The sequence below is a fragment of the Nicotiana attenuata genome, chromosome 6, assembly GCF_001879085.1.
Source record: "Nicotiana attenuata strain UT chromosome 6, NIATTr2, whole genome shotgun sequence".
Taxonomy (NCBI): Eukaryota; Viridiplantae; Streptophyta; class Magnoliopsida; order Solanales; family Solanaceae; genus Nicotiana; species Nicotiana attenuata.
The window spans coordinates 88,874,075-88,944,537 of record NC_031994.1 but is presented as its reverse complement, the minus strand read 5'-3'; the positions used below and the strand labels follow the sequence as shown (position 1 = coordinate 88,944,537).

The 70,463-nt window shown below is 38.8% G+C and overlaps 6 protein-coding genes across 15 annotated transcripts; 2 read left to right on the top strand and 4 right to left on the bottom strand.

Moving 5' to 3' along the window:
- On the bottom strand, window positions 3,267–8,956 carry LOC109227406 (acyl-coenzyme A thioesterase 13-like). 5 transcript variants are annotated; one of them, XR_002068273.1, is made up of 5 exons: window positions 8,483–8,956; window positions 8,159–8,299; window positions 7,489–7,609; window positions 3,855–4,104; window positions 3,267–3,720 (listed from the first exon to the last, which is right to left on the bottom strand). XR_002068273.1 is itself a non-coding variant. In XM_019392555.1 (4 exons), the coding sequence occupies exons 1-4, from the start codon at window positions 8,672–8,674 to the stop codon at window positions 4,028–4,030; spliced, it is 531 nt and encodes a 176-aa protein (XP_019248100.1). In that variant the 5' UTR covers window positions 8,675–8,956; the 3' UTR covers window positions 3,684–4,027. The 5 variants fall into 5 exon arrangements, 3 of the variants coding, with proteins under 3 accessions (XP_019248100.1, XP_019248099.1, XP_019248101.1); XR_002068274.1 differs by having other exon boundaries at window positions 3,267–3,715; XM_019392555.1 differs by having other exon boundaries at window positions 3,684–4,104.
- On the top strand, window positions 3,598–6,948 carry LOC109227405 (serine/arginine-rich splicing factor SR45a-like). Its single transcript, XM_019392553.1, has 7 exons — window positions 3,598–3,677; window positions 4,727–4,749; window positions 4,826–4,903; window positions 4,984–5,095; window positions 5,277–5,426; window positions 5,823–5,886; window positions 5,967–6,948. Exons 2-7 carry the CDS (start codon window positions 4,727–4,729, stop codon window positions 6,722–6,724), a joined length of 1,185 nt encoding a protein of 394 aa, XP_019248098.1. The 5' UTR covers window positions 3,598–3,677; the 3' UTR covers window positions 6,725–6,948.
- Window positions 10,074–10,814, top strand: LOC109228083. Its single transcript, XM_019393264.1, has 2 exons — window positions 10,074–10,623; window positions 10,726–10,814. The coding sequence occupies exons 1-2, from the start codon at window positions 10,074–10,076 to the stop codon at window positions 10,812–10,814; spliced, it is 639 nt and encodes a 212-aa protein (XP_019248809.1).
- Window positions 19,644–37,102, bottom strand: LOC109227404 (acyl-coenzyme A thioesterase 13-like). 3 transcript variants are annotated; one of them, XM_019392549.1, is made up of 3 exons: window positions 36,598–37,100; window positions 35,904–36,044; window positions 19,644–19,968 (listed from the first exon to the last, which is right to left on the bottom strand). In XM_019392549.1, the coding sequence occupies exons 1-3, from the start codon at window positions 36,787–36,789 to the stop codon at window positions 19,825–19,827; spliced, it is 477 nt and encodes a 158-aa protein (XP_019248094.1). In that variant the 5' UTR covers window positions 36,790–37,100; the 3' UTR covers window positions 19,644–19,824. The 3 variants fall into 3 exon arrangements, with proteins under 3 accessions (XP_019248094.1, XP_019248097.1, XP_019248096.1); XM_019392552.1 differs by lacking the exon at window positions 19,644–19,968 and adding an exon at window positions 35,129–35,515; XM_019392551.1 differs by lacking the exon at window positions 19,644–19,968 and having other exon boundaries at window positions 35,589–36,044; window positions 36,598–36,904; window positions 36,992–37,102.
- LOC109227553 lies at window positions 30,168–32,274 on the bottom strand. The gene is made up of 4 exons (XM_019392756.1): window positions 31,963–32,274; window positions 30,679–31,284; window positions 30,397–30,588; window positions 30,168–30,327 (listed from the first exon to the last, which is right to left on the bottom strand). Exons 1-4 carry the CDS (start codon window positions 32,272–32,274, stop codon window positions 30,181–30,183), a joined length of 1,257 nt encoding a protein of 418 aa, XP_019248301.1. The 3' UTR covers window positions 30,168–30,180.
- Window positions 42,564–56,673, bottom strand: LOC109227402 (acyl-coenzyme A thioesterase 13-like). Of its 4 annotated transcripts, none has more exons than XM_019392546.1 (4): window positions 56,583–56,673; window positions 56,186–56,495; window positions 44,470–44,610; window positions 42,564–43,007 (listed from the first exon to the last, which is right to left on the bottom strand). In XM_019392546.1, exons 2-4 carry the CDS (start codon window positions 56,375–56,377, stop codon window positions 42,864–42,866), a joined length of 477 nt encoding a protein of 158 aa, XP_019248091.1. In that variant the 5' UTR covers window positions 56,378–56,495; window positions 56,583–56,673; the 3' UTR covers window positions 42,564–42,863. The 4 variants fall into 4 exon arrangements, with proteins under 4 accessions (XP_019248091.1, XP_019248092.1, XP_019248090.1 ...); XM_019392547.1 differs by lacking the exon at window positions 56,583–56,673 and adding an exon at window positions 54,638–55,300 and having other exon boundaries at window positions 56,186–56,273; XM_019392545.1 differs by having other exon boundaries at window positions 56,186–56,651.

Here is a 70,463-nt window from a genome sequence, read left to right as displayed (position 1 = left end):
AGTAGGGGTTCCTACGGGTGGGTCGGGCGGGGCATCAGTTGGGTTATTAGCAGGACTAGTAGGTGTATCATCTAAATTCGGTCGGGTTTCATCTACATCATCATTTTCCTCATCATTTTCAAAGATAGTTTCATTAGGATAAAGAGCATTCATAACTTCTTCATTTAATTGTTGACCTGGTGCAACATCATGAAAAAATTCACTCTCGGAAAATTGAAAACAAGGGTTATCACTATCAAGAATAATAGGTGGAGGAGGACGGGTAACAGGTCTGGGTCGGGGAGCCGGGGGAAGGGTAGTAGCTTGGCGACTAGATTCACCAATTTTAGATTTTCCCTTACCAAATATTTTTTTCAAAGAAAATGCCATATTAATTATAATTATACAAACTAAAACAAACAAAACTATATTCTTAAAACTTAAGAGTTGGAACGAGTTGGAACGAGTTTACCGAATTTACGAACAACTTCTTGAAAATTGAAAATCGTTGAAGACTTGAAGACTTGAATACTTCAATTCACCGACTTCACAATTTTTCACGAAATTGCAATAATAAAGTAAGCAATTATAGAAGAAAATTAGATATAGATTGAGAGAGATTGATGAATTTGTGAGTAAAAATGAAAGAATGAGGGGGTATTTATAGTTGAGAATTGGGAAAAAGTATAATTATATAAAGTTTGGAGGCCAAATGGCTATTTTTTAAACTCCCAAACGGTTAGAATTTGATGGCCAACGGCTAGATTTTAAAAATCTGACCGTTGGTCATTTTTAAAAAAAAATTAAATTTTTTTTTATAAAATAGCCGTTGAGGCCCGTTAGGCCTGGTTGAACCGGCCCAGGCCCGCCTGCCGGTCCCTGGCTTAGCGGTCCCGGGCTCGTGGGCTATTTGGGTAGGACCGGCCCACTACGGGCTTAATGCACCATTTGAGACCGGCCCACTGAAACCGGCCCGTTAGGCCCGTTTGATCCGCGGTCTCGGGCCGATTTCGGACTGGGCCCGGCCCACAGTACACTCTTACTTCCTGGGAAGAAGAAAACATGAGGAAGATAAAAGAAAGAAAAAGAAAAAATATTAAAACAAAAGAAAAACAAAAGAATATGAAAAATGAATATTTTTATTAAATGTACACGTGTCAGGCGCGTGTGTTTCACATGTCAACACATATGTGATTTTGGCTTATTAAAGGTATAATAATTCCATTTTGAAATCGTCCAGGAGCCCCACAAAAATAAAGAGTGCATCTGTAAAAGTGGTTCAACCACAGAAGTAATTATATATTATTCCCCGTTTAAACTATATGATCATCCAAGCTCACATCCATTTCTCTTAATTAAAACGTACTACGGGTGTTTGGAAGGTCTACACAAGGAGAATTACGTGACCTTTTGCCCAACTATCTATATTATATTGAAAGGAGAGTAGTGGAGCATGAGGTTAAGCCAAGTAGCATGTTGAGAAAATGTCGCTTGGCAATTTTATGGAATCTATTTGTTGGATTCTATTTGTATAACATTAAAAATAATTATTAATTGATATTCTTTTGGATCTAATTAATAATTGAAGAAAAAAATCTATTGGGAAAGAAAGATGAAATCAAGCTATTCGTGAATCGTGAACATATATTACCATATCTATATTATATTATATACTCCCTCCGGTCCAAAATAAGTGATTTTTTGATTGTTTTCACCCATATTAAGAAACTCACCTTTTAACATTAATTAGTAATGAAATTGACCATATTAACCTTTACTAGCTCTTCACATAAATACTCCTAAGTCCTAACACATACTTCAACATTATTTACTCCAAGGGCAATGTAGGGAAAAAATAATTAATTCAATCTGGAAATCTGGAAAAATTACTTATTTTGGACCACAAAAAAAAGAGCCAAAAAATCACTTATTATGGACCGGAGGGAGTATAAGTTCATGGTTTCCTTCAAAAAAATATTATTTGATTTTCTTTTGTATTTAATTAATAATTAATATTTTTTGGTGGGAATGAAGTATGAAATGGAGCTGTCCGTGAAACATATATAACCATATTTGAAATAATATTACATATGACAAATATTCTATTGAAATATGAAATTAATGCTTTGAGTTAATATGGGTAAGAGAAAAAGGTATGAAATATTCTGCTCACATAAAAATGGAAAGAAGAAGTTCTTTCCAAAAACGTGTTATGGACCAATTCCATAAATAAGTAAAAGAAAAAAGATCATTGTGACATGACAATATATGATTACTCACACTTGTCATACAAAATTACAACCTTATTTACGAACAATATACATTATTATAGGTATTTTTAATTAAATTTTGTCTATAGTTCAGTTATTGTAGGTATTCTTTTTTAAGAAAGAAATAATTAAATAAAAATTTTGTATCTTACATCTATATTATATTAAAGGAAATAGTATTGAAAAATAAACAAGAGGACAAAGGAAAAAGACAAGAAAAATTAAGGCTTGGTGGTTACCAAGCCTTATGAGCATCTCAAAAATCAACTTGAGGTTGATGAGAATGAACTATTCGGTAACTAATTTACCTTTCGCTATTTTTTGTTGAATGTTTTATCACCTTATTTATAACTTTTTATTTTAATGTGGCAGATGTCATAGGAGAAGTTATTGGTCATGGTAACGTAGAATCATACAATCAAGGTAGTAAAACAAGTACTTTTATGAACCTGGAGCTTGAGGATCATGAGTACGCTTGCAACCATGCATTGAATTAGTTATAGATTCAATTACTATTATTTTCTCATCATTAATTTGTGTATTTTACATATAGGTGGAATAATATTTCAATAACATTTGAGGAGAATTTGTGAGAAAAAGCTCAAAATCATACATTATCTTTGGCTTTAGGCCCAAAATCATACATATTCTTTCACGTAGAGCACTTATAGTCCATTTACTTTTACAAAATGGTAGACTTTTAAATCATTATCCTAAACACCGTTAGTTTTTTAACAGAGGCCTCCTCACGTTCCTATCACATAATTTTTGTTCTCTCCAAGCGAATCGCTACTATATCTTTTTGTCTTCAATTATTTTTGCAAAAAGAGTACACATCTATAAAGAAATAATTAGAACAATTCTGAAATTAAATGAATTGTAAGAGAACAATTTTGAAAATAAAGAAAGAAAGATAACAGGTGCAGTGCTCAATCTTTTACTGCAGAAACTATTGCAGACAATAAAATAAAATGTGAAGCTAAATGCTGATGCAAAGGGGAGAGATTGAACATCTTGTGAAAAAAGTTAAAAACCTCAATGCTTTTCTAACTAAGAGGATGCTGGAAAAACTCCAAGCAACATCAAGCACCGGAAAAAGCTTGTTCTTACTTACAAGTTACACCTCACACTAATTTACAAAAAAGAAAAAATGGAAATTGAAATACAAAGGAATAAAAAAAGAAGCAAAATGTCTCTTTATTCTTTTGCCCTTACTGGTTTGGCCAAGAGAAACTGACACCACAGAATGGGACGAATTAAATTCCAATTAAAAAAGATTTCGTGTCCGTTCCTCTAGAAACTTCTCCCACTCCACGTATATAAATATTCTCCCCACCTTCGCTGAGACTTCATTGATTTCGAGAGCCTTCGCGAAATAGAGAGAGAACAGAGAGACGAATTCCAATCCTACGCCATAATCTCTTCACGGTAAGTTTCCTTTCATCTGCCCTTTTCTTCTTCTCATTCTTCTCTTCTCCGACATGAATTAGCAAAAAACTGGATTAGATGATGAAATCGTGTGCCATTTACGTATGTGTGTTTTGTGCTTTTCATTAGTGCTTGATTTAAATTAAACCATTTGACGTCATTAGAATGTGAAATTACCGGGTTGGATGGGTTCTTTCCGTTGATTTTCCCAATAATTACCCTGCACAAGTCAAGAAAACAATCCGAACTATACAGATTGGTCTCTGTCGAAATTTGGTTTACTGCGCATTCGTCGTCTTTGAGCTATAATTGTGTGTGATGTTGTTGTTATAGGTCTTGATATATAGAAGTTAATGAGTTTCACCGTCTTCCTTTTGACATCTGTAACCGGTGGCGGCGGCAGTCCTTCGCGGGTTCATTTGAACCCCTGCAGAACATAAATATATATGTGAAAACCAATCAAAATTTCAACAAATGGTACCATAATTCATAATTTAAACTATAATTAGCTCAGTGATGTATTCCTTAAAGGTTGAACCCATCAAGTTTAAATGCTTGACCACATCTATCTTTAACTAATTGTTGTTCTCTACTTGATTTGACCGACTCTAACATTGCCATATAATCTGTTATGCCTTAATCTCTAAGGACTGTGCATTTTATACTTCTATAATATTTGGAATTATTGAGGTTAAATTGTTTTAACAGGGAAATATAATATGAGATTTAGGGATCCTCTAATTTGACTCAAAAGATAAATTAGTTACCAGTGTTGGGATGAAATAGGCCGAGTAGAGCAGAATGGATGTAGAGAATTTATATAGCCTGCACCAATTAGTTTGGGATTAATTGACAAACAAGTTAAAAAGCAGTGTTGGTAAGCTGGTGCAAAATATTTGAGGCGTTTATTGTATTAGGCTTATTTTTCATGGATCTTGATTTGATTCATTTACACATGTCTGCTGGGCTTGTGTTGATGTGCTGTGCTGCTCCTTCTCTCTTTTATATCATAGGCCTAATCCTAACACCTTCTTTAATCTTAACTGCAGATGTCGTATTCCAGGAGGTCAAGGTATTGTTGGGTCTTAATGTGGGTTTTATATGGTCATTATTCCTTTTCATATTCAAATATTGCATCTGTATTGCAGGTATTCTCGCTCACCTTCATACAATCGATATAGTAGATCTGTCTCAAGGTCCAAATATCTTTCAAGGAGCCGGTCAAGGTACATGTCTGCAGTTCACTTCTTCATTATATATGCTGATAACTAGAGTTTTATGCTATTTAACTGTATTAAAATGGCAGGAGCTGTGATTCAAGCGACGTTGAGAACCCAGGGAACAATTTGTATGTGACTGGTCTCTCAACCCGCGTTAAAGAGCGAGACGTCGAGAAGCATTTTTCTGCTGAGGGGAAGGTATATTTGTCGTTCCTGAAGGTTCCGTTCCCTTTTTCTCTGTAGTCAGTTAATGTAGGCCTTTTTGCCCTCTTCTCTATATAAAAGAAGACAACAGCGATCTCATGTAGAACCTGCTCCTATGTGTATGCATATTGTTGGGATACCAAAGTCATCAAAGGCTTTTTTCTTGTGCGGTTAGGTTGAAGATGTTCATCTTGTTGTTGACCCATGGACCCGGGAATCTCGTGGGTTTGGTTTCGTGACAATGTCCAGTGTTGAGGAGGCTGATCGCTGCATCAAGTATTTGAACCGCTCGGTACTTGAAGGCAGAGTGATAACTGTGGAGAAGGTAGAATTTACTGAATGCTTGCTCAGTTCGTTGAATCTTACGTTTACAATTTCCCTTTGCTGGTATTAGTTCTTAGTTGTATCAATATCATAGATTACTTCCAATCAGTAATTTGAGTTTGAAAGTTGTTTGCTTGTTTCGCCTGAGTTTCTTTGGCAGCAGGGAAGCTGTGTGTAGCAGCTCTTCACCAAAGTCCCAAATAACAAATTGAAACACATCAAGCAAACAGACCGTTAAACCAGAGGGTTGTATAGCCTTCATTTTTCTTTTATTCACTTGCACCCTCATTGCTTATTATTCATTTTTCTCATTGGAGACTTACATTGCGATATTGTATCCCCATCAAACCACCTAAGTCTAGATATGTCATCTAAAAATTGTCTCCTACATATGCAGGCTAGGAGGAGAAGAGGTAGAACACCTACTCCAGGAAAATATTTGGGTCTCAGAACAGTCAGTGGTATGATATCCTATCCTGAGCATTAATTCACTTGGTTTATCAGTCTGTGATGTCATCTAATTTCCACCTTGTGAATGTAGTTTGTCGCGAATCACGAAGTTATTCCCCTCGTTCAAGGAGTTGCTCTCCCCGTTACTCATCTGAGAGTTACAGGAGCAGGAGCAGATCTTACTCCCCATATTACAGACGAGAGCGTGGATACTACTCTCCCTGTTACAGAGGACGCCAGAGATCCCATTCTCCATATTACAGTCGCCGCCGCCGTCACTCATGCTCACCTTATTCTCCTTACTATAGTCATGGCAGATCTTATTCTCGATCTTCATCTCCATATAGCAGATCGCCCGTGAGTCGGCGTGATCGTTCCTGTTCTCCAGATGACCGTTATTATAGAAGAAGCCGCTCTCCTGTTAACAGGCGGCGTGATCGTTCCTACTCTCCAAATGACGGTTACTACAGAAGAAGTCGCTACCGCTACCGTGACTACTCTCCTGACAGCCGTGATCTTTCCTACTCCCGGGATGATCGTTATTACAGAGAGAGCCGCTATCGTGGCTACTCCCCTGGCGACAGGTACTACTATCGAAGGAGCCGATATCGTTCCATTTCTCGGAGCATTTCACCTCGTTATCGGAGGTCCAGGAGAAGCTACTCACGCAGTGTATCACCTAGGCGGTCAAAGAGGAGCTATTCGAGAAGTGTTTCCAGGAGTAGTCAGTCTTGTAGCAGTTATTCTCCTAGTCCAAAGAGAGTCTCTAAGAGGAGTCGCAGTGTTAGTGCATCTTCTAGATTTGTTTCAAGGTCTGTTACACCTAGGTCTTCGTCTCCTTCATCATGAAGGACTGCACTATTGGGGAGGGTTTAGTCTGTCACTCTGTTGTGAAGAGCTTAAAGTCTTTATAAGGTTGGTCTTATTCAAGATAAATCTGCTTTCTATCTTATATTCTGACTGGTAGAAATGGGGTTTAGTTGCACTGTCGTTTGTGTTTTACTATTGTACGTTTTCTGTGATCTCCTGAAGTATTATGGCAATTGATTGTGACTTTGAAAAAGCATGTGGCATATTGGCATCTGTACTAGCCTGCGCGTATATTTCTCTCACTTCGGTCGTTGCCTTTTGCTAGCTTTTTTCTGTTGGTTGTGTATAACATAGAATTTCAATATAGTCTGGAATTAGTAGTTATATATAGGTGTTATATAACTGTTGGCCATGATTATATGTATTTCATGTGAGCGTTCCTTTCTGGTAACGGATAGACTATGGAGAGTACGTTCTTGGAAGAATATACTAGGGTGATCTTATCCTTGACAAAACTCTTCTAGAACCCTAAAATTGGTGGTGTATATCTTTGGTTTTTTCCACATATTTTAAGGGGTATTTGATTTCCCCCCACCTTTGTTCGCTAAAAATGGAGGAAGCAACATTTGTTTTTATATGTACTGGGTAAACATGTTGTCGCAGCAACGGAAGAAAAATATCTGATAGAAGAAAAACAAAAAAAAAGATCAAAAGAAAAATATGAAGCAGCTAGTGGAAAGACCACATCTTCAAAGGGCATCTTGATGCAGATACCTCATATCACATTTTACTAGCATATTTACCAGATAATGAATGCCGCCCCTCAGCAATGAGCTCCCCAGTAGCTTTATTTTTCACAAGTACACTTGTCCCAGAATAACCTCCTTTCTGACCTAAGACTTGACCAATGATCTCCAGCTCATCCTGCAAATGTCGCAGCAAAGATGTAGTACGTAATATATAACAAAGCCCATAATCCATCAGTAAAAGGGGAATAAAATGAAGAAAGATAATAAGCACAAATAATTTTCCAAATGAAATATTGGAGTGAGCAAAGGAAGTTTTCAGTATAAACTACGTACATCGAGTTGGTTCAGACCCTAACTTACTGAACTGGTACGATGAAGAGAAAAGGTATAGTATAACATAAAATATGTTGAGTTGTCCTACATCAGTGAGATTTGAGATCTTTGGTCTCGTTATATGGTCTTGACCATCCTCATCTCATAAGCTAGTATGTTATGCTCAAGGTCCATTTATCATAATACGAGATATGAAGCAACATATAGGAAGTCTAGTAGCTAAATTCATGATATTGAAAAGATGCGAGAAAAACAACTTAGGTAATTGTGTGGATAAGCAGCAACAAGTGAAGCTCAGTATGATAAACATATCATTCTACGCCTTTCCACCAGATCCAAAAATAATTCGAACGAACTCATTGAGGAAATGGGAAGAATGAGTAAGGCTTACATGGATGTTGGCACTTGAAAGAAATGAAATAGACATGTCCACTGATACATTCATTGGGAGACCCTCCAAAAAGACTGCTGCAGCCCCAACATCGTCAACAAGACCGGCTATGGCGCCAGGTGCTAATTTCCCTTCTCTATCCTACAAATTTACACACAAATTAAAGAGACTTTAATTTCCAAGCGATAATCAAGTAACAAAATGGTCAATTTCAAACTAACTTTTCAACGATCACTTTATTACTCTTACTAATAACATATATATACAGCATTTTAAGCTTATACTGTAAATTGGATAAAGTAGAAGAAAGTGCAAATGTCATACAGCGAGGCGAGGAGGAACTTTGAAGGTGCAAAAGAGTAGACCGGGTTCAACGCGGTCAACTCGGATTCCTCTGACCGCATAACAGTTATAGAAGCTAAACTCGGTGCCTACTCGGTGAGGAGGAAAGGCAAGTGATGAAACCCGGTCTGTTTCTTCTTGGGTTAGTTCAAGATAAACTTTTGCTTTCTCCATTTGCTTCCTCGCTCTTACTTGCTCTATTATATTGTAGAATTTTTGTTTTCCCCTCAATTCTACAAGTGTGTATGTTCCAGCTGGTTCTTTATGCAATGAATTGATGATGAGAAAGGCTCTTTACGTAAAAACTGGAGAAGATGATGATGATATATATAAAATGTTGTAATTTCAAGAAGAGAAACCGATCTAGGTAAATGCAAAGCTGGATCTTAGGGCAAGTGGGTTTAACGTGAAGTAAACGGAATACAATTTTAGATGAGTTGACCCTTCGATCGGAACCCGCCATTCTTTATAGCTTGTGTATCTGATGAAAACTACACCATTTTCAATATATATATATATATATATATATATATATATATATATATATATATATATATATATATATATATATATATATAATATTATGGATGTTCATTTAGTACTTCGTTGTAAATAAGCTTCCTGAAGAAGCTTATCCATATGGGACTCCGCCGTAAATATGTTTATCTATTTAGTACTCTATTGGAAATAAGCCTCCTGAAGAAGCTTATCTCTTCGGTACTCCGTTATGGATAAACATTACTCCCGGTAGAAGATTATCCATACCGGGTACAATAAGCTTATCCTTTCGATACTCCGTTATGGATAAACATTACCCCTGGTAGAAGATTATCCATACCGGGTACAATAAGCTATCCTTTCGATACTCCGTTATGGATAAACATTACCCCCGGTAGAAGATTATCCATACCGGGTACAATAAGCTTATCCTTTCGATACTCTGTTATGGATAAATATTACCCCCGGTAGAAGATTTTCCATATCGGGTACAATAAGCTTATCCTTTCAATACTCCGTTATGGACAAACATTACCCCCAGTTGAAGATTATCTATATCTGGTACAGTAGCAGCTTACACAACAGCTTGCAGTAGCAGCTTACACTGCATCTTGCTTTCTTCTATAAATAGAGAAGATTTCAGTTTATTATGTACATCAGTTTGAATTCGAATAATATATCAGTTTCTCTCTATACTTGTCTTTACTTTATAGTCTTTATTTTATAACACGTTATCAGCACGAGACTCTGCCATCTCGAGCAAATACTTTGAAAGTATCAGAGGTACGAACTTTTTTTCTAAATAATGTCAAATCTCTCTAAACTTGAATTTGTAGCCCTGGATATATCGGGCAAAAACTACATGTCTTGGGTGCTTGATATTGAAATTCATCTTGATGCGATGGGTCTGGCAGACACCATCAAGGACAAAAATCAAGCATCAAACCAAGACCGTGCCAAAGCAATGATATTCCTACGTCATCACCTTGATGAGGGCCTGAAAATGGAATATCTTACTGTTAAAGATCCAGTCATACTGTGGAATAATTTGAAAGATAGATATGACCACCTGAAGATGGTCGTTCTTCCACAGGCACGTTATGGTTGGACTCATCTAAGGCTACAAGATTTTAAATCTATCAGTGAGTATAATTCTGTTATGCTCAAAATTATTTCTCAATTGAAATTATGTGGTGATAATATTACTGATCATGATATGTTGGAGAAAACTTTCACCACTTTTCATGCTTCGAATATGCTCCTGCAGCAGCAATATCGAGAGATGGGATTCAAAAAGTATTCTAAACTTATCTCACATCTTCTTGTAGCCGAACAACATAATGAGCTATTAATGAAAAACTATGAAAGTCGACCTACTGGTTCTTATCCATTCCCTGAAGTGAATGAGATGAACTTCCACCAAGCTAAGCGCGGAAGAGGTCGTGGCCCCAGTCGTGGTCATGACCGTGGTCGGGGAAGAAACTTTAATCATGGTAATAATAATGCACCAAAGAACCCTCCTCACCACCAGCAGTGGAAAAGGAAGGAACAAAAGCATGAAGCGGTGCGAGCTCCAAATGTAGAAAATGCATGCTATAGATGTGGAGGAAAAGGGCACTGGTCACGTACTTGTCGTACGCCAAAGCACCTGGTTGAGCTTTATCAAGCCTCCTTAAAGAAGACAAAGAAAAATGCTGAAGTAAATTTTATTTCTGAAGATAATTTAGACTTCATGCATTTGGATGTAGCTGATTACTTTGCACTCCCAGAAGGAGAAACAAGTCATGTGATCGGTGGTGAATCTGTAGAAACATAAATATTTTAATATTTATTTGTAATAGATAGTATGGTTATGTAATTGTACATAAATAAAAGTTATGCTTTGATAATGATGTTTACTATATATATTTTATTTATGTCATTTTAAAAAATATGGATAACATTAGTAGATCAACTTAAACTCTAGCAGAGTTTGCAAGAAATATACAACCACCAGAAGTGGTTATATTTCGTATATCTCATTGTAACTAAATTTTGTTAACCACCAGAAGTGGTATATGACTATGATCACTAGAAGTGATAATTTAGGCTTTCTATGGTTACAATTGAAGATAAGCTACATAAATATTCTCTATATTAAATGCACGCCTCGATTTGATCCTGAAGTAGTAAATATTTTAAAAGAGGTTGAAGCATCACAATTTGATGTGATTAATGCGCGTTTAGATAATTATGTTCGATTTCCTGAAGGATGAGAACTTTTGATAATATTAATCCATTCCCTGAAGTGAATGTGACAATATTAATAAATCTCGTAAATATGAACGCGCTCTTGATGTAAATATATTACAATTCACCTCCAGAAGAGGTAGTATAATTGAGAGAATATATACTCAATATTTCGTATTTTAAAGTTGCTCCTGAAGAAGTAACACAATTGAAATTGCCTCCTGAAGTAGGAAAATATTATGAAGAGGAGTTTTCTTGTGCTTAAATAATTATTTTATATTATTTATTTGATTGTGATTTTCTCTTATGATACTAGAAGTGTCTGAGCAATATTTGATAGTACAAAATGTATCAACAACTCCTGAAGAGCTAACTGTTTGCCTAGAAGACACATGACACCAGTAGTGTCCGATAAATATTAGATTCTGGATAATAAATGAAGGCTCTCGAAGACCTTATATACAAATATGTCATTCATATTATATGATTATGGTCAAAACATATGTTGTAGTAAACCTGAAGTTTACTACAATAAATGACTATCATATTGAGACTATAAATGATTGGAAGATCGAAAATCTTCATTTTCCACAATCATAGGGGGTAAAATAATATGTATATGAGAAGTTACCCGCCTTATTCTTCGATTTGTACTACATCATGTATCACAGTAAACCAGAAGTTTAATAATACAAAAGTAGCCACAGTAAATCAGAAGTTTACTAATGCAAAAGTTTATGTCATAGTAAACCAGAAGTTTACTAAGAGATAGCACATGCCATGATAAACTTGAAGTTTTCATTTGCCATTTTTAAATGAGCTATTTAAGAATTCAAATAAACATATACTGAAGAACTAGAAGATTCTTCAAGAATTCTCCTGTGTTGCTTGTTCTCATAATAAATTGATTATACCAGCTAAAGTTGGGACTAAGACCCCTGATTCTGAAATATATAAAAGGTGAATATGGGCACATTCACCTATCATGTGAACCACTTATAGATGCATATATAAGATGGTTACATGTATGTTTATTGTCAACCTGCAGTTTGGCATTTGAAATTGCTTTTCTCACTTAAAAGCATAATTTTCAGATTATGAAATCAAGACAGTTCATCTTGATAATGCTGGTTTATATACAAGCTAGTTTAGCAGTGAATATCTCCTATTAATGGCTAAACTATTGTTTATGAGAATAAAGCTTCATGTGTTGGTCTAAGATTTTCTAAATTGCATATAGCAGCACTTGTATGCATCAGACCAACAATATATGATAAGTCCTCCCCTCACAATTGGTTTAGGATCAGAAACCAAATATTTTACTATCTTTTGATGTGTGGTATATGATTAATTTCTCTACCACAATGCACAAAGATATGTTTCCCAAAGAAGATTGGGGATATATGTTAGTTTTTCTAACATTTGGGGGATGGAATAAACAACTGAAAAATATCCTATATGAATCGAATTATCATTAATATGATCCTCACTTAGAAGATAATTCAAGTCAAATGCCAGAAGGATTTACTGATCCAAAATCAAATATCATATTTCAGCTGCAAATGCTCCTATTAAAAGTTAAAGTCCATGAAGGATAGAGTTTACTGTACACATGAAGCGTGGTAGACCAATCGGTTCCAAAGGTAACAATCCTTGAAAAATGATAAGGAGCTAATGATCAAAATGATCATAATGAGGAGGAAATGAGCTCTAGAAGAGCCCACGACATAACATTTCATGAAACTCCAGAAGAAGTTGAGGTACCTGAAAATAAAGAAAGTGATGAGATCTCAACAAGTTATGTCGCTTAGGAACCGATACAAAATAATCGTCGCCGATATATTTGTTACAATATAGTGCACAATACTGTGAAATATTGTGAGGATCGGACCAGTAGTCCAGACACCTGAAGATGTCATGCCATTTAAATGCGAGTCATAACCTATATGACTCATTTGATTAAATCTCTATAAAGATCCCTGAAAGATTCAAAATGCTTGAAGCATATAGTTCAAAGTCTCGAGAAATGTACTCGATCAGATTATAAAGATCTATGTACGATTTAAATCAATCTGGGCGCATGTGATATAATCGCCTCAGTGAATATTTGCTGAAAGAAAGTTACATAAATGATGTTATTTGTCCATTTATTTTTATAAAGAAAATGTCATCAGAATTTGTTACACTTGCTGTTTACGTTGATGACATAAATCTTGTTGGAACTCCAGAAGAGCTCCAAAAGCAATTGAATATCTTAAGAAAGAATTTGAGATGAAAGATCTTGGAAACATAAAAATTTATCTTAGTCTGCAAATTGAATATTTAGCAGACGAGATCTTTATTCATCAATTTGCCTATACAGAAAGGGTCTTTAAACGCTTTTACATGGACAAAGCGCACCCATTAAGTACACCAATGGCGTTCGATCACTTGAAATGAATAAGGATCCGTTCCGACCTCCAGAAGAGGATGAGGAACTCTTTGGTCCTGAAATACTCTATCTCAGTGCAATTGCTATGCACTTATATATCTTGCTAATGCTAACAAAGGTGGTGCATATCGTATTGGTTATGCAGATACAAGATTATAATGCAGAGACTCAAATATTTGAAACAAGGTTTTCATCAGGGAGTAAAATACGCGATGCACTCTTTTTTCCTTAATAAGGTTTTTTCCTATAGGGTTTTCCTTATAAGGTTTTTAATGAGGCACCTAGCAATGCGTATTACTAAATATGTGTACTCTTTTTCCTTCACTAGAATTTTTTCCTACGAGGTTTTTCCTAGTAAGGTTTTAATGAGGCACATTATCTTTTAATGAACATCCAAGGGAGAGTGTTATAAATATATTGTATTATGGATGTTCATTTAGTACTTCGTTGTAAATAAGCTTCCTGAAGAAGCTTATCCATATTGGACTCCGCCGTAAATATGTTTATCTATTTAGTACTGTATTGGAAATAAGCCTCCTGAAGAAGCGTATCTCTTCGGTACTCGGTTATGGATAAACATTACTCCCGATAGAAGATTATCCATACCGGGTACAATAAGCTTATCCTTTCGATACTCCGTTATGGATAAACATTACGCCGGTAGAAGATTATCCATACCGGATACAATAAGCTATCCTTTCGATACTCCGTTATGGATAAACATTACCCCCGGTAGAAGATTATCCATACCGGGTACAATGAGCTTATCCTTTCGATACTCTGTTATGGATAAACATTACCCCCGGTAGAAGATTATCCATATCGGGCACAATAAGCTTATCCTTTCAATACTCCGTTATGGATAAACATTACCCCCAGTTGAAGATTATCTATATCTGGTACAGTAGCAGCTTACACAGCAGCTTGCGTAGCAGCTTACACAGCATCTTGCTTTCTTCTATAAATAGAGAAGATTTCAGCTTATTATGTACATCAGTTTGAATTCGAATAATATATCAGTTTCTCTCTATACTTGTCTTTACTTTATAGTCTTTATTTTATAACAATATAACAATTATTAAGAGTGACAATTTAAGCCCAACCCATCCAACCCGCCCAATCTGCCCCGAGATTAATGAGTTGAGCTAAAAACATTTTAGCTCATGGGTCAATTTGGGCTGAGCCCAAGTTAACCCATTATTTTTTATAACGCATTCTGACCCATTAACCAGCCCAAATACAACCCATGAAACTCACCCAAAACAAAGGGATCTCAACCCAACTTACTAGAAATTTACTTAGTTGCCTTGATTTTACTTTTTTTTTTTTTTGTATTTTCAATTTTCGGTTTATTTTGTTTTTCTGCACCATCCACCTACTCTACCCCATACCCGCTCCCCACAAAACCCCTAAAAAGTTTTTTTTTTACCTTTTTTAATATTTTCAATTTTCGATTTTTTTATTTTTCTGCAGCACCCTCCCTACCCCCTACCCCCCCTCCCCCCCACCACCACCACGCGCAAACCCCCTCAATTTTTTTTTGTATTTTCAATTTTTTTTATTTTTCTGCACCACCCACCCCCTACACCCCACCCCTCCCCTACCCCCCTCGGCCCGCGCGCAAATCCCCTAAAAAAACTTTTTTTACACTTTTTTTTTTATTTCAATTTTCTGTTTTTTGTTTTTTCGTTTTTCTGCCCCACTCACCCCCACCCCCACCCGCAAAATATTTTTTAACTTACACATTTTAAGGTAAAAGGTTTTTTAATGCAAGATGAGCATGATTCTAAAACATGGGTCAAGTTGGGCGGGTTGGGTTATGACCCATTGTTTAGCACATCTTGACCAAACCCATCTTAGCCCAAGTACACTTTGGGCTGGGTTGGACAATGACCCATTTATTGACCTAACCCATCTTGACCCGTCTAAATTCAGCCAAACCCGCCCATTTGCCACTCCTAACTATTATCTGCTATCCAACTTGCATGACTCGCAACAGTAGGTAAGGGATCTATGTGTATTATAAATGGTTTCTAGTATTTTGTAATGTTTCTGCGTATCTGCAGAATAATATGGCATATTGATCCTGGTAGTCTGGTATGACTAGAACCAATACAAATATTTCTCCCAATTTATCCAATGCGTTTACTGGCTTTTATCTGCTGGTGGTACGGTAGTAATACATTTCATCGGGTTGTCACATATTAAAATATTTGTGTTATCTGTTTGCATCAAAGCCACTGAACCTACCGTTTAAGTTAAAGTTACTTAGTTCGAAATTTAATATTTATACATATCTGATAGATTTTTTAATACATATAGAGAGTCAAAACATAGCTATTGGTTTGGCTGGACTATTGTTCTAATCGAACCGGAAAACCTCCGAAAAGTTAAACCAAACCGATTAAAAAATCCGAACCAAACCAATATATAAATATATAGTTCTTTCATATACTTATAAGATTTTATATAGAATTTTCTTTAAAAAACATCGACAAATATTTGAGATCTACTCATGGGATGTAATATTTAATGAAACTATGAAGTGCATTCATTTTTATTTACTTTAATAACAGGTTGTATCACTTTCTTATCAAGTGTTATTGAAATGCGTCAATCATCTCTTTGTTCCTCCATATTCATATGTCAAGATTTCTAATATCTTTTTCGAATTTGAAATGGTATTTCGATAACTTAAAATTAAATAGAACATACCACTATTTAGGTATCATATTGATTTTTATGTTTAATTATTAAATTCTGTAAACTTTTAAAGCATACATCAATAAGTCGGAGGAATGGATTTTTTAATTTCGCCTGCTCTTGAAACAACATTCATAAATAAGTCGGAAATCAATTTTGTAATCTTGTAATCATCAATTATTTACATGGCACTTGTTCTTCAGGCATGATGCTGCTCCATACATTCATGGCAATAAAAAAGTATGCCCCATTTATTGATTTAAAACAAGAAAACATACATACGGACAAGGTAGTGGAAACTGAACTACATATATATTCAAGGAGGCATCTTTTTCCATAGAAATACTTCTATCATATTTTACTGGCATGTTTACCAAATAATGAATGCCGCCCCTCAGCAATGAGCTCCCCAGTAGTTTTATTTTTCAAAAGTAGACTTGTCCCAGAATAACCTCCTTTCTGACCCAAGACTCGGCCAATGATCTCCAGCTCATCCTGTAAATATCCCACGCAAAGGCGTCTGTAATCCATTAGTAGAGGTTGAATGCACATTAAGAAAGACGATAAGCAGAATTAATATTCCAAATGAAAGATGGGAGTGATCAAAGGCAGGATAGACCACATTGAGTTGGTTCAATCCCTAACTTACTTAACTTCTCTGATGAAGAGATAAGGATAAAATACGGGACATGAAGCAAAATAGTGCAAGTCTGGCAGCAGCTAGTAGTATTAGTTAGCAGAAAGAAAGAAAGAAAGATGTGAGAAAAATTGGATAAGCACCAATAAGTGAAGTGCCATCAGTAGCTACTATCTGATTGGAAACTTGTCTGTGTCTTTTAAATATAAATTCTACTACCCAAAGTTGAGTGCACTATTCTCCTACGCAAGAAAACAGTCTTGGAAATAAAACTGGGAGGTAGAGGGGGCTTGCTATATGGTGCTCTACTGCAATCAACAACAAATATGGACTTGTTTTCAGGCTTGAAATACGTACAAAAAGGTAATGTCATGGGTATAAATTTATAGCTTTTGTGTAGTCGCACGACTTGTGCATGATGAATATGGAACTAATCTATCTTCCTCTTTAGGCGTTCAAGTCTTTCTGCAGCAATTTCCTCTAATTATTCTTTCTTTCCATGTTAACTCTGAAATACAACATGATCATACTAAAAGGTGCAGAATCTGATATGAATATTTTCACAAAAATTCATGAACCAACAATGAATAGTAGAAAGAATGTGGAGGGCTTACATCTGCCTTGGCACTTGAAAGAAATGAAATCGACATATCCACTGATACATTCATAGGGAGACCCTCAACATAGATTACTGCACCCCCGACTTCGTCAACTAGATTGGGCTAGTTTTCCTTCTCTATCCTATAAATTTACATCAAAGAAACTTCAATTTCCAAGTAAGAATGCATTAAAAAAGAAAGAACAAAATGGTCAATTTAATTTCAAAACCCTTTATCTGCATAGAATTGTAAAAGGCAAAATATCTGCGTACATCACAAACAGATAATAAAATACTTAATCATCCCTAGTATGATACTCTTTCTAACAAGAGTAGTGTTCGGGCAAGCTTGCACTCAATTTATATGATACTCTTACCATTTTTTAACATACTTAGAGCCCGTTTGGACATAAGAAATTTTTCCTTTTTTTTCAAAAAATTTTCACTTTTTTCGAAATCAGGGTTTGTTCATAAATATTTTAATTTTCACTTAAAGATGCATTTTGAAAATTTTCGAAAATTTGAAAAACTCCAAAAAGCTGTTTATCAAAATTTTCACTCAAATCACTCACAAAACTTCAAAAATAACCCAAAACTATATTCATGTCCAATCACAACTCTAAATTTCAAATACCATTTTCGCTTGAAAATTCTTTTCCCCCTATTTTGGAATTTACAATTCTTATGTCCAAACATCCACTTAGATGTTTGACACCTTTATACATGTGTAACAATTATCACAAAATTCAAGAATTCAAATTCATTAAAATATTCAAATTTTAAATTGTGATAAAATGCTTCTTTATGAAGCTAAAGTTTCCATATTTGAGTACTGCTTTACTGCTCTCTTCGAACATTACTTGTGATGAGTAACATATATTCCTATAAAATTATCATAGCATTCAAGAATTATGATTTGTTAAACTATACAAACTTTAAACTTTGATATAAAGGTTTATCAAACTAACTTTTCAACCATCACTTGAGTATTTTCTTAAAATATAACTTAAATAATACATCCATTAATCATCTTTAACAGTTGAAAAAAGTGAAGCACACAACACATGGTGGGGAAGAAAGGGTAAATTGGGAATTGTTATACAGTGAGGCGAGGAGGAACTTTGAAAGAGCAAAAGACTTTGACCCGGTTCAACTCGGTCTACTCGAATGCCTCTGAGCGCATAATACTGATAGAAGCTAAACTCGGTGCCGATTCGGTGAGGAGGAAATGCAAGTGATGAAACCCGGTCCGATTCTACTTGGGTTCCGATTCTACTTGGGTTGGTTCAAGAAAAGCTTTCGCTTTATCCATTTGCTTCTCTCTTCTTGGCGTTATGAAATGTTGATGAAGAAGAGAAATATATGCAAACACAGATCTTGGTCAACGGTCACCTTTTCTTTCTTTACATTTTATTTAAAACAAATATTAGATGAGTTGACCCTTCCAACAACATCATGAATGTCGCTTGTTCATAACAAAACATGAATGTCAAATACGAATGTTTATACAAACACATTTACCACTTAATAAGGATAAGGAATGTCTTTTTCATTTCAAGGTTAGAAATACTCCGATTTGTTGGGTGCAAAGACCGAGTGATTGTAACTCAGTAAGCATTTCTCGGACTTACTCTTTCAGCTTGCATAACTGGTAGAGTGACTATATGGTTTGTAGTATATATTATGTTATCTGTAATCTGCTGAAGTAAGTATAAGATTGGCTTCATCTGATAACATATGGCGAATTGACCTTGATTCTATGGTATGCCGAGAACCAATAAATTTTTCTCGAGTCATCCATTTCAATTAACTGATTTTTACCTGCTGGTGGTAGTAAACATTCATCAGTTTTGTGACAGGTTAAAAGATAATGGTTTTCCTGTCACTTGTATCTGTTGTGTAGGTTTTGCATATAGCTATGAACAAGTTGTTGTATTATGCCTCAATCACAAACTTTTTGTCTTTGAATGCACCCATAATCAACGTAGTTATAGCAAATCGATGGCTACTCGGGCACCAAATGAAATTCTTGTAACCATCTCCACTAACAAGCAAATATTTACATCGCACTTGTTCCTCGCAGGCATAATGCTGCTCAATACATGTTAACGCAGCAGCAAAAATACTATGTACTACAATTTACTGATCTAAGAAGAAAACATATGGACCTGGTAGTAGAAACTGAACCGCCCCTTCAAAGAGGCATCTTGGTCAAGAAAAATACTTCATCACATTTTACTAGCATGTTTACCAAATAGTGAATGCCGCCCCTCAACAATGAGCTCCCCAGTAGCTTTGTTTTTCACAAGTACAGTTGTTCCAGAATAACCTCCTTTCTGACCTAAGACTCGACCAATGATCTCCAATTCATCCTGCAAATATCCCATCCCAAAGAAACACATAACAAAGTCCGAAATCCATTAGTAGAGGTTGAATGCACATTAAGACAAAAGGCATATGAATTCCAAATGAAAGATGGTAGTGATTGTCACACCTCCTTTTTTACACACCTACTCCGAAGGATAATGTATAAGGGGAGTTTTTCCATTTAAAGTGACATTATTCGAAATGGGATTATTTATTGATTTTTAGAGTCGCCACTTGGGATAGGTTTGGCTTTTGGTGTCCCAAGTCACCGGTTTATCTTGAATCCCAAATCGAGGAAAATTTCGACTTCCCAATTGGAGTCTGCGAACCAGAAATTCTGAATAAGGAATTCTGTTGACCCGAGGGAAGGTGTTAGGCACCCCCGGATCCCATGGTTCTAGCACGGTCACTTAAATTATTATAAATGGTTAAAATCCAATTTTTGTATATGCTCCAACCTATAGTGCAATTTTAAGATTATTTACCGCTTTTAGTTAAATTTTTATGAAAGTGAACGTGTTTAAGAGCGTGTTTTTGGATCACGTCACATGAAATGCACCCGGATCCTTGACACCTCTTATTCAACGTTTTGGGATTTGGATTTGGGTCGCATGAAATGCACACCCGTAGTTAAGAAAGTAAAATTATCAAAAAGCGCGCCTAAAGTGGCTAGCGTCTTGTTAACTTTGCGGGAAGCCATGAAAATTCGCTAAATGACATGTCCCGAATTTCTAAAATATTTTAATAAAGTATTTAATGAGGGCCCCGCAATTTATATGTTTTGTGCAGCGAGGCTCGTCTCATTTTATTTAAAGGCCATCCTAAAGAAACTATGATTTTTCTACTTCTTTTGTCTCTAAAAGGGCCTAATTAATTTGATATTATAAATTCGGGCCTCAAGTTCAAGTCCGAATTCAAACAAAAGGGAAGACCCTCTTAGTTTGAACTCGCTACCTAACTCGAAAACCTAAATTTATACTTGCAAATCAATTCCCACATATTCCTAATGTAATTTTAAAGGCTTTGACCTATAACAAGTTTTTGGGCCTTCAAACTTGGATTTTTGGACTTGGCCCAACAAATAAAGATGGCGTCAGTTTGTTTTGCGGACTGATACTAGCCCTGGTTTCAATGCAAGCCCAAATGGGAAATTATCATCCATATTAGGGTCCAAAATGGCTTGGGCTGTACGCCCTGGGCCTATCAACGAAACCAAACAAACTACTACACGATTCCAAGCCATTCAATTCAGGGATCAACTAACAGAGAGAGGGGAACCCAAATTCAATATCATTGCTAATTAATTCTAAACTTGACACATAATCTGAACATGATACAAACATTTAGAGATTTTGATAGCTGGTTAATGTAATTACACTTGGAACTTATTTGATATGCTGGAACACTGAGTACTTGATCTCAAAAGCCGATTATAATTGTTTGCCCTAATTACAATACTACGTCTACTATCATTTAATCACAGAGCTGCATTCAACTGCTTATTAACACATGAAACATTCCTGAAGTGATGAAGCAGTCCCTATAACACATGAGACACTGTTTATTAACGCTTATATGATTAATCCTAATGCACTATAATGACTTATGAAATTAAAGTCAGCAACAAACAAACTATAAATTATGATATCAAGGCATAGCTAACATGGCTCTTACTACCTCAAATCAAAAGTCTGTATAGTCCAGTTCAATTACAACATTTAGCTACTAAAATTGAAATTAAACTAAGCTAACATAAACACCAAGCCAAGAGTAATGAGATTTCCATTTCGCTTCTTAAATCAAATATACATCACCATGGTTTAGAGCTTGTACCTGGATAATGAAACAAAGAAGAGAAGAGGAGATCAGCAATGACAGACAGCAGCAGTCAGCAGCTCATATCAACAGCAAATAGAGCCAATTTTTAAGATCCAAAATAACACCACAACACCCAGGACTGAACGACGGAAGATTAGCACCCACAAAATAACCAGGTAGGCTCAAATAGACTTGCAATTAAACTTAGGCTATGTCCAAAGCTTCAGCAGTCAAAAACACCCAGGATTCACCAACCAATATGCTAGGAACTTGAATTAAGAGCTAAAACTTCGAAATTGATCTAGGAAGTTTCAACAGAGCAATATTTTGGACTCTTCTGTTGTTTTTTGTTTGTTAGGTCGGGCTTTTGATTTGATTTTTAAATTCTAGGTTCTGAATTTACTAAAAATTGCTTTGAGAGGGAAATTTGAGGCTGAACCCTTTTAGAATTTTTCAGAGAGGCAAACTTGCAGAGAATTTTTGGGGAATTTTTCAGATCCAAAAAAAAACTTGTTAAAGAAGGCAATGAGTGTGCCTTTTATAGGCAAAGCCTAGGGCTACCTTCAGATTTTTAGTTTTCTTTTTAGTCCTTACCCATTTTCAGCTTTTAGTCCCTTATTTTTTAACTTGTTACCCAAGTTACTATCCTAAACTTACTGAAATCTAACTTGAGCCCTATTCTAGAAGCTTCTAGGTAATTCTTTTTAGTTACTACAAGATTCCTTCTCTTTGAAATGCCTAACTTACCCTTGAATCAGTTCTGAAATTACTAGCCTATGTCAAACTAACCCCCAACCTCTTCTAAACTTAGTCAAAAATTAACCATGGTTAAACAAACAAACGCTGGAGTATTCAACTATACCCAAACAATTCCAATAATAAAAAAAACCTAAAATTGAACTAATCCATCTAACTAATCAACACTGGAAATTAATTCTAATTAAACACTGTTACTACTATGAACTAGACAAAATTAAGAACCAAAATTGATAAAAATTCCAAATCAAGCTACAGAAACTTATGAATCAAACACAAACAAATTAAAAGAACAGGTTCGTGCTATCAATTATCAGAAAATTAGAACTCAACCAAAATGAAAACGAACACATATGAACAGAGAAAACAAAATCAACTACTGACCCTAAACGGATTGGTAAGCAAAAATAACAATCAAAACCTAAATCGATTAATCATGAAAAGGAATCAATCATAGAGAGGAAACTAATTCAAATAACAAAACAAGAGAAAAATTCAGAAACTCACTGATTTTGGGCTTTAACTTGATTGATTTCGAATCTGGTCTTAAAATATTGTTATGTGTTTGTTCTTGTCAAGAACAAACGCATAGCATAATTTTAAAACCCTTTCGCACACCGGCTAACCCTGGAAACTCGAAAAGTCTTGAGCGAAAACCCTAGATCTAAAATTCGAAGGGTTCGACTTGGGTTTGAATGGTTTTGGTTTAGGATTTAGGAAGAAGGAGGTGAGGAGACCCTAGGGTATAATTTTGGGGCAGTTTGGAGGTGGCGCCGCCGTGTACGGCGGAGGCGGCAACCACCATTTTGGCTATTCGAGGGTTCGGAGGGGATTTGAGGAAAGGTAAGGCTAGATTTGTAAAGGGGAGGTGAAGGGGAGGCAGTGTTGAAAACTTGGGAGCATTTGGACAATCGCCGCCGGCGGAGGCGATTTCCGGCCGGCGGCGGACGGCGGAGGACGGCGGCATCAGGGTTCAGGTGAGAGGTCGGAGAGATGGTGAGGGTAGGGGGGTTCTGGGGGGGGGTAACGTTTGGACATTTAAATACTCTCACACCCCAGCTTCTCAGCCGTTCGATCAAGTAAACCTCGACGGCTGAGATTTGCTGCGAGCAAAACGGCATCGTTTAGGTTATGGGGGTGTTGGACCGGGTGCAAGGGTAATTTGGGCTAGTTTTTGGACGGGTTTTTGGGTCTTTGATTTGGGCCGGTAACCTAAACCAGAAATTGGCCCAAAATTTGGGTCTTTTTAAAAATAAGAGACTCAAATTTCTTTTGATTTTCTTTTCTCTTTTTTTTTTTCAAATTAAAATTTAAAAGTCTAAATTAATTCTAAAAACTAAATTAACCTACCCAATCTATTTAATAATTGATACAATTAATTAAATACCAAATTTAAAGGAAATCTAACCAAAATCAAAGCTAAAAGTTAAACAAAGCAAAAATAACTCATTTTTTTGTGATTTTTATATTTTTTGTGAACTCCTAATTACTAATTAATCTAAAATATATAAGATTAAATCCTAAATGCAAATGCGAATTTTGTATTTTTATGAATTATGTTAAATAAAAATGCACACAGTAAAAATGCAAATAAACACGAAAATTATGCAATTAATTCCTACAAATTAAACAATTAAAAGAAAAAATCCTAAATCTAAGAAATCTGTAGGAGTAATTCGTGCGAGGCAAAAATCACATGCTCACAGCGATCAAAGGCAGGATAAACCACATTGAGTTGGTTCAAACCATAACTTACTAGGCTGCTCTGACAAAAAGATAAACAACATATCTGAAGTCTAGTAGCTTAATTCATGGTGTTAGCTTATCACAAAGAAAGATTGAAAAAAATCAACTCAAATTGGGTGGATAAGCAGCAATAAGTGAAGTGCCTCACTACCTACTAAACTGATTAGACTCGTACTGGAGAGGCAAGTAACTAAGTATGATTTAAAATTACCCTGTTTCTTTTAAATATAAACTTCACTCCCCAAAGTTGAGTGCAGTATTTACTAACACAGCAAACAATTTAGAAAGAAAAGGGGAGGTGGAGGGGGCTTGCTGCATTGTGCTCTTTGCAATCCAACAACAAAAATGGACCTGTTTTGATGCTTGAAATATGTATACAGTCAAAATCGAGGGAGCATGATTTCGAAATCTTAAATCGGGCTATGGGTCCGAGTCCGGGAGACTCGAAGTGGAGACCAGATCCGACTAAGGAACACCTGCCTCGAGGAAGCTGATCGAGGGCCTGGCACGACTTGCATCGAGCGCGTCGCAATCTCGAAGTCAATCAAGAAAGAGCGAGAATTTCTCAAGGACACGTGAACCTGGGCATTAATTATAGGATAAGGGTTGTACAAAATGGTACAGGTGCGTACTAGACCGCTATCCACCTGTACCAATAGAATTCTTTACTTTTATAAGGAATGTACTATATTGGGGATTTCTCCTCCTATAAAAAGGGGCCCAAATCATTTTGTAAAGAGAGATCGGATTATTCACTGCAATAGAACATTCTTATTCTTCTCTTGTTTAACGTGCTCAGCAATTATTCTTCAGCTTTATTGCCTTTACTTTATTGGTCTTAGCTGACCTCGAGGTCCCTGGATAGTCGAGCTCAAGGCCCCCCTACAGTTCTAACAACATCAATTTGGTTCATTGTTTCTTCTTACTTAAGCTCAATATTACTGGTATAATCACTAGTATTAAAATATATCACGTATCTTTAAAACCACAAAATATCTTTAATTGTTAAACTCATTTTTCGAGGTAAACAGTTTGGCGCCCACCGTGGGGCTAAAGATAATAGTGATTATTTTAGTGCTAGTTTTCTGATAACACACGTTATTCTTCACACTTTTCTTGTCAAAGATTCTTTGATTTCAGGCTTAATCATGTCTAGCACACAAAACGCACCCGCTCACGATAGTGAAAGACTTGGAGAAAACAGCGGCATAGGGCTCGGTGTACCACCCGCAAACCCTGAAGGAGTGCCAAATGTGGAGCCAGTTGATATCAGGTCCCACAACGCTCTAAACACGGACACAGGCACAGACCCCGTAAGAAATGCACACAGGGAAGCCCAGGCCGGAGGCCAGAAAACACGAGGACTGGAAGGAGGAGGATCAGCCTCCAAGTAATTTTCGAGATGTTGCAAGCTCAGCAAGTCGCCATCGCTCAACTCCAAAGTCAGAACAGAACTCCTAACACCGCCGAACCAGTAAACACACGGCATGAACCAGTGTTAGAAAGACCCGATGAAAGCTTGCTCAGGGACTGACCCCACAATCATGAAAATGCTCGAGGAACTGACTAAAAGGATCGAGTCAGGAGAAAAGAAGATAGAAGACAACGATAAAAAGGTGGAAACTTACAACTCCCGGGTAGACCAGATACCGGGAGCAACTCCAATTTTGAAGGGCCTAGATGCCAAAAAATTCATACCTTTCCCCTCGAGTGCGGCTCCGATGCCCATTCCCAAGAAGTTCCTCATGCCCGATATACCGAAGTACAATGGAACAACTGACCCTAATGAACACATTACTTCTTACACTTGTGGAATTAAAGGAAATGACTTGAATGATGATGAAATCGAGTCAGTATTGTTAAAAAAGTTTGGAGAAACACTATCAAAGGGAGCTATGATCTGGTATCATAACTTAGCTCCTAACTCTATTGATTCATTTGCTATGTTGGCGGATGCCTTCGTAAAGGCACACGCCGAGGCCATAAAGGTGGCCACAAGAAAATCAGACGTATTCAAGATAAAACAAAGGGACAACGAAATGCTAAGGGAGTTCGTGTCCCGGTTTCAGATGGAAAGGATGGAACTACCCCCGGTCTCCGATGACTGGGCAGTTCAGGCCTTTATGCAAGGTCTGAATGAAAGAAGCTCGATAGCATCTCGACAGCTAAAGCAGAATTTGATCGAGTATCCAGCTGTGACATGGTCGGATGTGCACAATCGGTATCAGTCAAAAATTAGGGTCGAGGACGACCAGTTAGGAGCCCCCTTGGGCTCAGTTCACCCGAATAGATTCGCAGTCAAACCCCCGAGGGAAACAGATCGGGGATCAAGATTCAACAAGGAAATATATCAACCGTACATTGAAGACAGAAGGAACATTTCAAGGCGTAATGCACCTCGGAATAATCGAAGAATAGATCGAGGCCAAAGTTCCCGGGGATTCGTGGGCAAAATCGGGTCCGACAGGCGCTCGGGACGAGTGGAGGGTCCCAAGTTATCCGAATACAACTTCAATGTCGACGCCTCAAATATCGTCTCAGCCATTGGCAAAATTAAAGATACTAGATGGCCCAAGCCCATACAAACAGATCCTTCTCAGAGAAACCCCGACTTAATGTGTAAGTACCATGGTACTCACGGGCATAAGACCGAGGATTGCAGACAACTTAGAGAGGAGGTAGCTCGACTATTCAACGAAGGACACCTTCGTGAACTTCTCAGTGACCGGGCAAAAAACCATTTCCGAGAAAAAGATGCAAATAGGAAGAATGAACCTGAAAACCCCCAACATGTCATTCACATGATCATCGGAGGAGCCGACGTCCCGCAAGGACCTACATTCAAACGGACTAAAGTATCCATCACAAAGGAAAAACGGACTCAGAGCTATGTGCCCGAGGACGCTCTATCATTCTGCGACAAGGAAGCAGAAGACATATCCCAGCCTCACAACGACGCCCCCGTAATCTCTATCCTTTCGAATAAAATTCAGGTTAAGCGTGTTTTAGTGGATCCAGGTAGCTCGGCGAACATAATCAGATCGAGGGTCGTGAAACAACTCGGCCTGCAAGATCAGATTGTACCTGCATCCCGGGTGCTGAATGGCTTCAATATGGCAAGTGAAACGAGGGGAGAAATTATCTTGCCTATAAACGTAGCCGGGACCATCCAAGGCACCAGGTTCCATGTCATCGAAGGTGACATGAGGTACAACGCACTCCTCGGGAGGCCGTGGATACACAATATGGCAGTGCCTTCAACTCTCCATTAGATGATAAAGTTCCCAACAGAGGAAGGAGTGAAAACAGTCCACGGAGAACAGCATGCTGCAAAAGAGATGTTCGCAATCGAGGAAGTGGTGCCGATACCGGAACCCTTGACCTCGGAAACATCGACCTCCAAAGGCAAGCAGGTGGCTAAGTAGTAGTAACAGCTCCGAGCATCAACGGAAGCGGAATAACAGGTAACCGAATGCGAAGAAAGGAATTCCCCAGATCCTCAAACCCTCGTTGTTCCCGGGAAGCCCGATGCTACCAAGCCAACCGCTGAAAAGAAAGGTACACCTGAGAACGGGATTAGTCCCCGCTCTCAGGAGAAAACTCATTTAGTTTCTTGTCAATGATATAGATTGCATTGCTTCGATATGACAGGGATTCCGCTCGAGGGATGAACAGGTAAAATAATTAAAACTTATATTGATGATATGACTGGTTAAGTCCCTGTGCGCAGAGGACCACTTTAATTTATTTGCAAGAACTAATCAACATTTCGGGGCAATACGACACAAAGCTCATTCCAGAAAAGCGTTCCCTCGGAGTTGGGGCGACTGAGTTTCTCGGCCTTCGCGACGTCAAATCAGGGCACCGAAATCATCCCCGACCAGGTCAAGGCCCTCGGAGATATCATGGTCACGGACAGCAAGACCTCGGAGTTGTTGGTAAAGGAGCTTACATGCTCGGCACAATGGAAGCTCTCAAAGGCTCGTGCTCTCGAGAACCTCCCTTCCTACACAAAGGCCGTAGATTATAAAGCATACGTTGCGCTCTTTTTCCCTTAGCTCGGATTTTGTCCCAAATAGGTTTTACCCGCAAGGTTTTTAACGAGGCAACACCTATATGCTACCCAAGGAACGGCCAACAAGTATTCAAGGCTTCTTTTCAATCAACCTCGAATACTGGGGGGCATCACCCTCGGAGGTTACATTTTTGAGAAAAATATTTCACGCCTAAATGGGCCTCGATAGGAAAACTTTGTAATGGGCCAAACGGTCAAACGAGCCGTGTCCATATAGAAGCAAAACAGGTAAACATGTATCGACTATTTGAAGAAACATTCAGGATATATCAAAAATACTTTGTGTCTCATACAAGCTCTACACTTACAATTCTACGGGAAACGGCTTAAAAGCCAAGACATAGAAGCATCCCGAACACTCGGGGACTACCATCAAAATTCGAATTAATAAAGACCTCAAAGAGGCACCCCTTCGAAACAAAGGCCAAGGCCAATATTCTCGGGGTTTAACTTCTCGAACAAGTTCGGAAAGTGATGGGGTAACAAGTCCAAGTGACATACCCAAAGACTGCGGCCAAATAGAAGACTGCGGTCATATAAAGGCTACGGCCAAATAAAAGACTACGGTCATATAAAGGCCACCGCCAAATAATGCGGCTCAGACACGTCCGACCTCCGCTATAAATTAAAAGGCCTTCAAACACTTCGTAAAACCCGGTTAAATCAGGCTATCCTCGGCAAAAGCTAAATTCAAAGTGCTTCGATAAATTCAGCCATCGAAAATTCCAAGGGCTTCGATAACATTGACCCGTGGAAACACCTCAAGAGGTAATCGATTATGTTTACACAAACAAATCACTAATAAGGTTCTGATACGTTAGACCTTCGAAAAACCTACGGGTACAAAAACCACATGCTAATGCATAATTAAATTTTCACTAAGTCTTTTAAGCCGAAATGAGGGAAAAATTATATAGCCATACTAAGAGGCTGAATCGACCCAACTTAAAGAGCCTAAGGGCCAACTTAAAGAGCCTAATGGCTAATCCTAAAAGAGCCTAAGGGCCGATATATAGGAGCCCAAGAGCCAACTTCGAAAAGCTCGAGAGCCAAAAACTTATAGCTCGAGACTCCGCTCCCGCTCCGATCCGAACTCAAGGATTCACAATATCCCGAGCTTACCTCGGATCGATTTAAAACTCAGCTCGAAGATTATTATATCTATCGACAAAGATCCAAGGGTTTATGACATCCCGAGCCCTAAAAAACCAGTCCTCGGATTGGTCATTCAAACGAAGTCTTCCATAAATAAAGACAATGTTAAATCCAGCCCAAACCAAAGACAAGACAAAAGTTCCCCTTGTATTTCCAAAAAGATGATTATAGGGAATATTTACACAAGGGAGGTCTACAAGAAAGCAAAATAGAATAACCTAAAACTACTTCCGTGTCACATCCTTAGCAGCCGCATCCTCAGGAGTCGCTTCTCGGGGAGTCTCATCCTCGGCGCTTCATCCCCATCTCCTTTACCCTCGGAGGCACTAGCTGAATCATCCTCCTCGGAAATTAGAGCGGCCGCCTCTTCTTCTAAAACCTTCTCCGCTTCAATATCGGCTGAAAGATCGAAGCCGCGAGCATGTATCTCCTCGAGAGTCATCCTCCGGGATTGTCGCTTAGCATGGTCCAGGGTACTTGTTAACTTAGCCTCCGCCGTAGAAGAAATCTCCCTTGCCCGGGCATTAGCAGCTTCTACATCAGCTTGATACGAGGCCATAATGGCTGCAGCATCAGATTTGGCCTTGGCCAGCTCAGCAGCAGATCTGGTTTTAAGCTCCTCGATTTCAAGGCCCCGAGCTAGGCTCTCCTCCTTCGCGCCTCGAAGCTAGCGTTCGAGCAAAGCTAACTGCTCTTTTAGAGCTTCCTTCTCAGAAGCGAGATCATCCATACCTCGCCCCAATCCCAGGGCCTCGGCTTCTTTTACCATAAGCTCCTCCCGAAGTTGCGTCTCCACATCGGCTTTCTGATTGAACTGCGAAATTAACAAAGTTAGCCACCAAAACAAAACAAGTGCGTAACAAACTCTCGGGGACTATCTAACCTTCTCGACATACTCGGCTCGATCTTGGCACACCTGCGTCAACTCAGCTTGTAGATTATGAATCTTCGACGCTTTCTTAGCATATAAGGCTTTTACGGCGTCTCTCTCCTCTAAAGTTTTCTTGATCTCGGCCTCGCACCGGGCAAGATCGTCTCGGGACTTGGAAAATGTCCTTTTATGGAGCACCATAGCCTACATGGAAAAGAAAGAAAGTTAGATTCGGAACAGCTAAAACAAAGGCGCAAGAAACAGAAAACTCGTTTGTTTGAAGAGTCTACATACCTCATTAAAAATGAAAGAAGCATCGGGGTCGGGGCCGTCATCAAGCCCTTCGAGACATTCTCGAAAGATGTCGTGCCCTTCATGGTTTACTCCCACTCCAAAAGATCTCATGTTGTTCATAGCCTCCCGGATTTGCCCATCAGAGAACTCGGGGCCAAGGGGAGAATCATCCACGTTGATCACCCCGAGAGACCCGCTCGGGACATTCTCTTGTATTTGAAAAGGCTTGGGGTCAGGACGTTCGCCTTCTCCCTCATAATGATCTCCTAAGCGAGGCACCTTCTTTCTGGATGATGGTTCGGGGACTTTGTTTGAACTCCCTTCAGAAATCTCTTCAGCTCGGGAGTGGGCCTCATCAGCCGTTGCTTGTTCGACGGGCTTCGGAGCATCAGCATTCTTTCTTTTACGATTGACCAACAGGCAATCATCTTCTTCCTCTTCCTCCTGTTCCCGAAGGCGTTGAGCCGTTTCCGGAGATAGAGCCGCCGTATCGACCTTAGGCCTTCGGGCCGCGCTCTTCTTTGGCTTCGGGGGATTTTCAGATGTCTCCTTTCTTCTTTTCCTTTCTTTGGTAGGTTTCGGAGCCTCCACTTCACCAGCTGGGGCCTACCTCAATTCAATGGCGTCCCCAAGACCTGCGTAAAATCAAGGTCAGTGTCCCGTAACAGAAACGCTGAAAAACGAACGAAAGAACTCACCATGGCTTTTTGCCACCCATCGACCCTTGGCTAAATCTCGCCAACAATGCTCCGAGTAAGGGGAGGCGGAGGCCAGCTTTCGGATCCAGCCCTCGAGGTTCGGGACCCCACCAGGAAACCAAGCAGCGGCTACACCATCGTAAAGAGTTTAGGTCAAAGGAAAATATAAAGTCGGGAAAAGAGAAGGAAGCAGGGTATACTCACGCTTCATGTTCCACTCCTCGGGGAACGGCATCCAATCAGCAAGAATGAGATCGGAGGTCTTGACTCGGACAAACCGGCTCATCCACCCACGTTTTTTGTCCTCATCGATACTAACAAACAGAGATTTTAAGGATCGGCGTTGCAACTTTATCAAGCCTCCCCGATAAAGTCGGGGACTGTACAATCTGATCAAATGATCGAGGGTGAAAGACATCCCCTATATTTGGCTCGAAAAGAATCTGATTAAGTAAACAATTCACCAGAAGGAGGGGTAGATCTGGCCGAGCGTCACTCGGTACCGTTGACAAAAGTCGAGGATAACAGGATCTATAGGACCCTAGGTCGGAATTGCAGGGCCCAGTGTAAACGGGTAAGTATATACACTCAAGTACCCCGCTTTGTATGTGGTGATATCTTCTTCGGAGGAAGGAATCACTACTTCCTTATTGTCCCATTCACAATCCTCTTTTACTTGATCAAGCTCGGCCTTGGTCACCAAACAAATATATCGAGACATAGGCTCGCATCGGCCTGGCGTGGAAACAGGTTTTTCGACTTTGAAATCGGATGTTATCTCACACGGTGGGGGGATGCATTCCTCGATACGAGGTGGCACTACCGGTTTACTCTTGGTCGATCGAGAAGATGAAGGAGCTTTTTCCTTTAGGGGAACAGATTTGGAAGTTTTAGCCATCACTATGCGGTAGATCCAAGAAGATAAAAAATGTTGTTAATAAAGAGAAGGGAGAGTTCAAGGAAATTGAAAAAGGCTAAATGAGACTTTGGAAGCACTAGGGGAATAAAGTTTGTAAGGTTATGGGATTTGTTTATTTATAAAGATCGTTTAAACGTGTTGAGGAAGCCAAAAGGCCGATCTTCAGCCGCCTACAATTAATGATTTTGGGAATCGTACAAAAAGCAACCCTTCAGTCACTTCAACCGCTTGTGTCATGATGTTGACATCATAACCTAGACATCGGGGATTAGTTTGTCAGAAATCATTAAGGACAATCTACAAGTCGAGTTCGAGTGGACGCTCACTCGACTATTAAGCCCAAGGGCTACCCGAGTTCGAGCAAATTCTCATTCGGGGACTACCTATAAAGCCTAAGGGCTATCTTTATTTCGAGTTTGAGCAAATACTCACTCGACTACTAAGCCCAAGGGCTACCCGAGTTCGAGCAAATTCTCATTCGGGGACTATCTATAAAGCCTAAGTGCTATCTTTATTTCGAGTTCGAGCAAATACTCACTCGACTATCTAGCCCAAGGGCTACCTGAGTTCGAGAAATTCTCATTCGAGAACTATCTATAAAGCCTAACGGCTATCTCTCTTTCGAGTTCGAGCAAACACTCACTCGACTACTAAGCCCAAGGGCTACCCGGGTCCGAGAAAATTCCCACTCGGGGACTATCTATGAAGCCTAAAAGAGTTAACTTTATTTTAAATTCGAGACCTTGATGTCACTCAACTCAGACTCAGGAGTCCCGGTGTCCCGAGCTCGCATTAAATCAATCTAAACCTAGCTCGAGGATTAACAAAGACCTAAGGGTTTATATCAGTCGGTTAAAAACCTAAGGGTTTATTATGTTCCGGGCCCAGTATTCGGACTAATCGTTAGAGTTATACGCTATGGTTTTCCACAAACGAAGGCATAATGGAATTCAATACGAATCGAAGATAAAATAGAGAAATTCTTTTGTTAACAAAAGATGTTTACAAAGCCCACGATGGGTCCTTACACAGAAACAAATGAGCCAAAACTAAAGCCAAGAACCTAATCTACTTTTGGGGGCATATCCTCGAAAGCGACATCTTCGAGAACCTCCTCCTCGGGGACTCCATCTCGATCTTTAGGGAAAATTGTGGCCTGGTGTAAAACTTGGCGAGTACAGGTCTTGTCAGCACAACTATTGTGAAGCCACTTCTTGAGACATTGTAACGGTGTGGGATGCAAAAGTTAGTAGATGATAGTGCCACCTCATTCCACGGAAAGCAAAAGGAATGAAGCGTCACACCAGGTTGAAGTTAAGAGAGATGAGCAGCTGTGTAATGTTCACATATCTTCCGATACGGGAAGAATTAGGTGCCTTCTCTCGTTGTTTCGAGCCAACAATGCCAACAACAACAACAACAACCCAGTATAATCCCACCCAGTGGGATAAAGCTTTAAAAAGAGAAGGAGCCTTGGCATAGCTGGTAAGGTTGTTGCCATGTGACCTTGATGTCACAGATTTGAACCATAAAAGTGGGTGATTAGAAGAAGAGATAGAGAAAGGAAAGGGCCGAAAGTTGATGAAGAGGGAATGTGAATAGTTTTTCAGCCAAATAGCCCCCTATTTATAGAAAGTCGGTGACGGTTCGGCGGCACAAGTGGCCGACCGATGCTGACATGCATTCAATGCTTTTTGGGGAAATGGACTGGCGGCACATTTAATGCTTTTGGTGAAATGACCGGCGGGACGTTCAATGTTTTTGGGAGATGAACCGATGGGACGCGTCGATCACTTCAAGTGCTTACGTCACGAGCATGACATCATCGCGAGGGTCCCGGGAAAATCGAGGTTCAAATCGTTTCTTATCATCTTACTCTAAGAAACGTGGGGACTATCTGTATACGGTCAAAATCGAGGGAGCATGATTTCGAAGTCTTAAATCGGGCTATGGGTGAGTCCGGGAGACTCGAAGTGGAGATCAGATCCGGCTAAGGAACACCCGCCTCGAGGAAGCTGATCGAGGGCCTGGCACGACTTGCATCGAGGGTGTCGCAATCTCGAAGTCAATCAAGAAAGAGCGGGAATTTCTCAAGGACACGTGGACCTGGGCATTAATTATAGGATAAGGGTTGTAAAAAATGGTACAGGTCCGTACTAGACCGTTATACACCTGTACCAATAGAATTCTTTACTTTTATAAGGAATGTACTATATTGGGGATTTCTCCTCCTATAAAAAGGGGACCCCAATCATTTTGTAAAGAGAGAACAGATCATTCACTGCAATAGAACATTATTATTCTTCTCTTGTTTAACGTGCTCAGCAATTATTCTTCAGCTTTATTGTCTTTACTTTATTGTTCATACTTTATTGGTCTTAGCTGACCTCGAGGTCCCTGGATAGTCGAGCTCGAGGCCCCCTACAGTTCCAACAACATCAATTTGGTTCATTGTTTCTTCTTACTTAAGCTCAATATTACTGGTATAATCACTAGTATTAGAATATATCACGTATCTTTAAAACCACAAAATATCTTTAATTGTTAAACTCATTTTTCGAGGTAAACAAAATACAAAACATAAAGTTAATATAGAAAGGATATTCCTACTCTTTCCCATATGCAGCAAAACTAGGCATATAAGCAAATAGAATCCATATACGGGCAATGCTGAAAAGCATTAGCTAGGGAAGGGTCACATAGAATTGATCTATTACTCGATTCAGGCATTATTTAGAAGCAACAACTTGAATAACTTGGAGCCTACGTCATGAGCCATTGCCAATCAGTTAAGTCTAAGTGTAGTGGAAAAGGGGTGGTTCCATTCCCTATATTCCCTTGCAGAAACTGTCCTTGTACCACCACGCACCTCACACCTATTCTTTCATATGCCTATAGTGCAGTCAAATTCTTACCATCACTTCTACTAACTTAGCTATTCCAAATAACCAACCAAACAATGCCTCCATTCCCTCGATTTATCCAAATTCAGACTTGTTCTTACTTAACTGCCCAAACAAAGCTTAAAGTGTCTAAGTTTTATGGCACCAACTTAGGATACAGATTAAAAGATGTGACAGTTCCCTTGGAATCTATACCTGTACCTGATTGCTAAAAAGTTGATTGTGTTGTGAAATGGATCAGATTCTTCCCATCCTTAATTAGAGCTCTCAAGTTTAAATGTTGAGAATGTGGAACTCCAGGTATGAAGTGTTTTTTCCTTTAGAGAACATTAAACATGTCAAATCACTTTAGGGTTTGAATACCGAATACAAAAAAAAAAAAAAAAAAAAAAAAAAACAGCTCAAGAACTATTAGATGAATTGTGAACGTTCAAAGAGTCGTTGGTTGTTTAAATGAAGTATTATTATCTATATTTGCGCTAGTTCCTGAAGTTGAAAGAGAGGACTCTGATCAACTAGTTTAGTAGCAACCATAATAAGCATATAGCTTATGGAATTTTGTTATTCGGCACTGTATTCGCATGACTTGCGCATGATGAATGCACACCAGTCTGTCTTCCTCTTTGGCATTTCATTTCTTTCTTGACAAAATTCATGAACCAATAACGAAATCCTTGAAGGATAGGAAGAATAAGGAGGGCTTACATCGGCCTTCGCACTTGAAAGAAATGAAATTGACATGTCTACAGATACATTCCTTGGGAGACCCTCCACCAAGACTACAGCACCCCCAACTTCGTCAACTAGATTCGCGATGGCGCCTGATGCTAGTTTCCCTTCTCTATCCTACAAATTTACATTTACACAAAAATGAAACTTCAATTTCCAAGCAACAATGCAGTTAAAAGAAGGAAAAAGTCAATTTAATTTCAAAACCCTTCATCTGCATACAGTTGCATCACAAACAGATAATGAAACACGTACTCAGTCACAATTTATATGATGCTTTTTCTTCTTCTTCGGGATAAGGATGGTGAACCAGCTTGCGCTAATCTATATGATACTCTTAGCATTTTTGTATGTGCAAAAATGTTTGTCACCATTATATTTCTAAACAATTATCACAAAAGTCAAGAAGTCGAATTCCTTAAACTATTCAAATTCTGAACTTTTATGTAGTGCTTCCTTATGAACTAACTTTAAATAATTTCTTTAATCTTCAAACCAACTATAACTTGAATACTTTCTTCAACCATTTCTTACCATAATATACATTTCTATAAAATTATCACAACATTCAAGAACTCTGATTTACTATACTAATTAAAATTTAAACTCTGAAAATGAGAAGCACATAACACAGACAGAGGAAAAAAGGGTAAATTGGGGAATGTCATACAGTGAGGCGAGAAGGAACTTTGAAGGTGCAAAAAACTTGACCCGGCTCAACTCGGTCAACTCGGATGCCTCTGAGCGCATAATACTCATAGAAGCTATAGTCTGTGCCGTCCCGGTGAGGATGAAATGCAAGGGACGAAACCCGGTCCGATTCTCCCTGGATTGGTTCTAGATACGCTTTTGCTTTATCCATTTGCTTCGTCTTCTCGGTCTGGTTGTAGAATTGGCGTTTCCCTCAATTTATAAGCCTGATTGTTCTTGAGTTTTTGGTTAATTATGTCTGCAACGAATTGATAACGGGTATCTTCCTATAAAAATGCAGAAATGAATGTGAAATGCTGATTAAGAAGAGAAATTTGGGTAAAGAGAGATGACTATAGGGATTGGACGAAAACCTTGTCTCTCTTGGACTAGCGGGTTTCACGTGAAGTAAACTGGACGAACAAGTAAATATATACTCCATTATTTTGGCGAACCTGTTTTTCTTTGATACTACGATTGATAAGCATAACCATGAATATGCAGATTTATCAAAATATCCGCACAATAATCCCTGTCATCCTCTTGTATGCATTTTTTATTAATATTTTTAGTTAATTTTTTATCTAGTATTTTACCTTTAATAAATAATGATATGGAACTACTTATACGTTGTTTCCAATATCATATATTTAATATTTCTTTATTATTAATATTATCTACATAATTATATTTGTTTTTATTCAACATCTATTAAGATTTTAGTTAAATGATCTTATCCGTAAAGCATGTTTTGCTGAATCATAATTCAAAGACTTTCTCATAACAAACTCAATTATTGATATCATATATATGTTAGGTGTTTGCCATAATTTTCTTACCATATTTGGTTTTCCTATCTCTTGAAGGAAAAGGGCAATATAATTACCTTAACTGGTTTTCCTTTTTGTAAAAGGAAATTATAAATCTCCAATATTTGGCTAGTCCTTTTTCTTGTAAGAAAATGTTTGGACTTCTATAAATTGAGGATTCTTCCTTCTCATTCAGTAGCATCCACAATGTAGCCATAGGGGGCTTGGGAGTCTTGTTTAGGGGGAGAACTTTACGGGACAAGTATTAGTTTGTCACTTGTGTTTGCCTCTTCGTGAGATTGTTCTCTCGATATTTTGTACTCTCTTTTTATTATAGTGGATTGCTCATCTCCGTTGTGGACGTAGGTCAGTTGACCGAACCACGTTAAATGTTTATGTCTCTTTTGGTAGATTTCTATTTGTTGTATGATTTATCGTCGTTCAAGGTTTGCTTTGCTAGCTTCCGCATGACACCTGCTTTTTCGGTCCTAACAAGTGTAAGTGGTGTCAGAGCCTTGGTTAATTATCCGGGTTGTTACGGAATGGAGGCGAATATGAACAAGTGATATCAGAGTGAGGTTCAAGACAGGTTCATCTTGGCGGGTTCAGTTCTAGCCGCAACATATTTGACGATAATCGTGATTTTTGTCTGAGAAATTTGACCGGTGTGCGACGCACGTTGAGACAAACTTCTTGGCGGAGATTTGGAGATGCGACCTGTTAAAGGCTATGTGAAGAAGGTGGATCAAGTTTATTTTGTCAGAAAACTCAGGCCAAAGGGGAGAATTGTTAGGTGTTTGCCATAATTTTCTTACCATATTTGGTTTTTCTATCTCTTGAAGGAAAAGGGCAATATAATTACCTTAACTGGTTTTCCTTTTTGTAAAAGGAAATTATAAATCTCCAATACTTGGCTAGTCCTTTTTCTTGTAGGAAAATATTTGGACTTCTATAAATTGAGGATTCTTCCTTCTCATTCAGTAGCATCCACCATGTAGCCATAGGGGGCTTGGGAGTCTTGTTTAGGAGGAGAACTTTACGGGACAAGTATTAGTTTGTCACTTGTGTTTGCCTCTTCGTGAGGTTGTTCTCTCGATATTTTGTACTCTCTTTTTATTATAGTGGATTGCTCATCTCCGTTGTGGACGTAGTCAGTTGACCGAACCACGTTAAATGTTTGTGTCTCTTTTGGTAGATTTCTATTTGTTGTATGATTTATCGTCGTTCAAGGTTTGCTTTGCTAAACAATATATGCACATTTGCAGCTTTGCTTGTTTTACTCCAGAAAGCAAACTTTTCTGGAGCAAACTTGTCTACATATAAGGTGTAGGGATATCTTAATGGTGTGAGGCCTTTTGGGAAAAACCGTGCGGGTTTGGCCCAAAGCGGACAATATCACACCATGTTAAGAGTGTCATTGGGCCGTTTTAGCCCAACAACTGGTAACAGAGCCTAGGTTCAGCGGAACGAGTATGGAGATGGCGGAGTGATGGTGCAGGTCGGTGCACACACAAGAAGAAGCTAGTTGCGGGCTTCGGTTGCCATAATATTCTAACAATGTGGATGGCACACAATGAATCTCGAAAATTGACCCGTGGGTCGTGGTAGTGGGTCACGTGGAACTTAGTTCGAGGGGGAGATTGTTGGGTGTGCGAACAAAGTCCCACATTGGTAGCTGAAAAGATTGGGAGTCTACATATAAGGTGTAGGGATATCTTAATGGTGTGAGGCCTTTTGGGAAAAATCGTGCGGGCTTGGCCCAAAGCGGACAATATCACACCATGTTAAGAGTGTCATTGGGCCGTTTTAGCCCAATAATATATATATATATATATATATATATATATATGATTTTTTTATTGGAAAATTACCAGCTATGTCCATTTATAAGTAGCTCATTACAAAAATTGGCCAATTGATAAAATATTACAAATATTAGCCAAATTAGCCAATTAGCTATTTGTAGCAAAAAAATATCAATTTTTTGCTTTGTTTTGAGTGGGTGTTATTATAATAGATTGGGCACAACTTAAGGAGGTTGAATCTCAGTTTTGGGATGATTTGGCGAAATTTTGAGGTGGTTTGAATTGAAAATTCGAAGTAAATGCTTAACATGAAAAAATGATATGTGTTTCACACTGTGTATCATTTGTGTATCACATATGTATCATATTTGTATCAATTGTGTATCACATGTATATCCATGTATGCCTGTGTGTGAGATACATGTGTGATACATGTGTCGCAGAAGACTGTTTTGAACTCGATTTAATTACGAATTTTGATACAAAACCAGTCAAAATCACCTCCAATCCTTCCTACTAATTTTGTATATTGACTTTATCTATATTATTTTCAATGTAATTTCAACATTACTCATCCATTGGAAAAAATTTTCTTTTTTTGTTTAGATTTTTGGAAAATTAATTTTTATAGATTTTGTAATTCATCACCATATTTGCTACCCCGTCCATGAAATTTCCTTTCCGTCTTGTATCTAATGTTGCTAATCACGCTTAAAAATATGGAAAGTGATTTTTGCATGTGATTCTTTGAGAGAAAGAATCCTATTATTTGGTTTTTCAATTTTTGTTGGCTAGTTTTGATAAGTCTATGACTAATGGCTAGAGCTGGTAAGTTTAGATATATTTGGGACATTTGTGTAAGTTTTCCTTTTTTATTCGTATACCTTTTTTTGTTTGTTCCATATTCTTTGTGTTTGCTTAGTACCTTATTATACGATTATTTATTAGATTTTCACTTATGTCCTTGCATATCATTCTTCTTTTAATATTATATAAATAAATATTTTATACTCCTTAAATTAAAATTATTTTAATACTTTTATTTTATTACTTAAAATTGCTTTAATTCAAATTTATAAAATAAACATTATTTCAACCGCTATAAATAATATAAATCAATCTAAACTTGAGATAGACCTAAGAATATTGGTGGCATCTCAACGTAATAATTTAACATTCGTTTAGCAGGACTGTAATTGATTGCTTGAACTTTTATAATTTATAAAAAAAAGATTTGATTTACTATTATTATATGAATTATATCGATATTGTATAATATATATTAAAATCATATGCAACATGAAAATAAAGTTTTCCTTCTAACTTCCCAATAAATAAACTTGAGATGGCTTATGATCTTACAAAATAGCTGGTATCTTATATAAATTATATCGATATTGTAAAATATTATACCAAAATCATATGCAACATGAAAATAAAGTTTTTCTTCTAACTTCCCAATAATAAACTTGAGATGGCTTATGATTTTACTTGGGTTAGTTCAAGAAAAGCTTTCGCTTTATCCACTTGCTTCTCTCTTTTTGGCGTTTCCCCTTATACTCTAAAAGTGTAATAGATTTTGTGCAATCAATTGATGATGAGAAAGGAACTTTACGTAGAAATGATACTATGAAATGTTGATGAAGAAGAGAAATCTATGCAAACACAGATCTTGGTCAACGGTCACATTTTCTTTCTTTACATTTTAAAACAAATATTAGATGAGTAATGAGTTGACCCTTCCAACAACATCATGAATGTCGCTTGTTCATAACAAAACATGAATGTCAAATACGAATGTTTATACAAACATATTTACCACTTAATAAGGACAAGGAATGTCTTTCTCATTTTAATTTGTAACTTTTAAGGTTAGAAAAAAAATAGAAAGAATTACAAGAAAATACACATGACTCTACACCATAACAAAAAATGGCCCATGTTTTTAAGTTTTACCTGACCTAACCCATATTGTATATATTTTGAAAGCACTAGCAAATTCAAAAATGTTCTTACAACCATTGTTTCTAAAAGTTATGGAGTTAAATATGCGTTCTCACAACCATTGCTTTCACTCTCTCTTCTTCTCACATCTTCTACATATGCTTCAAGGGGCCGTGTATTTTCTACTTCTCCCCCTGTTTGCAATGTACGAAAATTGAAGAGTAGAAGTCTACCATTGAAGGCCATTCAAAGCTTTGCTTTCGAAAATAGGATTTTTGGGTTTGTTAGTTGTTTGGATTGGGTGTTGTTCTAATTGATTGAAAACGTCAAAAAGAGTTCAAAATTTAAATTCGAAGTGATTTGAGTTAAATTTCAGAAAAGACGCAAGGAAGAAGACGAAGTCAGTTTTTTGTATAATTATGTATAATAGTGTATATGAGTGTAAAACACATCTTATACACTTTTATACATCTTTATACAAGCGTCTGTAGACGAACTTCTTTCACGATTTTCAGTTACAATTCTTGTTCAAAACAGTCCAAATCTCCATTAAATGACTTCAAATTTTATAATACAACCTCCTTATACTCTTTCAAACAAGTCTAAATAACACCCACTCCAAAATTCTCACAAAATCAAATTCGGAATTTAAACCCACATATTAAGCTTGTTAAAAATCTAATTTTCACCACCCAAATGGATTTGGTTTGTTGAACTAATATTTGAGTTACAGTTACTGATTCGAAAATTAACTTAAAAGCTTGAGCAATCTTTTTTTAAAAACTAAATAGTAATTTCGAGAACCTATTGGAGTTGAATGTTGAGTAATAGCTTATTATTTTTGGGTTAGTTGGTTGTAAAGTGAAATATGGCTATAAAATTGAAAAGTAGAGAACCCGGTTGTTCTTATGTGAAAATTTCCCAAAAACATACTATTTGATGGGTGCAAAGACCGAGTCATCTCAGTAAGCATTTCTCGTTCAGTTTGCATAACTGGTAGAATAACTATATGGTTTGTATTTATTATGTTATCAGTACTCTGCTGAAGTAAGTACATAAGATTGGCTTCATCTGATATGATAACATATGGCGAATTGACCTTCATTCTATGGTATGCCATATTTTTCTCGAGTCATCCATTTCAATTAACTGAAATTTATCTGCTGGTGGTAGTAAACATTCATCAGTTTTGTGACAGGTTAAAGGATAATGGTTTTCCTGTTACTTGTATCTGTTGGGTAGGTTTTGCATATAGCTATGAACAAGTTGTCGTATAAGAACCTGGACCAATTTGGCCAAGGTAAAGCTAAAAACATGCAAACCAAGCAGCAATGGTGTATCTCATGGCAGCGGATGCCAGTGCACCAACAATTTACCAACTCTGTGTATTATGCCTCAATCACAAACTTTTTCTCTTTTAATGCACCAACAATTTAGGAACTCTGTGCGAGTACAAATTCAATGGCTACTCGGCACCAAATGAAAATCTTGTATCCATCTCCACTAACAAGCAAATATTTACATCGCACTTATTCCTCACAGGCATAATGCTGCTCAATACATGTTATCGCAGCAACAAAAAAAACTATGTACTACCACTTACTTATCTAAGAAGAAAACATATGGACCAGATAGTAGAAACTGAACCGCATCTTCAAAGAGGCATCTTGGTCAAGAAAAATACTTCATCACATTTTACTAGCATGTTTACCAAATAGTGAATGCCGCCCCTCAGCAATGAGCTCCCCAGTAGCTTTATTTTTCACAAGTACATTTGTTCCAGAATAACCTCCTTTCTGACCTAAGACTCGACCAACGATCTCCAATTCATCCTGCATAAATCCCACCCCAAAGAAACACATAACAAAGTCTGAAATCCATTAGTAGAGGTTCAATGCACATTAAGAAAGACGAAAAGCAGAAATGAATTTCCAAATGAAAGATGGTAGTGATCAAAGGCAGGATAAACAACATATCGGAAGTCTAGTAGCTTAATTCATGGTGTTAGCTTATCACAAAGGACTGACAAAAATCAAATCAAATTGGGTGGATAAGCAGCAATAAGTGAAGTGCCTCACTACCTACCAAACTGATTGGAGACTCATACTGGAGAGGCAAGTAACTAAGTATGATTTAAGATTACCCTGTTTCTTTAAATATAAACTCCACTCCCCAAAGTTGAGTGCAGTATTTACTAATACAGGAAAACAGTTTTAAAAAGAAAAAGGGGAGGTGGAGGGGGCTTGCTGCACTGTGCTCTTCTGCAATCCAACAGTAAAAATGAACCTGTTTTGATGCTTGAAATACAAAACATAAAGTTAATATAGAGAGAATATTCCTACTCTTTCCCATATGCAGCAAAACTAGGCATATAAGCAAATAAAATCCATATACGGGCAATGCCGAAAAGCATTAGTTACGGAAGGGTCACATAAAAATGATCTATTACTCCATTCAGGCATTATCTAGAAGCAACAACTTGAATAACTTAGAGCCTACGTCATGAGCCGTTGCCAATTGCTTAAACCTAAGTGTAGTGGAAAGGGGGTGGTTCTATCCCCTATATTCCCTTGCAGAAACCATCCCAGAACATTCCTCATACCAATATACCGATACCACCACGCATCTCACATCCACTCTTTCATGTGCTTATAGTGCAGTCAAATTGTTACCATCACTTCTACTAACTCACAATGCCTCCATTCCCTCTATTTATCCAAATTCATACTTGTTCTTACTTAACTACCCAAACAAAGCTTAACGTATCTAAGTTTTATAGCACCAAATTAGGATGCGGATTAGAAGATGTGACCGTTCCCTTGGAATCTATACCGTACCTGATTGCTAAATAGTTGATTGTGTGATGGATCAGATTCTTCCCATCCTTAATTAAAGCGCTCAAGTTTAAATGTTGAGAATGAGAAACTCCAGGTATGAAGTGTTTTTTCCTTTAGAGAACATTAAACATGTCAAAGCACTTTAGGTTTTGAATACCGAATACAAATAAAACAAGCAAAAAGACCCAACTCAAGAACTATTAGTAGTTTCAACCTTCAGGAATGAAGGTTAGGGAATGAATTGTGAACGTTCGAAGAGTCGTAGGTTGTTTAAATGAAGTATTATTATCTTATATTTGCGCTAGTTTCCTGAAGTTGAAAGAGAGGACCCTAATCAGCTAGTTTATTAGCAACCATAATAAGTATATAGCTGACGGATTTTTGTTATTCAGCACTGTATTCGCATGACTTGCGCATGATGAATCCTTGAACGATAGGAAGAATGAGGGGGGCTTACATCGGCCTTCGCACTTGAAAGAAATGAAATTGACATGTCCACAGATACATTCATTGGGAGACCCTCCACAAAGACTACAGCACCCCCGACTTCGTCAACTAGATTCGCGATGGCGCCTGATGCTAGTTTCCCTTCTCTATCCTACAAATTTACATTAAAAAAAAATTTCAATTTCCAAGCAACAATGCAGTTAAAAAAGAAGGAAAAAGTCAATTTACTTTCAAAACCCTTCATCTGCATACATACAGTTGCATCACAAACAGATAATGAAACGCGTACTCCGTCACAATTTATATGATACGTGTCTGAATCAGCTTGTGCTCAATCTATATGATACTCTTACCATTTTCGTATGTGCTACAATGTTTGTCACCATTATATCTAAACAATTATCACAAAGTCAAGAAGTCGAATTCCTTAAACTATTCAAATTCTAAACTTTTATGTAGTGCTTCCCTATCAACTAACTTTTCAAGAATTCCTTCAATCTTCAAACCAACTATAGCTTGAATACTTTCTTCAACCATTTCTTTCCATAATATACATTTCTATATAATTAGCACCGTTTAACCAAAAATTCTGTAATTCGGTCAAAGCTTATTTTAAGAAGTACTCGGGCTTCTGATAACGAAGAAATTCTAAATTTACTTAATGATAAGAAAGGAAATTAAAATATGTGGTACCAAAAATAGCCAATAGTAAGTAAAAGAAAGTAATTCTATTCTAATAGTAATCAGAACGGATATCTCTTTCCCTTTTATAGGAGTCTATAAGTACAACGTCTTTTCCCTTTTATGACCGAATCATTATGAGCATTAATGATATTAATGAGACGTTATAATTGGTAACCGTAACTGTTTATGAAGATTCTGTAACGTTCGAGATCATTCATGCTCATTAACTGATGATTCATGAATCTTTCCTTTTTAATGTCTTGATTCATTCCGGCGGTACCTCTTCATGTAATCATTTAAACTTGAGTGACCTTATCTTCTCCTCTCGTGGTTGATTTGCTCGTATCTATTACGACTCGTGCCTCTTTTAATGCATCTTTCCAGTTGTCGCTTTCTTACTGATCCACGTGTCTTGTCATATCAACCACTCATATAAATCCACGTGTAATATTTATTTTTACCATTACAGATAGTCCCCCCACTTGCCGAATATTCTGCAACTGAATAATTGGGAAGTGGTATGTATTTATGTCGCGAATTTTTGCCGCTGTTTCCCATGTACCATTACGTCTTCTCCAGAACCAACGCGCCGTATGTCACTTTCATTTAATGCATGTGCCACGTGGCCTTCATTAATTGGGTCTGCGATTCTTCAGCGATTTCTAGGGCTTTTTTGCGGCTGCATCAGTCATGAAGTGACTGTTTCATCATGACTTTTCCTTCATGACCCCCTTTACATGACGGTTGCTTCTCCATATAAATACCTCCTTTGCCTTTGCTTTTACGAAAAACTTTCTATTGTGTTCTTTGTTCTTTCTTGTTCTTCATCACGTTTTACTTGCTCATACAACTATGTCTTCTTCAAATCCTGATCCCCGTAAAGTTGTTACAGTGGATGAACTTCCCCCTTCGTCTGCTCCTACTAGAAGTAGAAGAGGTGGCAGGTTACGTAGTTTAGGATCTGTTTCTATCCGTGATTCTTCTTCTCAACCCAGTACCACTACCCCGTCGTCTTCTAGAACTAGGGCTTCTTCTTCACATAGATCTGCTGTTAGAAGTAGGGATTCTAGTGAACCATTTCGTGAACCCACCCACTGTTGATGAGATTATTCCCGCTGAACTTTCCTTCTTTACTGATAGAGAATCGATTAGAAAACAAGTCACTTCCATGACTTCTCGTGATCGTGCTGATGTTTACCCTTCCCAGATTACTGAGGGTTTGATTTCCCTTGTGCCCAGAGATTGTCACTGGAAACATGATTTCCCAATTTTAGTTCCTAATGCAAATCAAAGGATCACTTCGTTCAAAGCTGGTTATTCTTTTGTGTATACATATCCCTGTACGTTGGGTTTCAGACCACCTATTGACCAGCCATCATAGAGTTTTGTCGTTTCTTCAACGTTTGTTTAGGACAGATTGGTCCTATTGTGTGGAGGGCCATGGCATGCCTTAGATACTTGTCAAACTTGGCTCCTTTACCCTTCAACTTTTATCATCTGATTCATCTTTACTCCCCCAAGTTATTTCGTTCTGGGGTGTTTACTCTCGTGGCCAGGAGTAAAAAGGTTTTAGTGAGCCCTGAAGATGACAAGGATCGTGGTTGGTATGCTCGATTCATTGCTGCTCCCACAAGTGGGTTAGTGGGAGAAGAGAACATGCCTTTCCAGAAAAGTGGAACTTTGCACGTAAGTTTCTTTTCATATTTTCCATTCCTCTTCTTTTTTTGTGAAGAACCTTCAATCTCATAGCTGTTTTATTCTTTTAGTTGGATAGAAAAATTGTTGACAGTTGCTCCTATGGAAGAAACGTCCTGGAAATACCTTTCTAACAGGTTTGGAGGGAAAGTGAAGACTCATGGAATCCTTCTCTTCCACTTTCTTCCTTGCTTTTATACTTACTTTGGCACTTATTAACCTTTTTTTTACTAGGGTTTCCCATTCAGGGTGTGAGTGCTGCATCGATTACTGCTTCGAGACTTTCTCTATTCGATGGCTCAAGAGATAATCTTGAGTTCTTCATTAAAAAGAAAAGCTGATAGAGCACACAGTTCCGAGAGTGAAGAGGATCGGGAGGAGAGCTCGTTGGTTCGTAAGTCTCGAGCTAGGAGGCGTATCATTTTAGATGATGAAGCTACTCCTCCTCCTAGTTCTGCTCCCATGCACGAGCCCGAAGGTGCTACCTTAGTAAGTTCTGATGATGAGATGCCTGCTGCACCACGTGGCTCTACTGAATAGCTCTTTTCTCGTGGGTTTGGTGAAGACTTCGGCTTTGTTTCTGAGAAAACGCCTCTTGCTTCTTTTCCCGCGTCTGTTTCAGCTGACCCTCAGTTCCCCGCACCTGCTGCTACTGCTACTGCTCCGCCCGTGGCTATTTTGACTCCCTCGACTGTCCCTACTATTACAACTTCTAATGCTGAAGTTCGTTCCTCTAGTAGGGTAATAAAAAAAGTTACCATCGAGGTTCCTGAGGATGGCAATCTTCTGAAGATATCCGGCCAAGCTGATGTATGGCTGAAACCATTGATTGGCCCAGTTGAGAAGTCAAAATTGGAGAGCCACAATTCTTTAACGTGGATGAATGATATCATACATTCATCTTTAAAGGTATAAGCCTTAGCTTTTTATTCGCACGTGATTTCCTTTTCATTGATATCACATTTTCTTTTTCATTGTGTAGATCAACTTCATTGGCACGGAGATGATGAAGAGGATCGTCCACACAGAGCAGCTAATGAACAATTATCACATTGAGGCAGACAATTGGAAAGAGCAGTTCACTAGTCTTCAACTTGAGAAAGAAGTCTTCGAGGAAGAAAAGTGTACCTTGGAGCAACAGGTGAAAGTAATGGCAGCTGAGTTGGCAGTTGAGAAAGCCTCATCTAATCAGGGGGGCAAAGATAAGAACCTTCTTGAGTCTTCATTTGCTGAGCAACTTTCTAAAGCCACTGAAGAAATTAGGAGTCTGAAGGAACTACTGAACCAGAAAGAAGTTTATGCCGGGGAGCTTGTTTAAACGCTCACCCAAGCTCAAGAAGATCTCCAGTTTCTGCTAACATAGTTCAATTTTTAGAGAGTTCACTTGCCCCCTTACAGGCTTCTTACGATGCTGCCTTGAATGAGAAGGAAGAGCTAAAAGGTGAGATTCAGCAGTGGGAAAGAGATTATGAAGCCCTTAAAGATAAGGCTGCTACTGAAGTTAATTGGGCTTTCTTGAACAAACACCTCGACACTTTAATGGAGGCAAGCCGGGAAGGCTTTGACTTAGCTGCTGAGATTGCAAAGATTAAAGAGACTATTGTGAAAACTCAACAGAGTCGGAGCTTTTCTTCACCTGCGGTTGACATTCCCGAAGGTGATGAAGTTACTCCTAGTGAAGCTGCTGTTCAATCTCCTTCCGCTCAAGTTGTTCCTCCTGCTATTGATGATGCCATTCTTCATCCTTCTAGTTCAGATTCTGCCCCACAATAAAAGTTTGAAAAGTTTGAAGTGTTGTTTCGTTTTTTTTTATCTGTGGAATGTTTGGAAGTTTACCCCTGGTCCTATTTGGGGGTTTAGTAAGGTTTGAAAAGTTTTACCCCTAATACGTTTTTTGGGGTTTTAGTATCAAGTAATTAGGTTAGAACTAAGTTTTATACTTAGTTTTAACCAAGTTTATAATATTACTGAGTTTTTGTCTAACTCTTATAGTACCTTCATTTTGAGTTTCTGTTCTACTCTCTTATCTTTTTACCTTGCCTTATTTCGAGTTTTGAAGACAAATGTTTGCCTTATATTTATAAGTTTTTGGCTTTATTTTCCGCCTATTTTAATGTTTGGGTTTTTGTTTTACCCTTTGTTATTTAACTTTGCATTAAAAAATGCTTCGATGCTTCGTCACTCTTTTTGAATAAGCACGAATTATGAAAGAGGACCCTTTTATATACGACACTTAATAAAGAAGACGTCTCAACTTCATATTGGTGTAAACATACGAAAGAAAAAGTAGGAATATACATATTTCTTAGAATAACTTGAAGAAGTTTTGTATTCTTGAACTTTCAAACTGTATACTTTACATGTATTCGAATAACATCTACAACTCTTTCATAATTGTTTTCTTTATAACATATTTTACAAGATTCAAGGGTATATCTTGCAACCCACGAATAAATATGGCCTTTAACCTAGTTACTCGTAAGATTTTGTAATTTACATCTGCGAGTGTATACTTCATCATAGGTTTTTGAATCAGGCTTGAATTTCGGCTCTTGATTTGCTCGCTCTTAACTTTCGATTTGTTGGGTAGATTGCTTCAGGCTTGACTCGAATTCTGACTTTTCTAGTCTTCTTCGCCTTCCATATATATAGTCCCCCAAGTGTTAGAGCTTTGAAGTATGAAATCTCGAGCACTTGATTATTCCTTCCATGTGGTCCATTTCCTGAAAAGGAAAAACATACGGGACTCGGAGGTACAAGTTTAGATGATGACTGCTTAACCCTTTTTATTTTCATCAGAAAGGTTGTAACCCAGACCAAGGATGATTTTGCATCTCGCGTGTCTTTTAGGTCTAAGATCATCATTTGGTGTGGGCTAGCTTTGTGCCTATCATCTAAAATGGTTAGTACAATTAAAAAGAATAAATTTAAACCTTGCATAAACGATACCTGACCGGAGGCTTTCCTTTTCAGAAGTAATACTTTTTCAAATGAACAGCATTCCAATTTAATGGGAGTACTTTGCCATCCATTGTTTCTAACTCATATGCACCCTTTCCTGCAATACCTCGAATCTTGTAAGGTTCTTCCCAGTTTGGGATCAACCTTCCTGCGTTGGCTGCTTTCGTTGATTGAAAAACTTTTTTGAGTACGAAGTCCCCAATCTTGAAGTACCTAAGATGAGCTTTCCGATTGTAATATCGCTCTATAATTTGCTTCTGCGCTGCCATCCTTATCAAGGCTGCTTCCCTCTTTTCTTCAAGCAAATCGAGATTTATTCGCATCTCTTTCACATTTGACTCTTCGGTTGCTTGAGTGTATCTCGTACTTGGTTCACCTATTTCAACTGGAATTAAGGCTTCAGCACCATACACAAGTGAGAAGGAGTCTCTCCCGTACCTGTTTTTGTTGAGCTCATAAGACTCCTGGTAACACTTCTGGTCATCTTCCTTTTGACTCCTCTAATCTTTTCTTTAGATTATTAATAATAACCTTGTTTATTGATTCAGATTGTCCATTGGCCACAGGATGATAAGGTGTTGAAGTTATCCTTTTAATTTGCCAACTCTGAAAGAATTCTGTGATTTTCGCACCTATGAACTGCAGACCGTTATCACACAAGATTTCTTTTGGAACCCCAAACCGACATATGATGTTTCGCCAAATGAAGTCCCTGACTTCTTTTTCTCGTACCTGTTTGAAGGCACCTGTTTCTACCCACTTGGTAAAATAATCAGTTAGTACTAATAAAAATCGTACCTTTCCTTTAGCTTGTGGCAGTGGACCCACGATATCCACCCCCTACTTCATAAAAGGCCATGGTGCAATAACCGGATGTAATAACTCCGTTGGGCGATGCATATTGTTACTATACCTTTGGGATTTGTCACATTTAGCCACAAAGCTTTCTGCCCCTTCTTCCATTTTAGGCCAATAATACCCTGCTCTAATCAGGATTTTTACCAAGTATCTTCCTCCTACGTGATTTCCACAGTGTCCTTCATGTACTTCTCTCATCACACTCTGTCTGAGAAGGTCCGAGACACCTTGCTAAAGGTCCACCGGACATCTTTCGGTATAAGTTGCCTCGATCCAAACACTAACGGGCAGCTTTTCGTCGAAGTGCCTCCTTTTTCTTATCCTCGGGTAGAATTCCGTACTGCAAAAAATTAACGATCTCGTTTCTCCAATCCCAGGTTAAATTATTGAAATTTACCTCGTTTTTATCTTGATCCAATGCTGAATGAAAATGTATTGCGGAAGCATTTTCTTCATTTGTCACTTCTGCAGCAGACGCAAGATTAGCCAAAGCGTATGCCTCGACATTTTCTTCCTTGGGTATTTGCACGATTTTCCAAGACTGGAATTACCTGATCAAATCTCGTGCCTTTTCCAAATATTGTTGCATCCTCGCCTCTCTAGCTATATAAGTCCCCTACATTTGATTAACTACAAGCTGCGAGTCGCTTTTTCTTATAACCAGCTCTATTCCGAGCTCTCGCGCCAATTCTAGACCTGCAATCACAGCTTCATAGTCTGCTTCACTGTTAGTAATGGGATGGTGCTTTATGGCTTGCCTTATAGTTTCTCCCGAAGGTGGGATTAGAATGATGCCTAAACCCGCTACTTTAACATTCGAGGAGCCATCAGTAAATAGGGTCCAAGTACCTGAATTAGACCCGTTAAATACCTGCAGTTCCTTTTCTGCTTCTGTTGCCATCCCTGGGCTGAAGTCTGCCACGAAATCTGCTAAAACCTGTGATTTTATCGCAGTTCTAGGTTGATATGTAATATCATATTCACTTAGTTCTATGGCCCACTTGGCTAATCTACCTGATAATTCTTGCTTATGCAATATATTTCATAAGGGGTAAGCGGTCACCACAGAGATAGGGTGACATTGAAAATAAGGCCTAAACTTTCTAGATGCCATTATTAATGCTAAAGCAAGTTTTTCTAAATGAGGATATCGAGTTTCAGCATCCAATAAGGACTTGCTAACATAATAAATTGGAGATTGTTTACCTTTGTCTTCCCGAACTAATACTGCTTACCGCCACTTCTGAAACAGCAAGATAGATAAGTAGCTATTCTCCGTCCTTTGGTTTAGCCAGCAACGGTGAGTTTGACAAGTATGCTTTTAGATTTTTGAGTGCTTGTTGGCATTCCTCAGTCCACTCAAATTGACTTTGCTTTTTCAATACTGAAAAGAACTTAAAACTTTTCTCTGAAGATTTAGAAATAAACATTCCCAATGCTGCTATCCTACATGTCAGCCTCTGCACCTCTTTTTTGCTTGTGAGTATATCCGGTACCTCTTCGATGGCTTTAATCTATGCTGGATTTACTTCAATTCCTCGGTTAGAAACAAGGAAACCTAAAAGCTTACCTGAAGATACGCCAAATGCACACTTCTCTGGGTTTAACTTATATTGAATTTGCGGAGAATCTGAAATGTATCTGACAGATGTGGATATGATCCCCCGCCTGTTGTGACTTGACTAGCATATCATCGATATAAACCTCCATGGTTTTTCCCAGATGCTCTTGAAACTTCGTTACTAATCTCTACTACATGGCTACAGTGTTCTTTAGGCCGAAAAGCATAACTTTATAACAATAAGTCCCCCTGTCTGTAATAAAGGAAGTTTTTTACTCGTCTGAAGGATCCATTTTTATTTGATTATATCCTGAGTAGGCATCTAAAAAACTCAACAATTCGTGTTCTGCAGTAGCATCAATTAGTTGATCTATGTGTGGTAGAGAAAAGGAATCTTTAGGGCAAGCTTTATTCAAGTCAGTATAGTCTACACAAACTCACCACTTACCATTCTTTTTGGGTACCACTACAGTATTAGCTAGCCAATTAGGATATTTTACCTCTCGGATAGACCCGATTTTAAAAATTTTTTTACCTCATCCTGAATCACCTGATTTTTGAAGGATCCTTGCTTCTTTTTCTTCTGTTTGCCAGGTGGGTGTGTTGGATCTTCATTCAGCTTATGGGTCATTACCTCCAGGGGTATACCTGTCATATCTAAATGCGACCAAGCAAAGCAATCTGCGTTAGCTTTTAAGAATTCAATTAACTTACCTTTCATCTCTGGGCTCAGGTTGGTTCCGATGTAAACTTTTCTGTCCGGCCAATGTATGAACAGCACCACAGCTTCGAGTTCCTCAATTGTTGTTTTGATGTCTTCATTCTCTTCTAGCTCTTGAATAGTATCAGGCCTTGAGTCTACATCCGTTCGTCCATCTCCAGTTGAGGTTTGAGTTGTTAAAACCTCAACTGAATTCTGTAATTGTTGTTTTTCATTTGTAACGTCATTTTGTATGCTTGAATCTGCCACTGAATTGATACTTCTAGAAGCCTGTTGATCATCACGAATCTGTCTAATTCCCCATTGCGAAGGGAACTTAATAACCTGATGCAAAGTAGACGGTACAACATCTATCTCGTGAATCCAAGGTCTGCCGAGAATCATATTGTATGCCATGTCCATATGTATCACTTGAAATTTCGTATCCTTGACTACTTCTTTTGCGAATGTGGTGAGCATTATCTCCCTTTTGTAACAACGCTTGAATTGTCAAATCCAGATAAGGTACGTGCTTTGGGTGCCAATTTGTCATCAGCTTGCATTTCGTTTACCACTATTAAAAGAGTGATATTTATAGAGCTACCTGGATCAATCAAAACTCGTTTCACATTAGTATCTTGTACAAGTAAAGATATTACCAGTGCATCATTGTGTGCGATCAACACACCATCTACATTTGCATCATCAAATGTTATATTGTCTTCTTCCAAAACTAGGCGAACTCGTTTTCCGTGGGTGACTGTGATTTTTGACACCTTTTTTGCAGTTGTATATGTCACACCGTTAACCTCTTCCCATCCGCTTATGACATTAACCGTTCTTTTTGGTGACAGAGGTTTTGGTGGCTCTTGTCTATTCTTCATATACACTTGCTTTCCCTTCTCACTAAACAAATCGTTTAAGTAACCTTGTTTTAATAAGTGTTCTACTTCACCTTGTAGTATTCTGCAATCTGTTGTTTTGTGACCGTGATCATTATGAAACTTGCACCAGAAATCTGGGTTTTTTCTGTTGGGGTTCGATCTCATTTCTTTTGGCCACCGCACCTTATCTCCCATGCTTCTCAGAACAGCTACCAACTCTAATGTACTAACATTAAAACTGTATCCACCAATCCTTGCTTTTGTACTTCTGTCGATGTCCTGTGTGTCTTGCTCCTTCCCAAATTTGGATGACGAACCCGCGTCTCTGTCCCTTGATCTGGAACCGTACCTCGGATTCTCCTGTTTAGATCGTGAATCCCTTCCTGCTGGTCCCATGTAAGGCTCGTAACTGTTCTTACCGGACCTTTTTTCAGTTTCCAGTCGCCTCGAACTTACTCTTTCATCTCCCCGTGACTGAATGATAATATCTTCTTCTATCCGCAGCTTCGTGCTATATCTATTGTAAACATCATTCCAGGTTGTCGCAGGGAATTCTCGTAAACTTTCTTTCAGTATCTTCGTTGCTTCTGAGCTTTTTTCGTTTAGGTTACTTGCAAATGCCATAGCCACCCAATTATCAGGTACACGTGGTAACATCATACTTTCACGCTGGAATCTATTCACGAATTTCCTGAGTAGCTCCATATCTCCTTGTCTTATTTTGAAGATGTCTTCCATCCTCTTTTTGACCTTTTGAGCTCCCTAGTGTGCTTTTATAAATGAATCTGCAAGCTCAGCAAAAGAATCGATAGAATTTTCAGGTAAAAGAAAATACCATGTTAGAGCTCCTTTTTGTGAGTGTTTCACCAAATTTTTTGACCAGCACTGACTCAATTTCTTGCTTGGTCAAGTCGTTGCCTTTCACGCCAGTTGTAAATGCAGTTACATGATCTCGTGGATCGGTTGTCCCATCATACATCGGGATATCGGACATCTTAAACTTTCTAAAGGAGCGGCACTTCCAGGGTTGTTGAGAATATTTATCAATATCCACCTCTTTGATTAAGGGTGGAACACCAAGTATTTGCTCTATGCGATCGTTCTACTCCTTGAGCTGTTTCTGCAAAGTTAGTACTAAACTTTGTAAATCAGAATTAATTAGAATACCTGACCTTTCATCACGAGATTCGCTGGGAGTACCTCCACTGCCTGAATTGGCAAGTCCAGAGTGTGGATTATCTATGGTTGCGGTGTTATTCGGAGGTGGAGTTAATGGTACAGTTGGCAACCCACTAACAAAAGCTTGAAGAGCATAGTTGACCTGTTCTACAATTAGTTGCTTCGATGCTCCATCGATAGCTTGATCATCCCCTTGTTGGTCATTCGTATGTGATGTTCATCTGTCAAGTGACCCTTCTCGGGACTGTTGAGGAGAGTTTCGTGGTGAAGGGACTGGAGTTCCATCCCCTTGTTGATTCTACTGGTTCAACTGGTTTTGCTGATTTTGTTGATCGNTGGCCGAAGCATCCATCTCCTCCAAAGCTCGTGCCTATGCTTGAGCCCTTAGTCTCCGCAAGCAATTCTAACGCGGTTGACGTCGCCTTGAGGGAGTTCAAAGCCTCTGACTTTTCCGCAGCTGATACAGCAAAGAGGAATCAGCCTCAAGGCCAGAAAGAAGCAAAACACACACCCAAAAATTGTGTAATTCGATCAAAGCTTATTTTAAGAAGTACTCGGGCTTCTGATAATCCAGGAATTCTAAGTTTACTTGATGATAAGAAAGGAAATTAAAATATGTGGTAGCAAAAATAGCCAATAGTAAGTAAAAGAAAGTAATTGTATTCCAATAGTAATCAGAACGTGTATGTACAAATGATATCTCTTTCCTTTTTATAGGAGTCTATAAGTACAACATCTTTTCCCTTTTATAACCGAATCATTATGAGCATTAATGATATTAATGAGACGTTATAATTGGTAACCGTAACTGTTTATGAAGATTTTGTAATGTTCGAGATCATTCATGCTCCTTAACTGATGATTCATGAATCTTTCCTTTTTAATGTTTTGATTCATTCCGCCGGTACCTCTTCATGTAATCATTTAAACTTGAGTGACCTTATCTTCTCCTCTCGGGGTAATTTGCTCGTATCTATTACGACTCGTGACTCTTTAATGCATCTTTCCAGCTGTCGCTTTCTTACTAATGCACATGTCTTGTCATATCAGCCACTCATATAAATCCACGTGTAATATTTATTTTTACCAATACAAGCACAACATTCAAGAATTCTGATTTATTATACTAATTAAAATTTTAACTTTGAAAATGAGAAGCACCACAGACTGAGGGAAAAAAAGGGTAAATTGGGGAAAGTCATACAGTGAGGCGAGGAGGAACTTTGAAGGTGCAAAGAACTTGACCCGGTTCAACTCGGTCAACTCGGATGCCTCTGAGCGCATAATACTCATAGAAGCTACAGTCCGTGCCGACCCGGTGAGGATGAAATGCAAGAGATGAAACCCGGTCCGATTCTCCCTGTTTTGGTTCAAGATAAGCTTTCGCTTTGTCCATTTGCTTCGTCTTCTCGGTCTGGTTGTAGAATCTTGGCGTTTCCCTCAATTTTATAAGCCTGATTGTTCTTGAGTTTTTGGCTAATTATGTCTGCAACGAATTGATAACAAGTATCTTCCTATAAAAATGCAGAAATGAATGTGAAAAGTTGATTAAAAAGAGAAATTTGGGTAACCAGTGATGACTATAGGGATTGGACAAAAACCTGTCTCTCTTGGGCTAGCGGGTTTAACGTGAAGTAAAGGGATGAACAAGTAAATATATACTCCATTATTTTGGCGAAACTATTTTCTTTGATGATTGCAATGTAAGAGAGTACCTTCAAAAAATTTAAGAATATTAAGAGCCTGTTTTAAGCCATTTTTAGATGTCGGGGAGTGTTTGGCAAAAAAAAAAAAACAGCTTAAAAAAGTTAAAACTGGCTTAAAAAAAGCCAAAAGCCACAAGTTGGTTGATCCCAACTTTTTTTTCCAGCTTAAAAGCCAACTATCTTTGACCAAGTATTTTACCCTCTTGTCCCTAATAATATTTATTATTTCAAAAATGTCCTTCACAAACTTTTGAAATAATTATATCCAACTCAAACTTTTAAAATTTGTTAGAACGTGAACTTCATTTGAAGTTTAGCTTTGCTTTGAAAGGTGAATACGACATCATTGTAATTTCTTATTAACTATACGTACAATTTTCAAATAACTTTAAAAGGTACAAGTTTATTTTATTTTGATTTCCTAAATATTAGCAATTTTTACATAGTTCAAATAAGGAATAGAATAAGAAAATGTGATAGCCATTTCATATGTTTTCCCAGTAAGCTTGGAATTTCAAGAAATAAATAAAAACTTTACATGGTTGAAAGAAGTGAAAAATAAGAGTTCAACAATTATATTTATAAAAATTATCTTAGGTGATCAGTTCAAATATTAATTATTTGGTATTTATATTAATAAGTTTGAAATAAAATACTATAGTAATAAGGTTCTTTATGGTGTTAACAGCTTTAAGGATATTTCAGTCATTTTAATAGAAAAAGTGCTTACCAGCACTTGTTTACCAAACATTTCAACAGCTTTTTTTCAGCTCCAGCACTTTTATCCAAACGCATAACTGCTTATTTATAAAACCAGCTCCAGCACATAATCCAAACGGGCTCTAATTATGGTCAAGTGCTTAAAAGCTACTTTTTTTAAGCCAATCCAAACGGGCTCTAATTATGGTGACTTACTGTGCTATTTTTTAGGCCAAATACATAAGCAAACCCTTAAATTGTCCTTACTTTTCACTTAGACATTCCATCTTAACTATGTTCCATTTGAATACTTTAACGGGATATTAACAGTGTCATTTAGGTACAAAATTGATAGGCAGCCAAACACAAAATAGACGTATAACTCACACGCCAGGGTGACGAATAAGATGAAAACACGTGGATTTAACTTAAACAAGTTACAAAAAGTTTTGACAAAAGAAAAATTAAAAGATAAACAAGAAACCCCCCCCCCCTTGTCATCTGCCTGACGACCCCCCTCCCTCCGTCTTCTTCTACCAAGAACGAAGCTCCCATGTCATCTTCTCACAGATTCACTCTTACTTCCTCCTAACTCCTCCCCCTACCCCTACCCCCTCCCCCTACCCCTCCCCCCCCCCCCCCAATCATCTACAACATTAAAAACAACTATAAAACATAGAAATCAACCAGTAATAATTTTTCTATCATTAAGGATTAACCCCAAATTGCCAGAAAATAAATCCACCAACAAATTCCCCCAGATTTTAGTGATGCCCCAAAGTAAAATCACTACCAACAAGCTCGTCGGTGCCTGAACCTCCGTATTTCAAATTCAAAAAAAAACTATTCTTCCATAATTATGCGGATATTGACCTTATATCTGAAGAGAGAAGGGTCAGAATTGGGTGGGAAGCACGAACAACCTGCAGAATGAATTAGGAGCTTTAGTTTTTGATAAATTTGGATAATGGAGAGGGTACATGGATTGGTGACATGGGATCTGGGTATGGTGAAATCGGGCAGCGGGTCTTTAATGGTGGCTAATTGGAGAAGAAAGAATTTGAGTTGAGAAAAGAGTAATGAGTCGAAGAAGAATAAATGTGTGAAATTTTTTCCAGCAATCTTCACTTATTCCGGCAATGAAAACTAAAGCATACCATGGTGTGATAGAACATGAGGAAAAAGAAAGAGAAATTTTTTTTAAAAAGAAAAATAAATCTCTCACGCTCTGGAAAAAGGTGTAATACACGCACTATGCCATATCACCAATTTGTGTCTAAATGGAACATATGAGATATGGTTGAAGTGTTCAACTGGAACAGATTTAAGACAGAGTGTGTAAGTGAAAAGTGAGGACAACTTTAAGGGGCTGCCGATGTATTTGGCCTATTTTTTATATACGTTTTAAATATATCAATTTTATTTCAAAAAGTGTTAGGAGTCTAGAGATGGGCTAAAACAGATGCGGCCCAGGCCCATTTATTGTCTATTCATATATATTAGATTAGGTCCATTAGTTTCTTTCTTTAATCTAACCAGATATTGGGCCACAAAGGGACCGGTTATAAAACAGATTATTCATTTTCTGTTTTTCATCAATGAGAAATATCTCGAACTTCCTCACTATCTTTCCTTAACCCTAAATTCTTCCCCTCCAAGAATGATGACCTTTAACATGGTATCAGAGCACAAATCCGTGCTCGTCTAGTGTCACGCTTCCGATCGATTCTACCCTCGCCGTTTTTCATTGAATTTTCCAAGTTCGACAGTGTTGTCGATTCTGTGGTTTTTTTGGTTGATTTTTCTATTTCTGGTGGGTTTTATCTGCGCGATGGAGTTTTTCGGTATCTAATCTGAAGGATTCATTGATATTCTTCAGGATTTGACTATTTCCGAGCTAGGGTTTTGAGCTAGGGCTCTTTGCTCCATCTTTTCTTATCATTGAAGGCCGTCCTCTGTGATGACCCAAAAGGTCATCACTCATTTTGAAAGTAAATTCTGTGTTCCAAGGCCTTAAAACCTCTTTTTGCCCCACCTCGGTTTGCGTGCGCAGTCCGAGCGCATTTCCGGAAAGCTTTTATGTGAAAACTAAGTAAAACATGGAAATTGACTTGTAAAATTGAATAAAGTTGACTTTGGTCAACATTCTTGGTAAACGGACCGGGACCCGTGATCTGACGGTCTCGTAGGATCCGTAGTAAAATATGGGACTTGGGCGTATGCCCGGAATCGAATTCCGAGGTCCCAAGCCCGAGAAATAAATTTTTAAAGAAAATTGTTTTCTGGAAAATGTAAAGGTTTTTAGAAGTTAATAGATGCATTTTCTTGGTGGTATCGGGCCCGTATCTTGGTTTCGGAGCCCGGTACAAGTTTAAAATAATGATTAAGTTGAATCTGTAAAATTTGGTAAATATCGGAATTGGTTTGGTATAAAACGGACCTATAGTTGAAAAAATAATAATTTTGATGTTCTAGAGTTATTTCATGAATTTGAGGTTCAATTCATAGATGTTGATGTTATTTTGATGATTTGATCGCACGAGCAAGTCCGTACGATATTTTTGGACCTGCGTGCATGATTGGTTTGGAGCCCCGAGGGCACGGGTGAGTTTTGGATAGGCCACGGAGTGCATTTAGACTTAGAAAATAACTATTGCAGCTTCAGACAAGTTGCAGGTCTCTGAACCAGGCTTCACGGTCCGCGGTGGAGTTGTTGCAACCGCGGTGGGATTGATGTTGTCCGCGGTGGGCAAGGCGAGGTCTTTGCAGCCGCGCTCGATATTTCGCGGTCCGCGGTGGAGCTCCGCGATCGCAATCCTTTTTCTGCGGTCAGCGGTGAGGATCTGACAGGGGTATATATAAACGAGTCTTTTCAGCCATTTTTCATTTTTCAAAAACCTAAAACATAAGAGGCGATTTTTCAAACACTCTTTCTTCCCCAAAACACAAGTAAGTGATTTTAAACTCATTTCTTTCACTCCTTAACTTCTTTTTACAAGATTTCATCTTAGAATCTAAGGTTTTCATGGTGGAATTAGGAATTTTGGATAGAACTTAGAAATATTAAAAATTGGGGATTTAGACCTCAAATTGAGCTCGGATTCCAAAACCAATTGTATATCCGGGCTCGGGGGTGAATGGGTAATCGGGTTTTGGTCCGAATTTCGGGTTGGGACCAAGCGGGCCCGAGGGTCGATTTTTGGCTTTTTGGGGAAATCATTTGAAAACCTATTTTCATGCATTAGAATTGATTCAGTTAGCATTTATTAATAGTATTAATTAAATTGTGGCTAGATACAAGCAAATTGGTGGTGGAAACAAGAGGTAAAGCGGTAGTTGAGGCTTGAATTGTGTTCGTGGCATCGAGGTAAGTGTTTAGTCTAACCTTAGCTTGAGGGATTAGGAGTTGTGTCTTATTTGCTATGTGTTAATTGTTGAGTACGACGTATAGGCATGGTGAAGAGTATCTATACGTCGGTGTCAAGCATGCCCGTGAGTCTTATACTTTGATAAATGTGACTCCGTTTCGTATTGTTCATGCTTTATGTGATGATATCTATTGTTGAACAAGGCTTGTGAAAGTATTACTGGTAATTGAACATTGTAGAGCGTTGGCTCAAGTTGTGAATTGATTTGTGGAAGTATTATTAGTAATTGAACATTGTAGAGCGCTGGCTCAAGTTTTGAATTGAGTTGTGAAGTAATTGTGGAAAAGAGAAGAGGTTTATGAAATTGTCTCCCTTGCCGGGATGTTATTGCTTTTGATATTATCTCCCTTGCCGTGATGTTATTGCTTTTGATATTATCCCCCTTACCGGGATGTTATTGCCTTTGATATTGTTTTCCCTTGCCGGGATATTGTTGTTATACTATTGTTTCCTTGCCGGGATTTTGTTGCGATTTTATTGATTCCCTTGCCCTTATTGCGTTGTAATTGTTGTTTGGGTAAGGAAGAGTGTAAAAGCACGAAGGGTGATGCCATGCACGATATTTGTGAGAGAGTGTTAATGCACAAAGGGTGATGCCGTGCCGATATTGTGAGGTTAAAGCACGAAGGGTGATGCCGTACCGCACGATGTACAATGTCGTGCCATGATATGAAAGTAATGCACGAAGGATAATTCCGTGCCATGATTATGTGAGGTAAAAGCACGAAGGGTGATGTCGTGCCAATTATATTGATTCTTATGGTGAGGACGAGAGTAAAAGCACGAAGGGTGATGCCGTGCACTTGTCTTTGATTTCCTGATTCTTGCTGATAATTGAGTTATGGTGTTCTTTACGGTTATTTATTGGTTTTCTGTTGCTACTCCCCGCGACATGTTTTCCCCCTCCTATCTTTACCTATATATTTTTTCCTTTTTTTTTATCCGCTGTTTATGATTTAACTGCATAGGTTTATTTGGTAGTCTGGTCCTAGCCTCGTCACTACTTCGCCGAGGTTAGGCTAGGCACTTACCAACACAAGGGGTCGGTTTTGTTGATACTACACTATGCACTGTGTGCAGATCCCGGTGCTGCAGCTTTTGGACCACAGTGAGGTTGCTGCTTCCAGACCATCAGGTGACCCGAGGTAGTCCTGCAGGCGTCCGCGGGCCTTGGCGTCTCATTCTATCATCTTCTTTCTGTTTTTACTTATTCAGAGACAGATTCGTGTAATTCTATTCAGACATTATTTGTAGTATTCTTAGACAGTCTGTGAGATTGTGACACCAATTCCGGGTAGAGTTGTACTTAGACTTCTGCAGTTTGTATTAATCTAGATTATCAAATTTCATCTTCCGCACTATTTTTTTGTTATTATTATTACCGCTGCTTTTATTATGTTGTTTTAGAATCGTTAAGGGATTTTAAAAAATGAAAATGGTTAAATAACTGGAATAACTGGCTTGCCTAGCTTTCACTAGTAGGCGCCATCACGACTCCCGTGGGTGGGAAATCCGGGTCGTGACAAGTTGGTATCAGAGCTCTAGGTTGCTTAGGTCTCACAATTCACAGACAAGCTTAGAAGAGTCTGAGGGATCGGTACGGAGACGTCTGTATTTATCCCCAGAGGCTATAGAGTTAGGAAAAACTTCACATCTATTCTTTCCTGTCGTGCGACTTGGCTTCCCAGTGTTAATTGGACTCCTACTCTGTTCTTTCTCAGATGGCGAGAACACGCGCTTCTTCATCCGCTGATCAGCAGCCGGAGTCCCCAGCGGTAGCATCTACGAGGGGTGGAGAGCGAGGACGAGGCCGTGCTAGGGGCCGAGGCTGGGGCAGAGCTCGGCCCAGAGCAGCAGCACCAGTGGCAGAGCCTCATGTTGAGTTTGACGAAGAGGTTCCAGCTCAAACAGTTCCAGCAGGACCAGCTCAGGTCCCAGAGGGGTTCATTGCTACCCTAGTACTCCAGGATGCTCTGGTCCGTCTAGTGGGCCTTATGGAGAGTGTCACTCGGGCAGGCTTACTTCCGGTAGCACCAGCTATCTCTCAGGTTGGGGGAGGAGCTGAGACTCCCGCTACCCGCACTCTGGAGCAGATGGCTCCCCATTTTCAGACTCCAGCAGCTCAGCCAGTTGGAGCAGTTCAGCCGGGGCTGGTGGCTCAGACCGGTGAGGGAGCAGCTATGTCTGCCGATGCTTTGTGGAGGTTGGATAGGTTCACCAAGCTATTCACTACTACTTTTGGTGGTACATCTTCTGAGGATCCCCAGGATTATTTGGACAGCTGTCATGAGGTTCTTCGTAACATGGGATAGCGGAGACCAATGGGGTCGACTTTGCTGCCTTTCGACTGTCTTGATCCACCAAGACTTGGTGGAGAGATATTGTTTGGCTAGACTAGCTGGGTCACCGGCTTTGACTTGGGATCAGTTTTCTCAGCTATTTCTGGAGAAGTTCCTTCCTATCACTTAGAGGGAGAACTATCGGAGGCAGTTTGAGCGTCTCCAGCAAGGTCTATGATTGTCACTCGGTACGAGACCAGATTCATTGACTTGGCCCGTCATGTTCTTCTTATACTTCCCACTGAGAGAGAGAGTGAGGAGGTTCATTGAGGGACTCGTTCAGCCTATTCGACTGCAGATGGCTAAGGAGACGGGGAGCGAGATTTCTTTTCAGGATGCGACCAATGTGGCCAAGAGGGTGGAGATGGTTTTATCACAAGAGAATGGTAAGGGGTCTGACAAGAGGCCTCGTCATTCGGGCAGATTCAGTGGTGCCTCATCTGGAGGCAGAGATTCTTTTGGTAAGGACCATTCTTCCAGGCCGTTTCATTCAGCACTTCAGGCTTCTTACGGTGCTCCAGGTGGTCGTGGTTCTCATACGCAGTATTCTGATCAGCAGTCCTACAGTGCACCACCAACTCCTATCAGTGCACCGCCGCTCTAGAGTTTTCGGGGTGGTCATTCAGGCAGTTAGGGCCAGCAGTCTCAGCAGCCGAGGGCTTGTTATACTTGTGGCGATACGAGGCATATTGCTAGATTTTGCCCTCGAGCACCGAGCAGCTCTCAGCATCAGGGTTCCCGTGCCATGGTTCAGGTACCGAGTGTTCCACCGCCCGCTCAGCCAGCTAGAGGGGGAGGTAGGGGTGCTAGAGGTGGAGGTAGAGGTATTAGCAGTTGAGGTCAGGCTGCTAGAGTTGGAGGCCAGCCAGCAGGAGGCCGTCCCAGAGATGTAGTTTAGAGTGGTGGGGCCCAGCCCCGATGTTATGCTCTTCCAGCCAGGCCTGAGGCTGAGGCCTCCGATGCGGTTATCACAGGTACGGTTCTGTTTTGTAGTAGAGATGCTTCAGTTCTATTTGATCCAGGATCTACATACTCCTATGTGTCATCTTATTTTGCACCGTATCTGGTCATGCCTAGTGATTCTTTGAGTGCTCCTATATATATGTCTACACCGGTGGGTAATTCTATTGTGGTAGATCGTGTCCACCGTTCCTGTATAGTTGTGATTGGGGGTCTTGAGACTCGAGTAGATTTGTTACTTTTGGATGTCATATTGGGGATGGACTGGTTATCACCTTACGATGGACTGTCATGCCAAGACTGTGACCTTAGGCTTACCGGGTTTACCTCGTTTAGAGTGGAGAGGGACTCCTGGTCATTCTACCCGTAGGGTTATCTCATATATGAAGGCTCGGTGTATGGTTGATAAGGGATGTTTGGCCTATTTGGCATGTGTTCGTGATTCTAGTGCTGAGGTTCCTTCTATGGATTTTATGCCTGTTGTTCGTGAGTTTCCTGAGGTGTTTCCTTTAGACCTACCGGGCATGCCACCCGATAGGGATATTGACTTCTACATTGATTTGGCTCTGAGCACTCAGCCGTTTTCTATTCCGCCGAATCGTATGGCCCCGCCTGAGTTGAAAGAATTGAAGGAGCAGTTGCAAGACTTGCTCGATAAAAGCTTTATTAGGCCTAGTGTCTCGCCTTGGGGTGCGTCGGTGTTATTTGTTAAGAAGAAGGACGGATCGATGAGGATGTGTATAGATTACCGGCAATTAAACAAGGTCACAATCAAGAATAAGTACCCATTGCCGAGGATTGATGATTTGTTTGACCAGCTTCAGGGTGCCTAAGCGTTTTCTAAGATCGACCTGAGATCTAGCTACCATCAGTTGAGGATTAGGGCATCCGATGTCCCTAAGACAGCTTTCCGCACTCGGTACGGGCATTATGAGTTCTTGGTGATGTCATTCGGGTTGACAAATGCCCCAGCAGCTTTCATGGATTTGATGAACCGAGTGTTCAGGCCTTATTTGGATTCCTTCGTGATTGTCTTCATTGACGATATTTTGATCTGTTCCCGCAGCCGGGAGGAGCACGAGCAGCATCTTCGAGTCGTTCTTCAGACTCAGAGGGATAGTCAGTTGTATGCTAAGTTTTCGAAGTGTGAGTTCTGGTTAAGTTCAGTTGCATTCTTGGGTCACGTTGTATCAGCAGAGGGTATTCAGGTGGATCCGAAGAAGATAGAGGCAGTCAAGAACTGGCCTCGACCCACATCAGCTACAGAGATCCGGAGCTTCTTGGGTTTGGCAGGCTATTACCGTCGGTTTGTGGAGGGGTTTTCATCTATTGCATCCCCGATGACCAGGTTGACCTAGAAGGGTGCCCGGTTCAGGTAGTCGGACGAGTGTGAGGCGAGCTTTCAGAAGCTCAAGACGGCTTTGACTACGGCGCCAGTGTTGGTTTTGCCTACAGGTTCAGGGCCATATACAGTTTATTGTGACGCATCTCGTATTGGACTTGGTGCGGTGTTGATGCAGGATGGCAAGGTCATTGCTTATGCTTCGCGGCAGTTGAAGATTCATGAGAAGAACTATCCAGTCCATGATTTGGAGTTAGCAGCCATTGTTCATGCGTTGAAGATTTGGAGGCATTAGCTGTATGGCGTGTCGTATGAGGTGTTCACGGACCATAAGAGTCTGCAGTATTTGTTCAAGCAGAAGGAACTAAATTTGAGGCAGAGAAGGTGGTTGGAGCTGTTGAAAGACTATGATATCACCATCTTATATTATCCGAGGAAGGCCAATGTGGTGGCCGATGCCTTGAGTAGAAAGTCAGCCAGTATGGGCAGTCTTGCGTATATTCCGGTCGGTGAGAGGCCGCTTGCTTTGGATGTTCAGGCTTTGGCCAATCAGTTCGTGAGGCTGGATGTATTTGAGCCCAGTCGTGTGTTAGCTTGCACATTCGCTCATTCTTTATTATTTGAGCATATCCGAGATCGGCAGTATGATGATCCTCATTTGTGTGTTCTTAGGGACACATTGCGGCCCGGAGGTGCCAAGCAGGTTACAGTTGGAGATGATGGAGTTTTGAGGCTGCAGGGTCGAGTTTGTGTGCCTAATGTGGATGGACTTCGAGAGTTGATTTTAGAGGAGGCCCATAGTTCCAGGTACTATATTCATCCGGGCGCCAATAAGATGTATCAGGATTTGCGGCAACATTATTGGTGGAGGAGGATGAAGAAGGATATTATTGCATATGTGTCTCGGTGTTTGAATTGTCAACAAGTAAAGTACGAGCATCAGAGACCTGGTGGTTTGTTCCAGAAGATTGAGATTCCTGAGTGGAAGTGGGAGCGTATCACTACGGACTTTGTAGTTGGACTCCCACGTACTCATAGGAAGTTCGACGCAGTATGGGTTATTGTTGATAGGCTGACCAAGTCAGCACATTTTGTTGATACTCAATTTTTCCCTAGTAATTTTATACTCAAAATACTTCCAAAATAGCATACATGTGCATATATAAGCACACCCAAGAGTTCTGGCATTTTTAATGATTTTTAAACCAATTCATTGCCTATTTTAATACAACAAAATCCAATAATTATTCCCAAAATTATCATTTTGGCGAATAATTCATTTTTATTCTCACATTTGCACCAAAATATAATTAAGGTAATTTTTGCATATTTTTACAAATTTATTTGGTATTTTTAAAGCTAAATTGCATATAATTGCAATTATAGCCTGTTTTATGATTAATAGCATTTTATAATTACAAAATTAGTTCCATTATTTTTAAGTTAATATTTATGTAATATTTGTTTACTCAGTATTTTTAATTTATTTTTAAAAACCATCATTGCTATAAAATAAAAAGGGGGAAAAGTGGCTATTTAAAATCTGGCCTAAATTTCATTTCAATTACAGCCCAATTTGCACCCCAATTCAACCCAATCCCAACCCCCAAATCTATTTAAACCCGATTACTTGATCCAATCGCCCAAACCCGCCCGTTTTCTTTTTAAAATCTGAGCCATTGATCATTTTGATCAACGGCCCAGATCTCTTCTTTCCTTTTTAATTCCAAACGACCCCTAAACCCTACCCCCATTCTTTCAGGAGCGCCGCCTCTAACTCCTCTCTTCTCTCAAACGCTCTCGAGCTCTCTCGAAACCCTAATCGCTCTCTGCCACCTCCAACCCCAAATCCACCGGAATCTATGGCTGTTCTAACCATGGACGACCTATTCTCACCCCCTACTGCTCTCACGTGCTTGATACCTGAAGGTTCGAGGCCAGACCTCGAAGGTCCTCGCTCAGACCTTCATCGATTCGAAGTTTCCAGCCATCTCCGGCCTTGCTCCGGCGTGTCTTAGCCTCCTGAGCCTGATTCCGACCTTATCGACTCCGGATCTGATCTTGTCTCTTCCAAGCCTTTCTCGTTTCTAGGGTTCTCAGAAACCCTAGCCTATTCGAGGTTCTTTTTCGTTTATTTGTTCGGATTTGTGCTCGATCTGTGCTATATGTGATGTTTTAAACGTTTTCCCCGATTTTCCTTTTTAAAATCTTTTGATTTCAAACTAGGGTTTCTGAGTCTGTTTGTTAATATTTTGTTCGATTCATTTGTTTATCATCTCTAAGTTTGATTGGTGTTGAAAACCTAATTTTTGGAGATTTGTTTGAGTTTCTGAGTCTGTTTGTTTGTTTTACTTGTTTATCGCCTCTAAACTCGATTGATTTCGAAAAACCCTAGTTTCTTCGGGGTTTACTCAAGTTCCTGAAGTTTACTTGTGCGATTCTCCTATTTGAAATTGTTCTACTTTATTTGAAGGTTTCAGCATCTCTTTGTGTGATTCTTTTGATTCTGCTTTCTTACTATATGTCAAACTCGATTATGTTTTCAGAAAGGTTTTCACCTAACCTTTTGCATGCTTCTGATCTTTTCTCTCTTACTAAGCCAACGAAATTTGACCTACATGACTATCATGCTATTACTGTATGCTACCTCTCCTTGCCATAGCTTGGCCTCACATGTCTATTACTTGTGCACCTCATTTATATACTGAGTCCCTTTTGTGATTGATTTTCAAATTCGTGATTGATTTGCAAAACTTTTCCTTGTGCAGTTCTGATTTTTTACTCGCCCGTTAAGGGTTAATTGATTCTCCTTCTTTGTTTGGCCTTACCAAATCCTTTCCAAAATAAGTACACTCCTGTATTTAGACTTAATCCCCTACTATATGGTTTTACCGCTCCTTTTATGGAACCAATCATTCTTCTTACAAATTGATTTTCTTTCCTTATATTAATCCTGTTAAGTGCCCGTTGAGCAGTAATCCCTTGATTAAAGGGAAAACCTGTGTTAATTGATTTTGACTGTGATTATTTCCATGTTTGTGTTGAAACTGTATTTGTTACCTTGTTTTCTACTCGTTTTCAAAACTATAAATACCTGTACTTCTTCCCTTTCAAGGAAGGGGGAGCATGAACAAGTCATCACTTCTTCTCTCAAAATACACTCAGATTTTCTTTAAAAAATATTCGAGTTCTCTGTACTCATAAGCTTAAGGTTCTTTTGATTGTGGCTTGGTTTGAAAGTATCCTGCTTCTCTTTGCTTGCTTCTTCTGCAACTGGTATGTTACCTTTGTTTAATTTCTGCCACTCCCCTATGTGTTTATTGTCCAGTTCATTCTTTATTGGGTTTACCGCTTCCATAATGTAAATTTTTGCAAGTTGGTTTGTCTCTTTGCTATGCTCCTACATGAATCCCTATCCCCCAATCCCTTTTGTATGTTGAGTTATGGTTCAGAAACATGACAACACTTGACATTGTTGTTCATGTATATGGACTGGACTCCCTGAGTCCTAAACTCTTTCAATTCACATTCCCCTTTCCCCTTTATATGTATCTTGAGCTTAAGACCTTGGTCTGGCAGTGTCCTAATCAATGTCTAGACCATAGTCTGACCTTCAATAGGTCTGTGCTCTTATTTGCTGGTTGAACAGGCTTGGTCAGGGGTGTGCCAGCCTACCTCATGGTTAGGTATGACCACCAGCCTGCCTTGGCATTCCTCCCACCCCTCTATTACACTTGCACTCATTCTTAGAATTTAAGTTCTGCCCCTCTCTTGTGAGCCTTGCTTTGGGACCCCTGAGCTCCCTCTGAACTTGGACACCTGAGGGTTGGCTCTTCCACACTGCACTATAACTTATTCTGATTAATATCTTGGGTGTAAGCACTGCTTGGGGTTCCTGAAACTCCTTGGATCTCTAAAACACCCTAGATAAGAGAAGGCTTTGGAAATCTTGATCTTGGAAGTTGTTCAATCTCATATTATTAGACACTAAGTTTGAATTAGGTCCCTCGATGCAGCTGATAATTTCTGATGTACTTTTAATTTCAGTTTTGTTCTACTGGTCTATAATAAATTGTATAAACTCATGGGGATTTAGTGAAAAAGGGAGGGGTTACTTTTATGCACAAAGGGTAGAAAATATGCCTATAGGATTTTGTCTCTAATTTGTGCAATTTTATACGTAGAAAGCATGTATATAGGATTTAACTTCTGAATTCTGCAACTACGCATGTAGATACCATGCCTATAGGGGTTTGCATCCTGCATATAATAGCATCATTAGGCAAACAGATAGGTTTAATAATAAAATGGCATATGTAGATATCTTGGTTTACAAGGCTTCCATTAGTATTTAAAAAGGTATCACGTATAGAAAGCATGCCTATAGGGATTTCGAAACCAAAAATTGTCTCACTTATTCAAAACAGTGTTGATTTTACTAAAACAAACGACTTTTCTTTCTAAACCTACTCGCATGAACTCTGGTAAACATTTCCCAACCGATCTGCATTCTGGAACTCGTTTAGTTGTTAAACCACGTACCCTTTTTCTGAAACTTTTTGTTACTCTGAAATTTTCTTTTAAAACCAGCTTGTGTTTTAAAATCAGTAGTTCTATCCAACACATAGACAAAAAAGGTTTAACTAATCAATTGGATCAGTCTTAGACAACTGCATTCGAGTAAGCCTAATGTAGACTTCCTGTCCAAAAATATGTGTTGAACCAGTCCGCTTATCGCTTTAATTTAATTTAAGACTAAACCAGTACGTGCAAGACATGCTAAACTGTATGGCTTTATCTGATTTTAGGAGGCTTATGTGAGCCCTACTTGCTTATTTGCTTTCCCCTTTACTTGCATTATGTGTTTTGATTGACGCATTAGTATTTTGTCCTTTGAAAACTCTCCAAAAGGCCCCAAACCCCTCTCCCATTAGGACTAGTTAGTCCAAATGGCTCCGGGACTGATAGGATTGGGACGGATACTAGCATGCAATAAGTAACGAGACAT

What these genes read in the sequence shown, in the direction of transcription:
- LOC109227405 (XM_019392553.1), top strand. Translation starts at nt 4,727, where the DNA reads ATGTCGTATTCCAGGAGGTCAAG. An exon ending in TCGTATTCCAGGAGGTCAAG is followed by an intron (nt 4,750 to 4,825) that starts GTATTGTTGGGT and finishes TCTGTATTGCAG; the next exon opens with GTATTCTCGCTCACCTTCAT. An exon ending in GAGTGATAACTGTGGAGAAG is followed by an intron (nt 5,427 to 5,822) that starts GTAGAATTTACT and finishes CTACATATGCAG; the next exon opens with GCTAGGAGGAGAAGAGGTAG.
- LOC109227406 (XM_019392554.1), bottom strand. Translation starts at nt 8,674, where the DNA reads ATGGAGAAAGCAAAAGTTTATCTTGAACTAACCCAAGAAGAAACAGAC. An exon ending in AAGTTCCTCCTCGCCTCGCT is followed by an intron (nt 8,300 to 8,482) that starts GTATGACATTTG and finishes GTAAATTTGTAG; the next exon opens with GATAGAGAAGGGAAATTAGC. An exon ending in GGGGCGGCATTCATTATCTG is followed by an intron (nt 7,366 to 7,488) that starts GTAAATATGCTA and finishes TTCTTCTATCAG; the next exon opens with ATATTTTTCTTCCGTTGCTG.
- LOC109228083 (XM_019393264.1), top strand. Translation starts at nt 10,074, where the DNA reads ATGGTCGTTCTTCCACAGGCACGTTATGGTTGGACTCATCTAAGGCTA. An exon ending in AGGAAAAGGGCACTGGTCAC is followed by an intron (nt 10,624 to 10,725) that starts GTACTTGTCGTA and finishes AAGATAATTTAG; the next exon opens with ACTTCATGCATTTGGATGTA.
- LOC109227553 (XM_019392756.1), bottom strand. Translation starts at nt 32,274, where the DNA reads ATGGCTAAAACTTCCAAATCTGTTCCCCTAAAGGAAAAAGCTCCTTCA. An exon ending in ACAAAGCGGGGTACTTGAGT is followed by an intron (nt 31,285 to 31,962) that starts GTATATACTTAC and finishes GAATTGAGGTAG; the next exon opens with GCCCCAGCTGGTGAAGTGGA. An exon ending in CTTCTTTCATTTTTAATGAG is followed by an intron (nt 30,589 to 30,678) that starts GTATGTAGACTC and finishes TTTTCCATGTAG; the next exon opens with GCTATGGTGCTCCATAAAAG.
- LOC109227404 (XM_019392551.1), bottom strand. Translation starts at nt 36,789, where the DNA reads ATGGATAAAGCAAAAGCGTATCTAGAACCAATCCAGGGAGAATCGGAC. An exon ending in AAGTTCCTTCTCGCCTCACT is followed by an intron (nt 36,045 to 36,597) that starts GTATGACATTCC and finishes GTAAATTTGTAG; the next exon opens with GATAGAGAAGGGAAACTAGC.
- LOC109227402 (XM_019392546.1), bottom strand. Translation starts at nt 56,377, where the DNA reads ATGGACAAAGCGAAAGCTTATCTTGAACCAAAACAGGGAGAATCGGAC. An exon ending in AAGTTCCTCCTCGCCTCACT is followed by an intron (nt 44,611 to 56,185) that starts GTATGACTTTCC and finishes GTAAATTTGTAG; the next exon opens with GATAGAGAAGGGAAACTAGC. An exon ending in TTTCAAGTGCGAAGGCCGAT is followed by an intron (nt 43,008 to 44,469) that starts GTAAGCCCCCCT and finishes GGATTTATGCAG; the next exon opens with GATGAATTGGAGATCGTTGG.